The sequence below is a fragment of the Dioscorea cayenensis genome, chromosome 17 (assembly GCF_009730915.1).
Source record: "Dioscorea cayenensis subsp. rotundata cultivar TDr96_F1 chromosome 17, TDr96_F1_v2_PseudoChromosome.rev07_lg8_w22 25.fasta, whole genome shotgun sequence".
Classification (NCBI taxonomy): domain Eukaryota; kingdom Viridiplantae; phylum Streptophyta; class Magnoliopsida; order Dioscoreales; family Dioscoreaceae; genus Dioscorea; species Dioscorea cayenensis.
In genome coordinates this window covers 21,391,425-21,462,978 of record NC_052487.1, presented here as the reverse complement: position 1 = coordinate 21,462,978, position 71,554 = coordinate 21,391,425, and the positions used below count along the sequence as shown (strand labels likewise).

The window sequence follows — 71,554 nt, the reverse complement described above, 5'->3', positions numbered from 1 at the left end:
CAGAAAATTTGAGTATCTTAGATGTTGAATCAGGGCTCATGTTTAATAAGGAAGTTGTTCAATTTCGAGTTAATTATATGCTCCTAAAGTTTAATCTTATTTGAAGTTATACATTGTGAGATATATTTTATTAAAAAGGGCATGTCTGAAATTGTTGGTTTACATATTTATGATTTTTAAAAGTGATTGCTTAAATTCTGTAGATCTTAAATCATTATGAGATTTGGATATATTATAGTTGTAGATGTCTAGTTTTTGTAGAAGATTGAAATTTCTGATTTGTGTTAGAATTTGCAAAGCTATGTTGATTTCAATCTTAAGGTTAGTAGGGGAATTGGTTATTAGTCTCGATCTTGGTGGTTTTGTTAATGTCTTGAATATATTTTTGCATTCGTGTGAATTTTAGAATTTGATTTACTTGAAATTCTGATGGGTTATTCCCAAATATAAGACTTTCCAAGAAAACTTGATTGGTGAAAGAATTCGAAATTGTAAAGATCGCCAGAGGTCTCTATGACACTCACAAAGTCAAACAATCAAGACAACCAACCAATTAAACAATACAATCAACCCATAATAAATCACAAACAGCACACACCAATTTATACGTGGAAAACCCCTTCGATGTGAAGGATAAAAACCACGAGACCGTTCAAGGAGTCCACCCTTTACTTCTCTTATTGATAAATTGAGGGCAAAAGAACCCCAAATCAGTCAACAAAGGATTCACAACCCACCAACAATTTTCAAGAACAATAAGAGATCAAGATAGAGCAAAAAAGTGTAGAAATCACCCAAAAACTGCTGGTTTGTTAAAGCTGTGTTTCTGACCAAACCGGAGCACCTGAGGACGATCCGACCGTTCAAAATGAAGCCCTTCTTGTCAGGAATAAGCTGGCCAAATTTGAGCAAAATCGGACCACGGGAGCACCTCCGATCGTAGTGTTGATCAAAACTGCACATATAAAACCGGGAATAACAAACCTCTCTTAAGCTCTCTCTTTTCTTCTTTGATTGCCGTCCGCCTCTTTCATGTTGTACAGCCAAAACCAAAGAATATAATCACCAAAAGAAAATTCTCTTGGAAACCCTAATATCAATGCCAAATGGACCCAAGAAATAAGACATAACAAGTCCAACATAAAGGCCCAACATAAACAACAAAAGCAATATGAAATATTGCAAATATGGGCTGGACCCATAACAGAAATCTGGTCGTTAATCAGGTAAGTATCCCTCATATAAATCCTATTAAATGTATATACTAAAAAATTCTAGTCTTTTTGAATTTCTGAAATTTTTGAGAAAAATGCTTATTATTTCAAATTATATTTTGAATTACTTATTTATTTATTATTTGAAATTCGTATGTAAGTATTTAGTTTTGGAAATGAATTAGAATTATTTTTATTTGAAAATGGGATCATCAAATTTATGTATTCTGTTTTGATAAATGTTTGGACATTACATATTTTGACATAACAACTTCTAGTCCCCAACTAACTTTACAATAACACTGTCATTGGGAGTTAAACATTGACCGTGTCGACATGTATCTGTGAAATAGAAATCATAGTTTCCCACCGTTCTGTCGGTGAAGAATAACGGATTTTGATAATTCTGTCTCAGGTCACTGAGGGTAAACTTATGACCACTGATATTCTGACTCGGATCACTGAGAGTAAACATATGACCTCTAATATTTTGTTTTGGCAATAGTTATTTGTGGGACATATATGCTTGACTTTTGGTCAGTTATGTTTTATTGAAAAACTTAACTTCTAAATTTTATTCTGATAAACTTGTATTTTATTATATTTGTATGAGTTTTGAAATTTTGAAACTTTTATGATCCTGATATTTTTTAGTGGGTACTTACTAAGCTGTTAAGCTCATAATCAGTTGCTTAATTTTTTTTTCAGACCAGGAGTTTAATAGCTCACTGCATTGAGAATTGGGTTTTGAGGCCTTACACGCCTATTGAGTCTTGACCTTGTAGGTGTGCGGCCGTTTGTCGGCCCACCAGGTTTGGCGAGCCGGGTTCGGGGTGTGACATAACTCCACTTGGATGGTGTCAATGTAGATGGCTGATTTCTCATAACAATCATTTCTTAAGAGCTAACATCAGTTTGGCATTTACCTTTATCTTGTTTTTTTTTTTGGTTTTTTAATATTTTTATCTTTTTATGTATGCGTTCTTTTTTTCCCGAATGGTGTTTCTGTTTCTTATTTGTTGAGTAATGTGCTACCATCTTAATTAGTTAACTAGTCAATTGTGACTACTCGAAGCTTTAAAATATAATATAAAAGAAAAGTTTTGCTTTCTTTGATAATTTGATACTTATGGTTTTAAGTTGTAACACTTTAGTACACTCGTAATCTAAACCATTTGCAAAAAAGTGCTAAAACGCTTAACTTTTTAATTTAATTCTGAATTTATCTTTTTGCCTTTATTTACATTCTTTAAAGCGCTTTTTCCTAATTCACGAATCATTCAAGTCTACCTTCAATTATAACTTTAATGGTTTTTAAATACTATGCAAATACCTAGGTTTGATTGGTTTTTATTAATACATGTTTTAGTAATGTAAATAAGGGTAAAAAGTAAATTCATATCCATTTTTATGCCACGTCAGTAAGATTTAACCGAGTTAAGCGTTTTGGTATTTTTTTTTTTTTTTACAAACGGTTTAGACGACAGAGTACTAAAGTGTTATAACTCAAACTACAAGCCCCGTATTGATAAGTAGACAAACCAGAAGGTACTTTAGTAAAATTTCCTTAATATAAGGTACATGTGTTTAAAAATTATGAGGGGTATTTGTACTTTCATTTTTTGCAGAAAATCTTAAGACGTGGAGATGTGTTGCTTTCTATGTAATTAAATGCTGAGAGATAATAATGAATGTTTTGGAGATTTAAGCTGAAAATTCGTGGTTTATCCACTTTATTAAAAAAAAATATTGTTTCTCCTTTTTAGATCCTTGTGTTTTTCATCCTGCAGAAATAATTAGTGCTTCTCTCAATTGCAGGCTAGCTTTTTGGATATATAATACAAGGAAGGAGCCACTACATCTTTATATTTAGTAAACTACAATTTATCATCGAATTTCAACTTCTATTGCTTGTGTTGTCTCACATTAAGAGAATCAACTAGTGTTTAAGTAAATCATGAAGAATTAGTTGAAAAGGTGGATAAACCACTCGTGATAATAAAAGTAACAACCAACCACTAGATGTGGTAAAGGATACAAGGTACCCGGACCAAAAAACAACAAGAGATCAACAACAAAAACAAAAGCAGAAGAGGAACAATGGCCCTCCTCAAGGCCATCAGCAACTAAACACCTATCTTACGACCGCGCTGCGTGAACCTCCTCGATGAGCGGGTCGCACCCGAACCTCATCAGTGGACCCCAAGAACTCCAAGCTCCTCCAAACGAGGTGATGTCATCATCGAAATTCTCACGGACTCGTCCTCGATGAAGATAACCAAGATAAAATCATCCGATCAATTTTTGAATAAAATACGAGTGCACATGAACCGAATTAGTTGAATGAAAGAAGTTAATTTTGTTTTACTGCATATTATTGCTTAGTTCCCAAATTGCTCCTTGGTTTGTGATTGATCCCTGGCACTCATGTTACTAATTTTTTTAATAAATTATGATTTATCTATTTTATTTAAGAAGAGAAGAATAAAGGTATGATATTGTTTCAATGTATTGTTTATATTATGTGACACAATCTAGTAGAGGATGAATTCTTTATAAAATAATTTAGACTTAGGAGGGTCAGTTACACCATTCTACGATAATGTCTTCCTCACACTGGCCGGCAAGGATGAGGTTAAGGAGGTGTGCAGGATGGGAGAGTCGACCTTATGTCAAAGCACAAGGTTTGCACCATCTCTATTGCACTATGGTCGGTGGCGATCAATTCTATTTGAAGGCGACAAGCCTCGGGAATGGATCCAAATATGGAAGTAACTAATGGAACCTCCTCTTGCATGGTTGGTGCTGACAAATGGTTGTCCAGGTCTATGGTATGCAGGGCAAACTTAGTAATAATGGGTCATAAGCAAAACTATATATATTATTATTAAATAATAAATTACATAATAGAAAGTTATGGACGGACTACAGGGCTTATGTAATTTAATATTATTATAAATTAATTAAACAAGATAGGTTTCATATTTAAGAAAAAACAATTAAGATTTTTATCAATATGATTATAGGAATAAAATAATAATAAATAAAAATTTAAAATATAATTTTTTTTTTTACAAAAATCATGAATTGGGGAGGCCAAGAGGCCTTCATATTTTAGAAAACAACAGTAAAGTTTTTTCAGTTTATATGGATTCGTGGTTGATATAATAATAAATGAAAACTTTAAATATAAATTTTAAAATTTTAAAAAAATTAATGAATTATATATACTAGCCCCAAAAATCATATGGATTTTAATTGTTTATGTCTAGGACCGACCGTTATGGTATTGTTAGGAAAAGGGTTGTAGGCGTCCTATGAAAAAAAGGGGCACACATAAATCTTTGCCCAACCAAGCTTAGACTCGTACAATTTTACCACAATATGATTTTTTTTTTAATAAAATGAATAAATCAATAATTTATTAAAATAAAAAATGACTAGTACAAAAGAAAAAACAACAAAACAAGAAATAAACGAAACCGGAGGATGGGTGGTATATTAAAAATTTGAATGCTTCAAATAAATGAAAAATTTGGGAGTCTTAGACTCGGTAGAATTTTTATTTGAAAAGGTGGATAAACCATTTCAATTAAAAATAAAGACTTTCAACAACTTGGAGGTCACAGAAACAACCACAAGAAAGGAGAAACAACCCAAAAGAAAAGAAAGAAAAGAAAAAAAAGTCTAAAAGTTGGGTCAAGAGACAGTCCTCTCCCCTCTAAAACAAGGAGACTAGCCCGCGCTTTAACCCTGCAATTCCTCAGTATGTGGGGTCCCACCAAACTCCTCCACAAGAGGTCCCAAAAACTCAAGCTCCGCCTGATGGTCGAGTTAGAATCTTCTAGCTTCACCTAAAAACTCTCTGTAGCTGCTAAGTACCAAGATAAAAAATTTGAATGTTTCAAATAAATGAAAATTTGGGAGTTCGGTAGAATTACAACATCAATCTTTATAAATTAGATGCATATCATTTTGAAGGTGGAGATTTACATAATGCATCCTTCTCATGTTTTGCTAGTACTCATTTGTTTGCCCACGGATTATTCCAGAACGCTAAGGCTAGCGCTGTCATAAAATTCATTCATTCATGATCATTAATCCAATAGAACTATATTTATGCACTGCATCTAATATACATCAACGGTGGGGCGTATGTGTTAGAAAGTTTGGTCTAATTATTTTCCATTTGAACCACCAAAATAAATAAATAAATAAATAATAAAGACACTAGCATGACATATAACATGTCGCTGAAAAATAGAAATACAAAGTTTCTGAGATACAAAATTAGAAATACAAATTTATTAAGCTTTAGTTCTTTGTACAACCTTGCGAGGTTCCTGTTTCATGTACTCAACGAGCTTGGTTATATTCTCATAAGAAGAACCTCCTCCTTCCATAGCCTTAATAGCCTTCTCCTTAATCTCTCTAGCCCTTATCCTCCTCTCCTCAGCCACCTCTCCATCATTCATCAAACTCCCTCACAGCCCTCTCCACATCATCCCTCCTTACCGGAATCTCATCCTCACCATAATTAAACACTGGTTTCTTCACTCCAATAGCAATCCCAATCCTCAGGAACTCCACAACCAACCTCTCATTCAAGAACTGGTCTCCAAACTGCGGCCAAGTGATCATTGGCACACCATTTGACGCTGCCTCAACGTTGAGTTCCATCCACAATGACTAACAAAACCACCAACAGACTTATGCAGAGTATCACAGCTTGTGGGCCCATCCCTTGATAACAAAACTCCTCAAACTCATCCTCCGCTCAAACCCTTCCAACCACTCCTCAACCTTCGGACACTTCTCTGCATCCTTAATAACCCAGATGAAAGGGAACTTCAGAAGCCTCAAGTCCTGACCCAATCTCCAATATCTGCCCGACATTCATCCGAATCAAACTCCCAAAACTGACATAAAGCACAGAATTTTCCTCCATAGAATCAAGCCAACATAACAACTTCTCTTGATCCACTGCAGCCTTGTTCCCTCTCACAATCCTAGCACTAAAATCATCATCCTTATCATATAAACACAATGGGGCCAACAGTCCAAACATCCTTTCCAACCACCTTCTTATAAGCCTCCACAAACATAGGCTCGACATCATCGAAAGTGTTGATGACCACCCCATCAGCCGTCTCCTCTGCATGTAAAACCTCCTCACGTAACTTCTCATAACCCGGCGAGGTGAACCAACCTGGTGCATGCATTCTACAAACCTTAAAAACTCTGACCAACAACATCATCATAATCAGTCAAACCAGGCACAGCAATTTCTTCAAACTCATCAGTAACGGTCTCATAAATCTTATGCAGATGAAAAACATGACTACAATAGATGTGAATGCAAGAAGGGCCATGAAAGACGAGGCGACGAATGTTGAGTGAACGTGCGACGTTAGCCGTCCACGGGTTGAACATGTCGTTGATCATGCAGGTGGGGCGGGGGACGAGATTTTTTTGAGGCGTTGCTCGAGAGGGAGGGCGAGAAGTTGGAGTGAGCTAAAGAAGGTCGGAAAGAGGTCATTAGAAGGGATGAGGTCGCAGTTTTTCACAGCCGGGGGTAGGCCAGCTTCGGTGCAGGGGAAAGGGAGCTCGATGAAGTCTATAGGGAGGTTGGACTCGTGCACTCGGACTATGATGGGTTTTATGCGCGACGCGTTCACTGGGGGTTGTGATGAAGGTGACGCGGGTGCCACGTTCGGCCAGCAGCCGTGCCATGTCAAGCATGGGGATTATGTGTCCTTGTGCCATTAATGGAACTAGAACAACATGAGGAGAAGGAGGAGAAGGAGGAGGAGGAGGAGGAGGAGGAGCAGTGTTGTTGTTGGAGTCACTGATGATGGTTGTTTGTTTGGTCATGGCTATGGAGATTGATGGATGGGAGAGGTTGGGAAGGATGAAGGATATGGGTGGAGATGAACAGGTTTTTATAGGGAGAAGGGTAAAGGAAGGCTTGTGCTTCACGGGACTTCGAAATGGTGACGCAAAAGGAGATAAAGGAGCAACCTTGTTTGGGAGTTAAAGAGTGAGTCAGCATCGTTGGGACACTTGGCAAAGTGCGTAGCAAGGATGATTCTGGATTGCCGAATGGCGCATATGTATAGATAGATATCAGATGCGTGCATATCTATGTAAGAGATAAAAGAGATAAAATGGACGAGTAATTATCTTTTCTGGAGATTTCTTTAAAAGAAATTAACAACAGCTGTGCAGGAAGTATGTTTATTTTTCCCTAATCAGTTGAATTTATTTGGTGGAGAATAATATTATTGGAATATGTAACTTTCATGACCAGTGTCATATTTATAGATTGTAATTTTTCATTTATCATGTGAGAGATTGAGAGAAATTCTTTTATGATAAATTATGTTCATTAAAAAAGGAAATACAGAGATAACACCAATAAACCGGGGCTGAAAATCACCCCCACCAGGAGTGGGAGACAACACAAAAGTATGTGGTTAACCAAAGTAAGTTTTTTTTAATAATTAACCAAAGTAAGTGATTTGTGTATATTATAAAAAAATTTTAAAAAAAATTATGTATCAAAATTTAATTAGTTATAATAATAGATGATAGTCGCTTTTTATATCGAATATAAACAGATCTTGAGCAGATCTTGAGCCACGGATATCTGATGTGTACATGATATGAGAATAATTAGTTAATTCAATTAGTATTTAAAACTGTGAGTGCATAATTTTGTTTTAAAATTAATTAATTTTATTTAAATTAAAATTTAAACAAATAATAGCATTTTTTTTGTATACAAGTCTTTTTCTTTTATAGTATGAAGAAAGAAGACTTCGGTTTGTTGATATCTAAATAATTTTTCTTAAAGATGAATACCATGTGCTTTATGGTCTTCTCATTTGAGAGCTATTTATTAGTGTTTGGTTTTCTAGTTGGTTTTCCAAATTCCACCGGAATTTGGTGATATTTATTAAAAACAATAGTTGTCTAAATCTTTGTCAAAATTTTTTTATTATATGATAAAAGTGGATAAATTATAATTTTATTAAAAAAAAACGAGTACAAACCTGAAAAACAAAAGCAACTGAAAAATAAATAATAACCCAAAACAGCAAGCCATCACAAGAGATAATGAGCTTCTAACAATAAAACAAACCAACAACCGAAATAGCTCAAGAAAAAGAGAAAAACACCGTAATCGAGGCGTCAATGATGATGAATATATATATATATATATATCTTATATGGCTATATATTTTTTTCATGGACGTTTGTTAAAGGCTTTCTAGCAGAGAATGATAGAAAAATGAGAGAGAGAGAGAGAGAGAGAGAGAGATTGGGTGAAAAGAAGGGGAGTAGGGGATGCAAATCAATTTGGACGTTTGTGATTAAATGTTTACAATTGAGATGATGATCGAATGGTTGTGATGCAATCACCAGCTTTTATTATTCAGAACATTGTTTATTGTAGTATTCACACTAATGGATGATGTGTAGCCTTTCGATTAATTTAAATCCAGCAGCTGATATAGGCACATTCGTAGAATTTTTATCTACTAACATCCTTAGTAGAATGGTCTTATATATATATATATATATATGCTAAACGTTTTTTAAAAACGCTAATAAAGAAGCAAAAGTATGAAAGACAGTTGGGTGTTGGTTTTTTTTTTTCAATTGCGGAGAAAAAGAGATAGATGCGGAGAGAAAAATATGGGGAGGAGAACAAGATCGTTGGATAAGCATCATCCAACGGCCCCTCAGGGGACATCCGTAGAATTGTTATTTTACGGATCTCCCTAAATTACTAGGCTCCATATATATGTGTGTGTGTGCGCGCACGCACAAAGTTTTCAATCGTTTTTTTTTAGAATATTTTTTTTCGAAGATGGACAAACCATCACCACAAGAGATATATATATATATATATATACATGTGGGGAGCTCTCTTGGGGAGCTAATTAGCTTTTACCAATGAAAAACACACTCAACCACGATATGCTCTCACCTTTCACATCATGGTGGGGTAAAACTCTCGTAGCTCACCCGAAGTGAAAAGAATCCAAACTACTAGGCTAAACCCCCTTTGGCCTTCGTGAAATATTATATGGGAAATTAATTTAAAGTTCATGCTGCTGTGATTGATTTTTACGATAGATGGCATGATGGACAATCTCTCAAAAACCTCTGGTCAACCCTTTTCAACGATTGCACCAACCCCTAGATATCTCTAAGACAATTCTCTCAATTCCTGAATACTGCAAATAACCTTTTCCACAATGTAATAATAGAAGATTTTCCCCCACTTTTGAATTTAATTCTTGACTGCTCTAACGACCAAGATGATGTCAACACCTAGGTACTGGAAAAAAGTGGAACTTTCTCTGTTAAGTCCTTCTACAAATTTCTAATAGATGAGGCATGCTCAATTTGCTATACTCTCAATTCTGAAAACTCCATTGCCCAAATAAAATCACTTTATTTTGTTAACTTGTTTAGGATGATAAAATTCTAATTCTCTCAAACCTGTTCAAAAAAGAATGTAACCAAAATGTCACAGATACATGTGTCCTTTGCCACCAAGCTTCTGAAAATAATGGAACACCTTTTTATCGAATATGAATAATCAGAGCGAATTTAGTCCTTCTTTATTCAAATATTCGAGTTACAATTATCCCAGCCATCTGTTTCTAGAATCTGGAAATCCTAGCTACCCTCGTTAAATTCTAGCCAACGGATATTGTGGGACCTTAGTTCTAGAGTCATCATTTGGAATATTTGGCTAGAACGAAATATTCACATTTTTTAGTTACTTGCTTTACCTTTATGCTGTAATCTTTAAAATTGCTAATATGCTTCTTTTTTGGTTTTCCATAACTTCAAACCTACAACACCAAAAATTTCACCGAAGCATCTCAAAGGATCAAGCACTCCCTTAACTTCATGAGCACAAGAGTCGCGAACAATTCCTGCGATACAAACCCTAATATGGTTCGAGAGTAGCCTACTCCCCATGCATCTCGGATTGGCCTCGTGATTGCGGATGGTAGTTTCACCTGGGTCCAGCTACACTACTCTTTTCAGTTTTTTCTTTCTTCTCTTCTTCTTTTCTTTTTCTTATTTCCAGTGCCCACTGCTGGTGAGAGACCTCAGATTGTTTTCTGTTTTGTTGTTTGTTCTCCTTTTGTATGTTTGTCCTTCTTTTTTGTTTTTAAATGAAGTTGTTGTTTATCCACTTTTATGAAAGATTTTGCAAAAACATACAATTGATCATCATGAAAGATAAATGATATATACATATATATATATATATAGAATATAGTCAAAGAGATGGTGCTGATTGAATCAATAGTTTGAAATTCCTTTATTTTAAGTTGACACAATCTAGAAGATGAATTATCTAAACTTAGAAAAAGAAAGAACAAGCTCACAATTGAAACTTCACAAAAGGGGAAAAACAAGGATAACAAGCCACATTAGTTTTAGCAATGATTTGGAAAAGAATGGTGGGTTATGCATGGTGGAATTTAAAAAAATTTCATCCAATGAGAAAGGAAAGAGAAGTCTGACTTATGTTCTAGAAGACAAATACAATGACACCATATAATTAAAAAAGAAGATACCATTAATCAAAACAAAACAACAAACCAAGGAGAATATATAGAATGGCTATATTCATATATTTTTTAATAGTTTTAATATTTTTAAAATATATCACATTTAATTATTATTATTATTATTATTATTATTATTATTTATTTATTTTCCTCCATCTCCTTCCTTCATGGTATGTATATGACAAAACAAGTGCTTGCATATGCTTTAAAAAAAAAATACTAATTAATGCAACTTGTATTTATTATCAAGATGCACATAGTTCATGTTTTAACTTAAAAAATATCATTAAAAATTTTAAAACTAACTAGTTATATAAAAAAGCTAGCAAGGTTCCATCCCTATTTTTTTCTCTTGATAAAGTGGACAAGCTCAAGTAATCGAGGGACATGTACAGGATCAGGCATTGAACATCCAATCTTGCACCCTCACCTGGAAACACAGAGCTTAAGTGACAAGCTCAAACCCATACTAGGAACCTAAAACCATTATTTGTGGTTGAGAGAATTTGAATTTGGGACAATAAAATTTTCTTATTTCAATTTTAACAAGTGGGACCGTGCCGCTGAGCTATAAGCTTGCTAGCACCATCCCTACTCTAAACGAGAGAATATCTCATTCTTATCACATATATTTTTTTGGTTGTTACTACGAGATGTGGCATCTATTCAAAAAGGTTAACTTTTTCTCATTTTACTTATCAAAAATGATCTAATAATAACATACACTTGCTAAACATAATTAATAACTAAATATGAACATATAGGCCTATAGCTAGTTTTTATTTACATAAAAGAGTCGTAAAAACTCATTCCATAACTATGAGTAAAATAACTATACTATGGTATAAATCTAAAAATTAAATATAAAAGACTCCATTGGCACAGGATCGACTATTCTAAATTTTTATTTATGTTCTCACAAGAGGACCAATTAAGGGCTTTTTGTTCTTGCATATGAGCTAATATTTCAATTGATTAGTAGTGGTTATTCGATTCAATATCATATATGAACACACAAGAAATTAAACTTGAAACATGTTGCTCGTTAAAAATATATATCCAATATGAATAAAAACCGGTTAAATAACAGTAAATTCGATATGAAACCAGTAAAAACCCGCAATTAATTTAGCACTATATTATAAGTATGAACAAGGCATTTAACACACAAATTATAATAATCAAACAAGTCTCGTAAACATCCACTATAATATCTCGTCATACCCTGACAATTAACAAAGACACTGATAATTGATAATTTGATAATTGTATCATTTGCTTATGGATGCCCCTCAAAAAGCACTTCACCGGGTACTATACTCTAAAAAAATATTTGAGCAGGGATTTTAACAAAAACAATGGTTTTTAAACTTTCTCCCAAATGTAATAACAAATGTGGTGCTAAAAACCCTCAATTACTCATACATAACCTCTAATATAATTGGGTGGATCTCAAAGAGGGGCATACACAACTTAATTAATTAGATCCCTAATAGGCTAGTATCCTCTTTGTTTAACCAATCTTTTTGGTTTTTTTTTAAAAAGGTGGATGAACCACTGATGCATTGCAAAAGAAATAAAAGGCAATAGATAACAAAAAAAAAGAAAAGACAGAGAGAGACTGATCACCAGAGGTGAAGTGTCTCAGCTACAACCTAGAAAAAACAAAAACCACTAAGGAAGAGGTCGGCATTAGGGCGGCTAACACCGACCGGGGGGCAGTCAAAAAGCAGGAGCGCCATCAAAAGTAGGGGACGTCCCGGGTCAACAACAAGAGCAGTCGTCTCTAGAGTGGGGGTGTCTGTCTCAATCATTAGAATAGTCTGCCCTCGAGTGTGGGAACCCGCTGGACTCCACTAGCTAGATCGGATGTCTAGAGAGGATAGAAGCCCCTGCTGCCCACAAAAAACTAGGGCGACGCTTGATCGTGTGAAAGATCTCCTCCAGTTGTGGTTTAACCAAATATTTGTCTAAATATTTTTAATATGTCACACACATAGTACATTAATAATGTCAAATTAGTCTATTGTGTAAACATGATGAGAATATCATACAGTCATGCCATCTATAAGAACCGGAAATCTAAAACTAAGAAATTGATTTAACTTAAAACTGAATATAACTGTAATTAAAGTTATTGATGAAATACTAATTACTTGATAAAACATACATTTGATGTAAACAACCTTTCTAAATGTTAACTACTACTTACTCATGTGTTACCTCTAGATTTTCATTTGACCGTCTCTCTTATAGATAAGTTACCCATACACATACTTTCATTATTTACATTTTAACTATGCATTGGAAGATAGTTAAACCATGCCTCATGTGAATTAAATATCTAACAGTTTGCCCATTACAATGATAACTCCCTCACTTATTTTTTATTTTTTTGACGAAGTAGATAAACCATAATTTTTTTTAGAAAAACCAACAATACACGAAACTCCCTCACTTATTTTATTTTTATCTTTTATCCTTTTTAACTATAAATAAATAATATGTGAATATCAGTACAACTAAATAAGAAAATTTAACAGTTGAAACTTTCCTAAACCTAAATAGTAAATAATGCCGGGCCTCTAATATATTGTTGCCTTGGATAAATTGAAATATATGTCACTTGCTAGCTAATAGCGAGGCTTGTTATTATCCCCATAACTCACTCAACTCCTCGACCGTCCAAATGAACTGGTCATTATAGACTCCATCAAAATTAAAATGGATGGGCACAACAGTTTATGCCATTATCGTGGTCATCTCTGATTCTTGCTTTTGAATTTTATTGAATAAAGAATAAGGGAGATGATGAACTGATGCCAGAGGCAGAGAGTTTCTGCTCCTGGTTGTTGCTCTATTTTTTTATTCGTGTTTGATTGCTTTGTACTCTGTTGCTCTATTTTTAAAATGTATTTATAGTTTATCTATTTTATATTAAAAAAAATTCTGCTACATTTTGCTACAAGAATGAGATCAAAACAGATGCACTCACGGATGGATGTATCATGCATGGTGGGTTAAAAAAAATATTCAAATATGCTAATCTTGTTCAGATCCCACTTAAGCTTAATTAATTGGGGCTGTGGTGGCAGGCTGGCAGCTTGCATTATTGCCCACTTCCATATGGCTTTTGGTATTTATCTTCAAAAATTCAATTTAGCCCCTCACATGAATACTTCCACTATAAGAGTCTCTGAAAAAAATTTATAATAACTACCTGGATACCAAAACATTATTAAAAAGCTCCCTACAAAATTTATCTAGCCTCTACTCTTTTCTCCTTTTTCTTTACTTGATTTATCTAGCCTTTCAAAAAATAATAAAATATAATAGAATATAATCTTCTCGCATCTAGAAGTTGAGTGTTCAATCTCATAAAAACACATATATATATTTATATATGTCACAACAGAATTATGATATTTTTTTTTTGAATAAATGTGGATGAACCATAACTTTATTGAAATAAAAAAACAAGAGAACAAGACAAATAAGAAAAAAAAATAACAAGAAAACAAAACAATAGAAAAGATACAAAAATCTCATAAGAGGTGATGGTACAATAAAGTAAATACGGAAAAAATAAGTAAAAAAAAATTGAGCGGTCTAAATTCCTGGAATTGTGATTTTTAATAACAAAATCCAGGGGCATGAAAAAAAATCTAGTTTCATATCTAATTTCATTCCTTTCAACTAAATTGACAAAAAGTAACCCGTAAATGCACAATAGTGACAATACAATGGATTTTTCAAATCAATGTCCAAATAAATTAGACTTTCAAATTAGAAAAATTTAAATTAAATAAAACAAGCTATGCAAAAAGTGCATTCTTCTTGTCCCCCACTTGACCATGATCAGCACCATTGAAGCACTGTATCAAGTTGCTCAAATTCTGATAAGAAGAACCACCTTCTTCCATTGCCCTGCCAGCCATCTCTCCCAACACCTTTGCTCTCTTCCTCATCTCCTCTGCTTCCTCTCCTTCAGCCATCAACGTCGCCACTGCCTTCTCAACCCTCTCCTTCTCAAGCAGCACTGCATCCCCATTATCATCACCCCACTTTGTGGGATGCTTCACTCCCACTGACACTCCAATCTTCAGCACTTGAACAATCAACTTCTCATTAATAAACTGTTCAGCAAAATGAGGCCATGTGATCATTGGCACACCTGCAGTCACTCCTTCAAGAGTGGAATTCCATCCACAGTGAGTCATGAACCCTCCAACTGCTTGGTGTGATAAGATCGTCACCTGAGGAGCCCATCCTCTTATGATCAAACCTCTTGATCTTGTTCTCTCTTCAAACCCTTCAGATAACCACTTCTCCACCTCTGCCATCTTTTCCCCAGCTTTTATCACCCATACAAAAGGCTTCTCTGAAGCTTCAAGTGCGAGTCCCAACTCCAGAAGTTGATCAACCTTTGTGCGTGCCATGCTACCAAAGCTCACGTAAAGAACTGAGCTTGGTTTCATGGAGTCAAGCCAGCTCATACACAAGCTTTCATCAATGGCTGCCTTGTTCCCTCTGGCTGCCACATCAGCTACATTCTTGTTAGACAGTGACAGAGGACCAATCATCCAAGCCTTCTTTCCAGTTGTTTTCTGGTACCATTCACAGTACGGGCTCTCTAACTCATCAAAGCTATTCACCACCACGCCATCAGCATCAATCTCAGCTTCTCTTACCTCCTGCGTGTACTTCTCCAATTCTTTGGTATAAAAAAACCCAGGGGCCTGCGCACGTGTCAACTCTATCCTGTCTGGCATTCCAGGGATGACAAACAGCTCATTCTCATCGGTAATGGTCTCATGAATCTTATGCTGACGTATGTTGAACGAACAAAGAAGAGCAAAGCAGCCAAAACCATTAAAAAAGAGCCTTGGAATGGATAGCTCCTTGGAAACCTCTCTAGTCCAAGGATGAGAGAGGTCAGTGATGATGAGGCTTGGAGGAGGAAGATGACTCTGAGCTTTGAGATGGTTAATGAGAGGGTCTTTGAGCAAACGGCATGCATCTAGGAAGTTCTTGATAAGGGCTCTGGATGGCAAAGTGTCAAGGTTTTCACAACCTTCAGGGAGGCCAGCTTCAGTGCCTGGGAATGGGAGGGTGAGGAAATGGATAGGGAGGCCAGAGCCATGCATGGAGTTTATGGAGGTGTTGTTGCGTGCAGCGTTGATAGGGGTGGTGACGAAGGTGACATGCACGCCTCTGCTGGCGATGAGCCGAACCATGTCGATCATGGGGATCATGTGGCCTTGCGCCATTAACGGCACTAGAACAAAGTGGGGGTTGGGAACATTGCCGGAATTTTGGCTAAGTGGGATGACTGTTTGGTTTGTCATACTAAACAAGAAACTCTTGATTTGATGATGAATTGGAAGGTATGGTTTCTGTCTTTGTTGTGTTGATATATATATAATAATAATAATTATATGGTTTCGCATGTTGACGAGTGCTGTGAGGTCATGGATGAGTGGTGATGTATGCACAGACGTTCGCACTAAGATTTAAAATGCTGTTGTTTTGACTGCTTGATTTGATTTTGTTGAAATACTTCATGGATCTAAGGAAATTCAGCTTTGCCATGCTTCCTCTGCTGGAATTGAGAATCAGAAATTATGCTTGGCTTGATTCAGCTTCTACAAATGAGAGAAAGACTCCAAATCTGCAGCTTGATCTGTAGAACAAGAATCAAAGAAGAAAGGAAACCTAGCTTAGAGGAGAAGAATCATTTCTCATTCATTGCAGTGAATTACAGAGAGATGAGCTATATATATGCTCAAGCTTTAGACCACGACAAGGTTGTTATAACTAATCTGCTGACTCAGCAATCAGTTATAACTGTTTGCTGAGTTGGCATAAGTTGTACAAAACATGTGAGAAGCACGTGCTCTCAGTCTGTAAAGAACACCATCTTCTAATCTTCAGCTTCTAATCAAAACAACAATGAATCAATTATCTTCCTCATTTTGTCTTTAGTTTTGATAATTAAATCTTCTCCAACACCCCCCCGCAAGTGGGAGAGTGTAGATAATCAAAACACTCCCAACTTGGATAGCATCCTTTGATGTTGAGGCCCGGATAATGCCTTTGTAAATATATCTGCTAACTGTAGATGAGAGGGAACATGATGCAGTGAGATTAACCCCGCTTGAACCTGATCTCGGACAAAATGGCAGTCCAATTCAATGTGCTTGGTGCGTTCATGAAAAACAGGGTTCTTTGCTATGTGAATAGCAGCTTGATTGTCACACTTTAACTGAATTGGAACAATTGATTCTACTGTGAGTTCACTTAGCAACCTGGTAAGCCATGAAACTTCTGCACATACTCGACGCATAGACCTATATTCAGCCTCTGCAGATGATAAAGCCACTGTAGTTTGTTTTTTAGACTTCCATGAAATTGGAGATTGTCCCATGATGACATAAAAACCACTGACTGACTTTCTGGTTTGTGGACAAGCAGCCCAATCAGAATCACAGAAAGCTTGCAATTGGAAAGAAGGATTGGAATTCAGATAAATGCCCTGACTAGGATTTGCCTTCAAGTATTTGAGAACATGTAATGCTGCATTAAGATGAGCTATGTATGGTGTTGCCATGAATTGGCTAAGATGTTGTACTGAAAATGTCAAATCAGGCCTGGTATTGGTGAGATAATTCAGTTTCCCAATTAGTCTTCTATATACTGAAGGTTCAGATAGTAGCTCATCCATAACAGAGGTTAATTTTAAACCTGGCAGTAAAGGGCTTGAAACTGGGGAACAATTCTCACAATTAAACTCTTTGAGTAAATCTAGTGTGAACTTCTTTTGAGTTAAGATGTAGCCTCCTTCATGTTGTACTGCTTCTATTCCCAGAAAGTAATGTAAATTGCCGAGATCTTTGATCTTAAATTTTTGATCAAGATATTCCTTCAATTTCTGCATTTCATCCAAATCATCTCCTGCCATTAGAATATCATCAACATATACTGCAAGGAAAACAATTTTCCCATTGTTTGAATGTTGATATCCTCTCTCTTTTAATGCTTCAGAAAGCTTATAATGCCACTGTCTTGAAGCTTGCTTAAGGCCATATAATGATTTCTTCAATCTGCAAACTAAATTCTGAGCTTCAGCATTAAGTCCTGGTGGTCTTTTCATATAAACTTCTTCATGTAAATCACCATGTAGAAAGGCATTGTTGACATCCAATTGAAAGAGTTGCCAATGTTTTTTAACTGCCACTGCTATTAGACTTCTTACTGTGGTCATCTTGACTACTGGAGAAAAAGTTTCAGTGTAATCAATGCCATATTTCTGGGTGAAACCTCTAACCACCAATCTGGCCTTGAACCTTTCCACACTTCCATCTGATTTGTGCTTTACTTTATAGATCCACTTGCAGCTGATGGGTTTTTTTCCTTTGGGCAAGGGTACCAAATCCCAAGTATTATTGTCTTCTAGAGCTTTAAACTCTTGCTGCATTGCTTCTTTCCAGGCAGAATTATTTATTGCTTCCTCATAAGTTTGTGGCTCAACTATATTAGATAATAGTGCAAGCATGTTTGGATTGTGATGTGAAAGTGAAGTGAAAGAAATATGTTTAGGTGTGACACAAGAATTGGTTAGGGTATGAGCACAATTAATTGCACAAGGTAATGAAAAATGTGAGGAAGTAGTTTTGGCTGTATTGCAGACATAGTCATTCAAATAGGCTGGAGCATTATGTGTTCTAGTAGACTTTCTAAAAGGTATGGAACTTTGATTTGTCATGGTAAATTCACAAGGATTTGGTACTGCATTTGGTGGTGAATAAGAGTTTGAATTCAGATTTGTAGTGGAATGACCATTTGGAATGGAAACATTTTGTGAAATTGTGTTAGGAAAAGTGTCTGATAATGAAATTGGAGAGAAGGAACAGTCACTGGAAAAGTTGTTCTTAACTTCATTGAAAGGAAAAACATTTTCATGAAAAACTATATTCCTAGAAACAATGATTTCAAGAGTATCAAAGAGAAGGACCTTGTAACCTTTTTTACCAAAAGGATATCCAAGAAAAACACCAGGTTTGGCTCTAGAAGTAAATTTGTCTTTAAATTTTTCAGTGTTTGTCACAAAACACAAGCAGCCAAAAACTCTAAGGTAGGAGTAATCAGGTTTAACTCCAAACAATATCTCAAAAGGGGTTTTATTCTTCAGAAGTTTACTTGGAAACCTATTAATCAAAAAAGTTGCAGTAAGAATACATTCACCCCAATATTTGATGGGCAATTTAGACTGAAATAAAAGTGCACGAGCTGTTTCTAAAATGTGTTTATGTTTTCTCTCTACTACTCCATTTTGTTGTGGAGTATAACTACAGGTTGTTTGGTGAATGATTCCTCTCTCTGCAAAGATTTTTTTTAAATCCTCTGAACTTCCCAATTCAAATGCATTATCAGTTCTAATCTTCCTAATTTTCACCTGAAATTGTGTATCTATCATCTGAATGAAATTTTTAGAGTAAAGGAAGCATCTCTTTTTAGTTTTTTTAAAAAGGAAAGTCCGAGGTGGTTACGCTAAAAATCATCTACAATTGTAATGAAAAACTTAAAAACCTTGATGAGTTTTCACGTATTATAAGGTCCCCAAGTGTCTACATGAATTAATTCAAACATTGAAGAAGTGTGGATGTGACTATGAGGAAAAGGTAACTGTCTCTGCTTTGGCTTGTGGACAAACATTGCAAATCATTAAAGAATCAGACTTCAAATTAGAGCTTAGCAAAGATAGCATTTTTATTTTGTGTAAAGGAAGATGCCCTAATCTAGAATGCCAAAGTTCAAACTCAGTATTATTACAAAAAGTAATAAAAGTTGTTTGGAAACAAGGAAGAAGTAAAATGTGAACAAGTTTGTGGTATATCAGAAATGCAATTGAATTGAATCTCTGTTGTATTTGCTCCTTTAGCAGATGCAGTGAATGAAGGAGGAAAAGCCCTTTATATGCTCTACCAAGAACCAGTGGCCTCTTCAGTGAAGGGCCCTGTAGAAAACAAAGATTAGAGGTAAAAATAACTCTCTGACTTAGTCGTTGAATTAGCTTAGTTATAGATAAAAGATTGAATTGGAATTCGGAACAAACAAGACTTGAGTAATACTCAAATTGTGCGTAAGGATAATTGTGCCAACATGAGAAACAAGAATTTCAGAACCGGTGGGAAGAGTGATCTGAATAGATTTTGGTAGAGCATGTAGAGAGTCAAAGGAATCAATATCATGGCACATGTGGTCTGAAGCACCAGTATCTATGATCCAGGTATTATGTGAAGGGAATTGCTTGCTACTATTAAGAACATATGAGCTGATTAAATGTGGAAAAGAAGTAGAAGATATACCTGCCATAGTGAGTGAAGATGTAGAAGCTAAATTTGCATTTCCATTTCCAAAAGAAGCCATCTGTATTGCATCCTGCTGTTGCATTGAAACTTTGGAAGTATCATTCAGCATATCCATTAATTTGTTAAATTGTGCAGTAGTCAGTTCAGGTATGTGAGAAACTTCAGCATTATTCCCTTGGACATGAGCTGCCATTCTCTTTCCATTATCTCTATTATTTTTCCGAGGATTTGGATATCCATGCAATTTAAAGCATCTGTCTCTTGTGTGTCCAGGCTTCTTACAATAGTCACACATCATCCTCTTGTAATCTGGTTTATTCCTCTGATTCAACTGAGAAAAATTCTTGTTAACTTGATTATTTGAATTTCCAGACAATCCTGCATTCATGGAAATTATTTCAGAGGAGAATTGAGCACCTGAAGATATCTCTCTTTGCTTTTCTTCCTGAATTAACAGAGAATAAACCTCTATAACAGAAGGTAGAGGTTTAATCATTAAAATATTACTCCTCACTGTGTTATAAGTCTCATTTAAACCCATTAACAATTGCAACAGCTTCCGAGTTTCATCTTCCTTCTGCTGTTCAAGTAATGAACCACAATTACATGGATAAACTTTTGACAAGCTCTGAATCTCATCCCACAACTTTCTGATTCTAGTGAAATAGGAAGTGACTGAACTGGACCCCTGTGTAACTTGACTGAGTTCATTCTGCAATTGATAAAGTAGAGGACCATTTTGCTGACCAAATCTTATTTCCAATTCTCGCCAAATGTCATATGCTGTCTTTAAGTAGACAACACTTTCAGAAATTTCTGCAGAAACACCATTCAGTAACCAGGAAATAACCATGCTATTACATCTTTCCCAACTTTGCAACTCAAGAGAATCTATTTCAGGCTTCTTGCAAGCACCATTCACAAAACCAATTTTGTTCTTGGCAGTAAGTGCAATCTCCATTGCTCTTTTCCAAGAACCATACCCTCTGCCACTGAAAGGCTTGGACACAAGCATCATCCCTGGGCTATCAGATGAGCTTAAAAACAATACATCCGAAGAATCCATTGATGTTCTCTCACAGTTGAAAAAAGTTTCTGACATAAATCTCAACACAGAAAACCTTTTCTAAACTTGAACCTCTGAATTCCCCAAAGGAAAACAAGAGAGGATCAAAAAAACAGTCTCAAGAAACCCAATCAGGACTTTAAAAACACAATGAACATCCTCATATCTCAGCTTAGCATGGGTACAACATCCAAAACATATTAAATTCTGCTCAGATCTTAAGAAAAGATCAAAAAAGTCTCAAGAAACCCAATCGGGGACTTCGAAACACAAAGAAAATCCTCAAATTTCAGCATAGCATGGATAAAAGCATTCAAAACACATTAAATTCTGCCCTCGGATCCTAAGAAAAAACGCAGCTCAAACCTCGAGAGCTCACGATACCATGTTGAAATACTTCATGGATCTAAGGAAATTCAGCTTTGCCATGCTTCCTCTATTGGAATTGAGAATCGAAAAGTATGCTTGGCTTGATTCGAACTTCTACAAATGAGAGAAAAGACTCCAAATGCGACAGTCTGATCAGGGAACAAGAATCAAAGAAGAAAAGGAAACCTAGCTTAGAGGAGAAGAATCATTTTCTCATTCATTGCGTTGAATTACGGAGAGATGAGCTATATATATGCTCAAGCTTTTAGACCACGACAAAGGTTGTTATAACTAATCTGCTCGACTCGCAATCGATTCATAACTGCTTTGCTCGAGTTGGCATAAGTTGTACAAAAACATGTGAGGAAAGCAGCGTGCTCTCGATCCGTAAAAGAACACCATCTTCTAATCTTCAGCTTCTAATCAAAACAACAATGAATCAATTATCTTCCTCATTTTGTCTTTAGTTTTGATAATTAAATCTTCTCCAACAGATTTCTGTATTAATTAATGTTGAGCAGGTTGAGCCTTTGTTCAACATTGGGGGCTGTTCTGTTGGCCACTACCCTGATGATTGGGGTTCAAGTAGAAAAAGGCAAATGAAAGAGTGCTTTTGGTTTGGAGTTATAATAATAATAATAATAATAATAATAATAATAATAATAATAATAATAATAATAATAAATAATAATAATAATAAATTTGCAAGAAGTTTGTTTCAACTTTTTATTTATTTATTTATTCTTTTATTTATTCATTTTTTTTGGTCTTGTTTGTAGTGGAAATAGCATATGGGAATCTGGGATTTGCACTCCTATCAAAGTCGGAAAGAGTGCTTTGATAAGGATATACTATTAAAAGGATAACACATTATTTATTATATATCATACAAAAATATGTCGACCTATACGCTGAGGATGGTGCGCAAACTATATTCTGGTGGGACAGATGGTTTAATGGATGTTGGTCTATGTATCTACGCCAAAGGCTTTTGGTATTACACAGTAACTAATGCAACCAATGGGCACCGTGAAAAGTCTAATGACATCCACTACCCTCTTTGTTGGCAGATCCTGCTATCTTGATATCTGATCACAGATCTCGGGAGCTCTGTCTAATAATTGTGATTCATAGTGATGGGGATGCCTTATTTTTCATCAAATACTTTTACAAATTCTTGAGCGACCGGCATAGATGTTGTGGTATTACACCTCAAATTTGGAAACTCAAATATTTCTTGAAGTAATTTTTTTTAATAAAAAGTAGGTAAATTATAAATTTATTAAAAGAAAATAGTCCAAACTAGCACAGTACGAATAAACTAAAAAAAATAGAAGCTCTTACCAGTGGTGAAGCATAAGAACAACTAAAAACATAAACATAGAAAAGACAGTGAAAAGATAAAGCAGCACCATTCGGAACAATTTGATTGATACACCCCATAAAAGCTGGCATACAATAGCAAATGCCATTCTAGAAGAAGGAACTAGAACCGAGCTATGAAAGAACAAGTTCCACTTAGAGGCACCATAGCTAAAATGCACTATCGACAAACCACACCAGTTTGCATCGGAAGTCAATTTCCACCACCATTTCCCAAGGAGGCGAGATTGAAAGCATCCAGATCCAGGATTACCCACCCCCCTAAGTCCCGTGCATGATAGATGTTCTTCTAACAAACCAACCGACATTTGGGCTTATCCAAGTCTGGGCTAGACCAAAGAAAGTCCCTCCTGATTTGATTAATTTTCTTAATAACCCAGCTCTGTAGATGGAAAATGGACACCCAATACATGGGGGTAAAAGATAACACTAAGTTCAAGAGGGTTAATCTACCGCCCAAAAAAGAATTGACCATCTTTCCAAGAGGTAAGACATCCCCGGACCTTTACAATAAGGATTTCCAAATCGTGCTTACGAGGTCTTCTTCCTGAAATAGAGATGCCAAGATAAGTGACCGACAGATATCCAACAGCACAACTAAGGGTTTGTGACTCGGCAGGATCTTGTAACTGATCCATTCTAGTCGAATAGAGACAAGTCTTCAAAAAATTAATTACTAATCAGACATACCTTCAAAAAGATATAACAGAAGTTTGATGATTATCAAATCTTCCAAACCCCTAGTGGTGAAAACCAACAAATCATCAGCATAATGTAAGTTGCTCATTCGGCCCTAGTCGTCTAGCAGGATGCCAACTAGAATTCTAGAAGTCAATACATGCCTAAACATGGTGCCAAGAACAGTCATCTTTAGGATGAAAAGAGGTGGACATCCTGTCTTAAGCCACAACGATATCTCACATACCCACTTTGAGTACCGTTTACAATGATGGATGCCTTGGAGGAGGACAGAATGGATCTGATTGTTAGGCAGTTATGTTTAATTTTTATTGTATTTTATTTGGGAAACCCTAGCTACTTTTTCCCACATAATCTCATGCTCTTCACTCCCTCCTGACCTAGTATCACCATTTAAGAAAAGTGAGATCTAGAACCACATCCTCCCTCGTCACAACGTGGTTCCTATAATGAAGAAAAGAAATTCATCTCCGTGGGTGCTTGACTGTGATTGATTGATGTAAGGTTCTGATTTATTCTATTTTTGCTCTTTATTATAATTGTTTGTGATGCAATGCTAGTTAGGGTTAGGGTTTGGTGAGAACCTTGATTTGACTCTTTTGTTCTCATAGTTTAGGTTATTCTTATAGAAATTCTTTAGTCTTTGATTATGTTCTGATCATTTTAAAATTGTTATCAGCCTGGACTAAAGAGAAATGCCTGAACCATCCATGCTTCTTATGTGAAGGGTTTGATTTATTTGAGCATAAGATTCGAAATTTTGCTTTTTAGTGAGTAGATATTCCTCTCTAATTTTTGGGGAGACCCAGGAGACCGGATTTAGAGGAGATCAAAATACAAAATTTGTAGATCTTAATCTTACCTAGCTTACTACAACATTTTCAGATTTTATTCATGTGTATGATGTAAGTTATAACCTTTAAATTCAAAGTGCCTCGGATAAGACTCTTGTGTAGACTTTTGAAGAGTTATTAATTTGTTTTATGACTTTAGAGTTTGAATTAGATATATAATTATATAGGAAAGTTGTAGAAGTTGACATTATCTATGGATCTGAAATATTTCAGAATTTATGCCTCTGTAATACTTGAGTTATAGCCATATTACGAGTGCTCATATGACATTTCTACAGAAAGCATGAAGATTGGTTAGACAATTTCATGGTCTTAGAGTTGGAATCAAGACACATTCTCTCTAAGAAAGGTGTTTCATTTTGAGTTAGTTATCCGCTCCTGAAGTTTGATTTTATTTGAAAGCATATGCTGTGAGATATTCTTATTAGAAAGAGCAATTCTGAATTTTCTGATTTGCAGAAATAGGTTTACTCGAATTCTTGGTTTAAATCTTGTAGATCTCAAATCATTGTGAAATTTGGATATGTCATAGCAGCCAGTGTCTAATATTTTTAAAATTTAGAATTTTGTGATTTGGGAAAAGTAGACAAACTTGTGTCTGATTTACTACTCAAGGGTCATGATAGAATTTTTATATGACCATTTAGAGTGGATATATGCTATTATACCCTTGAAAAGAATCAAATTTTGGGAGAATAGAGCGACACTTTGATTTTTTGCATTTGTACCCTCCTGAAAATTTTCTAGCAAGCCCATGATTATTGTAAAAATTCATATTGTTGGTGATACTAATAGGTTATTTCCCAATTTTAGGGCATAATGAAGGAACTTGGTTTGCCTTAGAATTTAGGTTGTTTTGGACATTAATCAAATAAGTAACACTACATATAAATGTATATACATAAATATATATTCTAATTACCGACAATTGTGAATTTATTCTTTTATTTAATTAATTCCTTGTTTTTTTAGGTTGCCTGTATAATATTAAATCATTTGTTGGGTTTTAATTCATTTTTTGGTATTATATATTTATTAAAATTTTGAATTATTTCTCTTTCTTTGAAATATTAATTCCCATATTTGATTATATTTGTTAACCTTTGATATCTTAAGCTGGTTAATTGTTTTGAATATAACTAGATTATTTTTGCTATAAAAGAAATCGGATCATAAGTATGTTGATATTTTGCTTGGCAAATTATTCTGTAAATTCGGATATGTTTGAAATTATGTGAAATTCTAATTTTGGTTTTTGGATAACAAACTTATTTTGACATAAATACGTTTAGTCCCTAATTAAATAGGTACCAACTCTATTACCAGAGGTTAAATACTGACCATGTCAACATGAGTTTCTGACTTTAATAAGAAACTATATTTTTGCACAGTTCTATCGGTGGAGAATAATGACCTCTGATAATCTTGCTCGGGTCACTGAGAGTAAATAAATGTGCTCTGAAAATCTGACTCGGGCCAACGAGTTTAAATAAATGATTTTTGATATTTTATTTTGGGCACAGTGATTTGGAAACATATATCTTTGTTTGCCATTGAATTGTATTTTGTTGAACGGTTTTTGTTTTATGAACTATATTTTGGATAAATATTTGTACTATGTGATATGATTTTGTTTTTTATTTCAAAATTTTGAAACTTCATATGATCCTAGTTCTTTTTTAGCCGGTTACTTGCTGGGCGGTCAAACTTATAATCTTGTTGTTGAATTTTTTCAGATTGGGAGCAAGTAATCCAACAAGCAACTTAGTTGACTAGTGAAAATTTATGCTCTTTCTTTTGAACTTTTTGGGTTGTCATTATGTTTGTGTGAGTATTTGAATTATGTTTAGAATACTTTTTTGTATTTGAACCTATTATATTCAACTTGTATTTAAAGTTGTACTTTTGAGCTTCATAATTTTTGTTCTAGAACAGTTCTGAAGCCTTGCATGTTTGCTGTGTTCCACCCCATAGGTGTGTGGCCGTTTGTCGGCGCACTAGATCTAACAAGCCAGGTTTAGGGTGTGTAAGATGTCCCCAATGAAGTCATTGGTTTCATACCTGTCCCCAGTAAGTTTTGATTCTGACTCATCGATTGCATTGAATTTGCCGGCATATTTCTTAGGAACCAATGAGCAACACACCCGAGACAAAATACCACTCAACCTGAGGCCAGGGTCAGGTGTGAGGGCTGATTCGATTCATTACAAAGTCCACCTTGGCCTCAGACAAATCAACAATATACTTAATAGAGTAGTAATTATTCACATTAGAGGATGCTAAGGATTTTAAATTGAAATAGACCCACAAACTGGGCCATGCTAAGCTGCTCTCCATGGGGCTGGGCCTCAGGAGCAACAGACCGCACCTGATTCTTGTCCGCAGTATTGAGTTGGTGCTGGTTGAGTTATATATATATATATAAACTTTTCTACCTACCTTGTCGTTGTCGGCCCTTTATCCACAAAAAAACAAACATTTGTCTTCATCATATCATCATTATTTAATGACAACATTGACCGCCGAGCTATTGAGGTTCCAAGTTTTCTCCCTTACTACCAACAAGAACATGTATCACGTACTGTATCAGTCAATCAGTATTGCAGTATTAAATCATCTCTAGATCTCCATTAACAGATTATGCAGCACAGTTAATAGTCATGGGTTTCTCTCATTTGCCCTTTTTCTCTTTGCTTCTTTGTTCCATGGTCACCACTTTGTTCGCATTCGAGACTGAAGATCACTTAGCATTGCTTGGATTCAAGAATGGAGTTACTTATGATCCTTCTGGAGCTCTTGATTCTTGGAATGATAGAGTTTATTTCTGCAACTGGACTGGTATCTCTTGCTCTCGCATGCACAAAGGTAGAGTTACCTCTATCAACCTCTCCATGTTGGGCCTGGGAGGCTTCATATCACCCTCCATTGCCAATCTTAGCCTCCTGAACAACATTGAGCTCTCTCTCAACGAATTCTCCGGCGAGGTCCCACCGGAGTTTGGTCGCCTGCACCAGCTGCGGTACCTGAACCTAAGCTTCAATGCGCTTCATGGCATGATCCCAGTAAGTTTGATCAACTGTTCTCAACTCAGATTTCTCGACTTGTTTGGCAACCAGCTCAATGGTTCTATCCCTGTTGTGCATGGTGGAACTCTCCCCAAGCTCAAGGTCCTGGTTTTATCCAATAACAGTCTCACTGGAGTCATTCCATCATCCATTGGGAACCTTTCTTCTCTAGTTCAACTCCGTTTGGCAGTAAATCATATACAAGGAATTATCCCTGAAGAACTTGGCAGACTGTCAAACTTTGATCATTTTCAGGTGTCCTGGAACTTGCTCCATGGGACAATCCCTTCAGTTTTGTTCAACATTTCATCTATGAGCTTTATAAGCGTTGCAGGCAATCAGCTCCATGGTAGGCTTCCTTCAAGTTTAGGTACCAAGCTTTCTAAACTCACATCCTTTTACATTGCCCGAAACATGTTTACCGGAGCCATCCCTGCTTCACTGTCCAATGCTTCTCTTCTAGAGACAATTTATATTTCAAGTAACCAGTTTAGTGGGACAGTGCCTCCAATTTTTTTGGAGGGATGCATGGTCTTCATGACCTCAATTTAGAGAACAATCAGTTTCAAGCCAGCGATGCCACTGATTGGACCTTCGATTGATTCCTTGGTGAATTGCAGCAACTTGCAGAGTCTCTCTGTTGCATTCAATGATCTCGGAGGTGTGTTACCTCTGTCAGTAGCCAACTTCTCCAAGGAGATGATCCATTTGTACATGGATTACAACCATTTCTCAGGGATCCTTCCTCATGGGATTGAAAACTTAGTCAGTTTGAATATCTTGCAATTCAGTAATAATCAACTGACTGGCCCAATTCCAGAGCACATTGGACAGTTTGCCAAGTTACAGGTTTTGAGTTTGGGCGACAACAAGTTCACAGGCTACATTCCCTCCAGCATTGGCAATCTGACTTTGTTGTCAGATATCTACTTATCTGGGAATAGATTTGAAGGCACTATACCTTCTTCTATGATAACTCTCAGGCAACTCAAAACACTGGCCCTCTCTAACAACAGATTTAGTGGGAGAATGCCTGGAGAAATCCTTGGACAATTCTTTTCACTCTCTGTTCTTGATTTAGCCAACAACTCTTTCAATGGAACTATTCCTTTTGAAATTGGAAGCTTGATAAATCTACAACAATTGCAGTTGAGTGGGAACAGATTGACAGGTGAAATCCCTGGGACTATCAGTGGATGTGTAGTCTTAGAAGACCTCAATTTGCAAGGTAATCTCATTACTGGATCCATTCCTCCATCTCTAGGCAAACTAAAAGGTCTCAAAAATTTAAACCTTTCACACAATAGCTTGTCAGGAGGCATTCCTTCATCTTTTAGCAACTTAAAACTCCTCCAAACACTTGGTCTATCAAACAATAACTTATCAGGGTCTGTCCCAGAGTTCCTACAGGATTTGAAATATCTTTCTTTTATGGACCTTTCATACAATCACTTCCACGGAGAACTCCCTGTAAACGGGTTGTTTGCAAATTCATCTGCACTAATTTTAGTTGGAAATGTTGAGCTTTGTGGTGGCGTCCCACAACTTCACTTACCCGTCTGCCTCAAGTCCCATAAGAAAACAAGTAGAGGATCTCTAATCCTAAAGATTGTGATCCCAATAGTTTCCCTTTTATTGTGCCTTCTCTTGTTCTTACTATTTCTTTTCTTGTTTCGGCAACGGCAACGAGAATCAAAGATGAAAACAAAGACTTCATCGTCCTTGCCTGTTCCATATGAAGAGTTTCCGAGAGTTACATACAATGATTTGGTCAGAGCAACAGATGGTTTCTCTTCCGGTAATCTCATCGGAAAAGGAAAGCATGCCTCTGTTTACAAAGGAACTCTTCATGGCATCAACAACACCATAATGATGGTCGCCATTAAAGTCTTCAGCCTCAACATAAGAGGAGCTTCAAAGAGCTTTCTCTCTGAATGTGAATCACTCAGAAGCATCCGACACCGGAATCTCATCAAGATCATCACTTCATGCGTGAGCACTGATTCAGAAGGCAATGACTTCAAAGCTCTGGTTTTAGACTTGATGCCAAATGGAAGCTTGGATTCATGGTTACATCCAGTGGAGAATCAACAACACCAAAGTCCTCTAAGTTTAATTCACAGATTGAATGTGGCCATTGATGTTGCTGATGCGTTGGAGTATCTTCATCACTCTTGCCAACCTCCAATTGTTCATTGTGATCTGAAGCCAAGCAATGTTCTCTTGGACGATGACATGAATGCTCATGTCGGAGACTTTGGACTTGCAAAGATACTAATGAACAACAATAACAACAACTCATTGCAAAGCTGGACAACCTCAACTGGGATCATCAGAGGAACCATTGGTTATGTTCCTCCAGGTATATATTGTAGATGATTTCATTTTACTCTGTTATATTAAAATATCGTTGATGATTGTATGCATGCAGAGTATGGCTTTGGGAGTGAGGTGTCAACCATGGGAGATGTGTACAGTTATGGGATCCTTGTTCTGGAGTTGCTGACAGGAAAGAGACCAGTTGATGAGAGTTTCAAGGATGGTATGACAATGATAAAATTTGCTGAGACTTACGCATCTCCGGAGAGAATCATGGAGATCATGGATCCATCAATGTTCTCAGAAGAAGATGATGACAGTGAATACAGAAACCAAAAGGAGTGTGTGCTCTCTGTTGTGGCTTTAGGCCTTGTATGCTGTGCTGAATCTTCAATTGAGAGGCCTAGCATGTGTCATGTTGCAGCTCAAATGCTTAAAATAAGGGATGGATTCTTTGAACTTGTTTATTGAATCTTATCCGATAGATCAAGGACTTACCCTCCTATTTGTATTAGACACTATAATAGCGTCCAGTATTTTTAGGAATAATGTCCGGTTACTTTCAATCCTTCTTCTATTTATTTATTTATTTATGAAAAAAAGTGGATGAACCACACTGCATTAAAAAAAAAAGGAAGATAACAAAAACTCCGACCACTAGATGTGGTAAAGGAGAACAAAAAGAACAGGCACACAGGGGTCACCACCCCCTAAAAAGAAAGAAACAAACAAAACAACAAATCTAGCCAGAGCCAGGGTCGAGCGTCTCCACTGAAGACCGAATCTCCTCGAATGACTTCACACGAGGAGCAATGAACTCTAAGCTAGCGTCGGCGGTGTTGCGGGTCCTCTTCCAGCTTCACTTTTGGTCCGTCTGCGAGAGAAGAGTACCAAGATACAAGCATACGATCAATTTTCACAATGAGACAAAGAGAATGCATGACATTAGCATTGAAAATGCAATCGTTCCTAGCTATCCAAATATTCCAAATGATTGCTTTCGCTACTAAGTCCCCAAAACCCCTTCTCTTAGAGTGCAAATCATTTCTCCACCGACCCCAAAGATCCCGAAGTGACAGCGGTAACTGTGGAAGCCAAAGGATTCTGATAAAGTAGTCCCAGACCTGGTTTATTTTAAGAAAAGTGGATAAACCATGTTTTTATATTTAAGTTAGTAATTTTTTTTTTTTTTTACAAATAGGTCACAAGCGTCTCTTATTTAACTGTTTGTCAAAGGGACAGATAGGTACAGAAATGCACCAATTATGGTGATTTACTAGCCCTCTATAAAAATCCCCATAACTTGCAATCCTGAAATAGTGAAATCACTATTTATCTCACAAGGAACTCACACCTATATCCATAAATAGTACTGATAAACAGTATTAGACCCAAGTGTACAGTGCATGAATGGCATCTATATTTCTAATAAAAGAATGGCACATCTATTGACCCATCTCTCCCACCAAAAAAGAATGACATCTATATTTAGCTTAATCACTAAAATAGTCATTATACTTTTCTCTCTCTACTTTTTTAGTCCCTGCACTTGAGATTCTATATTTTTCATCCCTATACTTTTAATAATGGGTAAAAGAGGTCCAAACCGTTACGTCGCCATCAATTTTAGCTGATGTGGATTTTTAAATAAAATATTAATAAACATTTTACTAACATGGTTTTTTTTAAATAAAATATTAATAAATGATTTAAAAAATATTAAAAATAATATAAGAAAAACTCCATTATCTTTCTTCTCCACACGGCCATGCCCTTCTTTGCCACCATGACCTCCGCCTCCTCCTTTTTCATCGCCCTCTTGCACCATTGTTTAGACTTTATTAAACTAAAGGTATAGTAGAGTTCCGAGGAGCACCAAAGGTGATGTTGATAGAGTTATTAGTTGGTGCAAGTGTCTAGAGATTGTAGTGAAGACGAGGATTCGATTCTAGTGAAGGAATGGCCGCCGGCGTAGCGTGGTTGTGGTGTTGGGTTAGAGTGGGATGCTAACAGAGTGTTAATGAGCTTAGTTGCTCATTGGATTGATGGAGTTCATGGAGGAGGTTAAGAGCACAAGGTTCACTGTGCCACCATGTTAGCATAACTGACTGACATAGCCTCGGTTCATTAGGTATAGTGTCTTAAGGCTCTTCGATTGTTTCTACGGTGCACCATGAAAGAGGGTCACCATTGTTTAAACCCTTCTATGTATCAAGGATCTTAGTGATTGCATGCATAGATGATTGTACACATAGATATATATATATATATATATATATAATTAAAAGGGAAGGCATAAGATATAAACTAAAGATTAATAGTATGATTTTATACTAGTTCTCAGCAGCTTTTGAGGGTTCTCAAGCGAAGCTTGAAGGTTCTATCAATAGCATTCGGCGCAGTCTGTTATTCTTAGGTCCGAAGGTGGAGGAGATCGGTCAGGGGTCTTCCTCAGAGGGAGTTCACGAGCAGGGCGCAGGCTAGACTTTCATGTGCAGGGTGCTCTGAGGAAGCGTTTTGTCTTCTGTCTAGGCTTCCTTGTGTGGGGTTCTGTGTTGTTGAACCACATCTAGTGGGGTTTTTGTTGAGTTGTTGTTTTTTGTTCTACATGTAACCACTTTTCTGGTGGTCGCTTTTGTACTTTTCAGTTATTAATATTAGTGGTTTATCCATTTTTTCAAAAAAAAAGATATAAACTAAAAGATATTGTGTTTTCAATGAGAAAATACCTTAACAGATGTGATAACAATGGAGATGTTTCCTTCTTTCTTTTTTTCTTTCTCTCTCTCTCTCTCTCTCTGAGAACTTGAATTATATACATATACATACACACACCGATATATATATATATATATATATTCCTCCAACTCTCATCCTTTTTTCTTTCTTTGTTTTTTGTTTCTTAGAATGAAAAAAAGGAGACTATAATGCAAGAGGGTGGTGGAGAAAAGGGAGATGGTGGGTACGAGGCAGTGAAGGAGGCAGTCGCGATGGCTGAGGAGGGTGGTGGTAGAGTAGTTGTGGAGAAGGATCATGGAGTTTTTCTTTTATTATTTTTTATTATTTTATTCTAAAAAAGTCACTACAGCTAATTGTTTATTAATACTTTATTTAAAAAAAATCCATAACTTATAAAATAGAAGGAGACGTAACGATTTGGACCTCTTTTACCCATTCCTAAAAGTATAGGGACGAAAAATATAAAATCTCCGGTGCAAGGACCAAAAAGGTAGAGAGAGAGAAAAGTAGAAGGACTATTATAATGATTAAACCTCTATATTTCTAATAATTGGAGATATAAATGATCAGAAAGGAGGGAAGTAGCTGTGAATATATTTCTAAAAAAATTACGACTTGATGAAACGCATACTAAAAAGGGCGCAAGTGTATCCATGACGGAATTAATTAGTGACTCTAAGACCACACAAGGAAGGCTCCGTCAACTTCCACAACTACTTCTCAAGTAGAGTTAGGTTAAAGGCTTTAATATTAAGATTGCCCCAATCTCCTTAATTTGTTCCTAAGCTTGCCAATTCAATACCAATTAATAAGTCGGCACCATGACTTATCAATGTCAGGCTCGAATTAGAGGAAGTCCTTTTTAATACTATCATTAAATACCCAAGAAAGGAGCCTAAAAATATACATCCAATCGATCAGAATGGACGTTATTAACTAATTAGGGAGTGTAAGTCTTCCCCATGGCGAAAGAAACCTAAATTTCTTTGAGGATAATCTCGATCTAATTTCCAGGCTGAATTATTATTACTATTGATGGAGTATTATCAAATCTTCGAAAATCTATTATCATGGGTTATAAACAAACCAAATCCTATCCAACTCAAATTGACCAAGGATCTCAAGTGGGTTGAGCGAAGGTAAATGTTATCTAATTGGACCAAGGGCCTTTTTCAATACAAAATAATTTATTATATATATACATATATTTTTTTTTTTTGGAAAATGTATATTTTTTAAGAACTAAAATGATAGTTCATGTGGATTTTTTTAATTTAATTGTTTATAAATATTTTTTGTAGTTATTTTTTCAATAAATTGTTGTTTTTCTATTTTATTAAAAAAATTACTTGCCTGCATGGAATAGTTAGTAAATAATAATAATTTTTTTATTATTTTAAATTTTTAACATTGATAGTAACTTTGCCAATTTGGTTTTCGTTGTATTTGACCAAGTAATCACTTTGACTAGTTAGGGTGATCGTTGATCTCATCCTGATTTGATTCGGCTATATTGGAGTTTATACTTGTTCCTTCTAATGTAATTCTTGGTTTATCAATAGTATAAAATAAATAAATAAATAAATAAATAAACTATCAAGATACTGAATATTGATAGGTATGCAAGTGTACGTGTCGATCGTGTAATAAAGTGCTTAAAAGCGGGATATCGATCCACATGGAAGATTGAGAGTATTTGTACTAGTTATAATTCCGAAAACTAATCTAAACAAACGTTGTGATGTGTGCGAGCAAACTAAGTAACAAGAGGAAAGAAAAAATAGAATAAGGAAGTAAAAGCGGTTAAGAAACCAAGGGGAAATGGGATGCCCGGGCATAACATCCCTCTAGGGTATGTTAAGTTTAGTTCAAAGGTTGTATAAGTATGAAATCCTATTTGAAATGAGAGAAATTCTAAAATATACGAAACCTCTCTTGCAAGGGCGATTAGTATCTAATTTAGTATAATGCTGATATAGACACCCCACAATCAGATTGTACTCTATCAAATTTCAATATGGATTAACAAGAATTTCTGAAATAGATAATCTTTCTTGCGAAGAGATTATCCCTAATCCCATACATCATATAAATGTGATTTCTCCTAAACTCTATTCCCTATGCTTGGCTTACTCACAATCCCCTCCAATCATGGCATTCCTATGCTAGATGGGTACTTATACTCGTCACAAAGCACATCATGCATGAGAACTAGGGCTTTCGCCTCGTTAGCAATCATGCCATACAAAACATGTAATTGGATTTAAACAATATCGGTTGCAATTAAAAAACAATTAAACCAATAAGATCTAAAACCAATGTCACAATAGAATAAAACCCTAGAGTTCAACTATGCCCGAATATCTACAAAATTAACCATGCCGTAAGGTGCATGTAAGAAAGTCTGCTTTGGCTCTAGAATGTTTTTGCTCTCTCTCTCGTTTTTAAACACTGCCTGAAGCTTGAGAATGCGAAATACACCATGTTTAACATCGAATTAGATAATGTTACTCTAATACATGCCTAATAAGTGTACAAAATGATATTAAATATTGTAAAATTTTACACTCATCAAATATCTTCTAGATTGCATAGGAAAAAGAATTTATTAGCTCGTTTGATTTTTAAAAATCTTCTGGTTGAGTATGTGGTAAGACTTTTATCGTCCTATGTGACACCAACAAAGTTAACAAATCTTTGATGGTTGATAAGGTAGCGTAATTAGTGCATCACCGTAACTGCCGTCCCTTAACAACCTTTTAATGGAGCAGTGCTTGTCCCCGTTGTAAAAAAGAAATGTATGTTGTAATTTATTTATAAATCTAAAATAACAAAAACATATAAACAAATAATGAAAAACTAATTTTATGAGAAACTACTGGTAGCTCATTACAAAGTGTGTAAGGAGATGAAAGTTCGAAGCTTTGCTCTCATAGTACTGTTCATTAGTACTACTAACGCATTGTATACAAATGACAATTACTGTTTATCAGTATTGTTTGTTGGTCCTTGTGTGGAGATTTATCTGTAGGAAATTTTTAAGCTATTGTAACTGGTGCACAACTGTACATGCCTCTCCCATTAACGGAGCTTATTGACCTTGTCAAAAAAAGAAAACAAGACAAAACAAAACAAAACAAAAAAACACTAATTTCACTTGTTTTCAATATTGACAACCAATGCAGGACACAATACTTTTTTGTTTTTTTAAAATGGATCAACCACATACATTAGAACTAATACAATGCATTTTTTTTAACAAATAAATAAACTACATTTATTAAAAAAAAAAAAAAACAATGGTACAAATTCCACTAACTGTGGAAAGGACGAGAAAAACCCAATGCATTTTCGAGTCTACTCACAAACAAATTAAACTTTTAAATTACAAAGCAGTGGGCTCTTGAGGTCCCTTTCACTATTGAGGAAATGAGATTGGCCGTCTTTGAGTTGGGTGGCGACAAGGCTCCAGGGCCTGATGGATTCCCTATCCAATTTTTTAAGCAATTCTGGAATACTGTCAAAATGGATCTTTTCCATCTCTGTGAGGATTTTTAAGATGGGAGGGCGAACCTAGAAAGGATTAACTGGGCCAACATTGTCCTCATCCCCAAAGTTGCTTCTCCTGAGGGGCCTGGTGATTTTCGCCCCATCAGCCTTATCAACTCTACTCTCAAAATTTTATCTAAATTGCTGGCGTCTCGGCTTGGCAAGGTGATGAACTCCCTTGTGGATTCGGAATAATCAGCTTTCCTTAAGGGTAGATGTATTTTGGAGAACGTTGCAATGGCGGAAGAATTGATCTTTAGCATTAATAACAGAAGACTTCATGGGCACATCCTTAAAGTGGACTTTGCGAAAGCTTTTGATCATGTTGACTGGGACTTCTTGATTGACTTGCTTAAGGCAAGGGGCTTTGGTGACCGTTGGATTGGCTGGATCAAATGCATTCTCTCTTCGTCGAAAGCTAATGTCCTGATCAACGGTGCACCCAACGGGTATATTCGTTATAAGCGTGGCCTGCGACAAGGTGACCCATTATCGCCATTTCTTTTCATCCTGGTCATCGATGTACTAAGTGCAATGTTCTCTCACGCCTTGATGTCCAAGATTTTGGTGGGCGTTCCACTTGGGGATTTCGGGAATCGATGTAATCTTCATTATGCGGATGATTTGCTCATTCTAACGACGGGTGGGTTGGAGGATCTGAGAATTGTTAAACTTATTCTGCTCATTTTTGAAGGGTTCTCAGGCCTTGCAACCAATTTTTCCAAAACTTGCTTATTCTCGAGCAAATGGGGCGACCTCCCGACTAAGGAAGCTGCTGATACCATGAACTGCCATACGGGACAGCTACCGGTTACTTATCTGGGTATTCCAATTGCTGGGCGTAGACCCAGACGTCAGGATTGGGAGGTGATTATTCTTAAAGTGAGCAAAAGGCTGGCATCCTGGAAAGGTAGATACCTCTCGTTAGGGGGTCGTCTTACGATGGTGAACTTTGTTCTCTCGGCTCTGCCGACTTACTGGATGTCTATTTTCTGTCTCCCTGCTTGGGTTATCAAAAAGATTGATCAGATCAGAAGAGATTTCCTGTGGACGGACACTGAAATTGACAAACCGGCATGTAGACTGGTGAGCTGGAAGAGTCTGTGCCGGCCGCGGGATTATGGTGGGTGGGGAATTTTAGATCTCCACGCTTTTAATCAGGCACTGTTAGGCAAGTGGTGGTGGAAATTTGTGACCCAAGAAAATTGGTGCCTTTCGGATGTGATCCGCTTTAATTATTCTTTATCGCGGTGGGATCTTTTTCCTAGACAGAGGGGCCGCTTGTCGTTCTTTTGGAAAGGGGTTATCAGCTGTACCCCTGTCTTTCGGGCCTGTATCTCCTTTGATATCCGTGTTGGTCAGGAGACATCCTTTTGGAAGGATGCCTGGTTAGATGGTTTGGCGCCTATGTATATCTGGCCAGAGCTGTTCTGTAGCTCTTCCCACCAGAATGCTTCTGTCCTTGACCTTACCCATTTGCTGACACTGGCGCCATTTGCGGAGTTTCCGGGAGTTCAACTATTGGGGGAGAAGCTGAGGAACAGAGGGGAAGGTGATAGGGACCTTAAGTCTTGGAAGCTCACTGGGAATGGATGGGGGCTTACGTTGTCCGGTTGCTCGCTTCTTCTGGAAAAGTAGATGTTCGAAAAAGATTAACCTTTTCAATTGGTTAGTCTGGAAGAACCGTATTCCCTCTCTGGAAAACCTTGAGAAGCGGAGGTGTAACGAAAGTTACCAACGGCAACTTGTGTTCTCTCGCCATAGGGCTATCGAAAGCGGTGGATCATCTTTTCTTCTGACGCCCTTGTGTTCGTCCCATTTGGGTTTACTTTGGAACATTGCTGCAATTCCCTGAACCACCCGACTTGATGACCATGCTTTGGGACTCTTGGAGGTTGTCCTTGCGACAGGCCCAGAGGGGCATTTGTGATCTGGTGGTGAAAGCAATTGTGTGGAATGTCTGGCTTGCTAGAAATGACTGTGTTTTTAATGCCAATGTTATGCCAGCTCATGCTATTATTATAAAAATTAATCGAATGTTATTACTTTGGTTTTCTTCAGACATGGACAGTGGTCAAGGTCGTCTGGATGAATCATTGAGGTGTATTCGTCGCAGGTTAGAGTTCCTGGGTCCGAGGGCAGCGGAGTTCAGTGAGGGTGATCAGCTCGGTGGCGAGGAGTAGCTCTTGTTTCCTTTTGGGTTAGGAGGAGACCCGTTGTTCCTCCATTTCTGCTTTTTTGTTTCCACAGCTAGTGGATGGTTTGTTGTGCCTTTTGTTTTTACTTTAATATATGTGGTTCATCCACCTTTTTCAAAAATCACAAAACAGAAACAATAATCCAAGCTATGCAAGCTGCACATGCCTCTTGTCCTCCACTTGGCCATGATCAGCACCATTAAAGTAGTTTATCAAGTTGCTCAAAGTCTGGTAAGAAGAACCACCTTCTTCCATTCCCCTAACAGCCATCTCTCCCAACATCTTTGCTCTCTTCCTCATCTCCTCTGCTTCCGTTCCTCCTCCCATCAACCTTACCACCGCCTTCTCAATCATCTCCTTCTCAACCACGAGTGCATCTCCCTTATCTTCGACCCACTGCCTTCCAGGATGCTTCACTCCAACTGACACTCCAATCTTCAGCACTTGAACAATCAGCTTCTCATTGATAAACTGTTCAGCAAAATGAGGCCATGTGATCATTGGCACACCTGCAGTCACACCTTCAAGAGTGGAATTCCATCCACAGTGAGTCATGAACCCTCCAACTGCTTGGTGAGATAAGATCATTACTTGGGGAGCCCAACCTCTTATGATCAAACCCCTTGATCTTGTTCTCTCTTCAAAACCTTCAGATAACCACTCCTCCACATCTGCCACCTTTTCACCATCTCTTATCACCCATATAAAGGGCTTCTGTGAAGCTTCAAGTGAGAGTCCTAACTCCACAAGCTGATCAAGCTTTGTATGGGCCATGCTACCAAAGCTCACGTAAAGAACTGAGCTTGGTTTCATGGAGTCAAGCCAGCTCATGCACAAGCCTTCATCTATGGCCGCCTTGTTCCCTCTGGCAGCCACATCACCAATTTTCTTGTTAGACAGTGACAAAGGACCAATCATCCAGACCTTCTTTCCAGTTGTTTTCTGGTACCATTCACAGTACTGGCTCTCTAACTCATCAAAGCTATTCACCACCACACCATCAGCCTCAATCTCAGCTTCTCTCATCTCCACCATGTACTTCTCCATTTCTTTGATAGAAAAACCAGGAGTCTGGGCACGTGTCAACTCTATCCTATCTGGTAATCCAGGGATCACAAAGAGCTCATTCTCATCAGTAATGGCTTGATGAATCTTATGCTCATGTATCTTGAAGCAACAGAGAAGAGCAAAGCAGCCAAAACCATTAAAAAATAGTTTTGGAATGGATAGCTCTCTGGAAACCTCTCTAGTCCAAGGAAGAGAGGCATCAGAGATGATGAGGCTTTGAGGAGATAAATGATTTTGAGCTTTGAGATGGTTAATGAGAGGGTTTTTGAGCAAGCGGCACGCATCTAGGAAGGTCTTCATAAGATCTCCGGTTGGCAACATATCAAGATTCTCACAACCTTCAGGGAGGCCAGCTTCAATGCATGGGAATGGGAGGATGAGGAAGTGGATGGGGAGGCCAGAGCCATGCATGGAATTAATGATGGTGTTGTTGCGTGCGGCGTTGAGCGGGGTCGTGACGAAGGTAACATGCACGCCTCGGCTGGCTATGAGCCGAGCCATGTCGATCATGGGGATCATGTGGCCTTGCGCCATTGCCGGCATTAGAATATAGTGGGGGTTGGGAACATCGCCGGAGTTTTGGCTAACTGGGATGATTGTTTGGTTTGTCATACTGAACAAGATCACTGTGATTTGAAGATGAATTGTAGGTATGGTTTGTCTCTTTGTTGTATGTATTTAAAATAATAATATATTTTCTATGTTTGACGAGTGCTGTGAGGTCATGGATGAGTGTTGAGGTCATTATGTTGAGCATGTCGATGAAGGTTTGTTCAACATTGGGGGATGGTCTTTTGGCTTGTACTCTGATGATGAGAGTACTGGCTGAGAAAGGTAAAATTAACGGAAGAGTGTTTTTTGGTTTGGAGGTACCAAATAAATAAATATTAATTACATGTAATACCAGGCCGTATTCTTCTGATTGACTTCTATGTCTTCCGTTGATTTTTATCTTTTTTTTCCTTTTTTTGAGGGAATGGTCAAACCGTCTCTTATTTTCTTGGAAGCGAAGTCTTATTAGTTAATGACATATATGGCTTCAATATGTCAACACTATTTCATGACGGCATTTTGGTAATAAGCTTCCCTTGGTTCTCATTTCATAATTAAAAAGGAAGGTTAAAATATCAAAATGGTTCTTCTATTTTGCGTTTTCCGCCCTTTTAGTCCCTCTAATATAAAATCCGCTTTTTTGGTCCTCGTATTTTCACATTTTTGTCTTTTTGGTCCCTCTAATTGACGGATCTACCCTTTTAGTCCTTCCAGTTGATAAATTAGAGGGACCAAAAAAAGATGAAAATGTGTAAATACGAGGACTAAAAAGGCGGATTTTACAACTTAAGGACGAAAATGTGCAAATACAAGGGCCAATAGGGCGGATTTTATATTAAAGGGACTAAAAGGGCGAAAAACCAAAAATAGAGGGATCATTTTGATATTTATCATCATTATGTCATCACTAGTATTTTAAACCCCCCAAAAAATATTGTGGATGAAAACATATTTATTTACATGTTGAGCCCATCTGAATGAGTTTTTTTTTCAAATAAATGTGGATAAACCACAGGTTTATTGAAAAATAACAGTAGAGAACAGAAGAGCAGTTGTATTCTTTGTTGCTATTGTATTCTTTGTTTTTCATTGTGTTTATTTGCTTCTCTTTGTTGTACATATTAGTCTGTCTTTTTACTATTAATTTTTTAATAAATTACAATCTATTCACTTTTATAAAACTAAAAAAAAACTACTAACTCATTCATATGGTTATTTATTACTATTTGTGAAATATATAAATCCTTAATAATCTATTCATATGAGCTATAGACAAATTATATAGGCAGTTATATTGGAATATGGCAGTTAAATTTTGGCCTCCAGACTTAGAAATGTGATTGATTCCCTAATTGAATCAACACAATATGCCTTTATTGCAGGAAGATGCATTTTGGATAATATTGTAGCAACGGGGGAGACAATATTTAGCCTCCAAGATAGAAGGCTTCCTGGCAATATTCTTAAAGTGGACATTGCTAAAGTTTTTGATATGGTGGATTGGGAATTCTTTTTTGATCTCTTGAAAGCTAGGGGTTTTGGTGAACGTTAGATTGGTTGGATTCAAAGCTTGTTAATTTCCTCCAAATCCTATATTCTAGTTCATGGATCTGTGAACGGCCATGTTCGTTATCAGCGAGGTTTAAGGCAAGGTGACCCCCTCTCACCTCTTTTGTTCGTTCTAGTAGTCGATGTCTTAAGTACTATGTTCACCAATGTTCTCTCATCGAGCGTCCTATATGAAGTTCCCCTTGGCGACCTTGGTAAGATTTGTCATTTTCAATACGCAGATGATCTCATTATTTTGATAGCATGTGGGGCGGAAGACCTGGGAATCATAAAACTCATTCTCTATCTATTTGAAGGTATGTCGAGGCTAGCTATTAACTTCCACAAAACGTGCCTTTATTCAACCAAAGTTGGACTTCTTCCATATTTGTCACTCTCGAGCACCTTAAACTGCTCTGCAGGTCAACTTCCACTGAAATATTTGGGTATCCCTATCTCAGGCAGGCGCCCTAATCGCCAAGATTGGGATTCCCTCATCTCTAAGATTCGTTCAAGATTATTTTCTTGGAACTCCATGATGCTTTCTCTTGGAGGCAGACTTACACTGTTAAACATCGTGCTTACCTCCATTCTCACTTATTGGATGTCCATTTACAAACTCCATTCTTACGTTGTCAAAGCTATTGAACGAATCCGCTGTGACTTCTTGTGGAAGGGACATAATATCGACAAAGCCAGGTGTAGACTGGTCAGTTGGAAACGTATTTCTAGACCTCGTGAGTTAGGAGGCTGGGGCGTGCTTAGCATAGTGGACTTCAACCTAACCTTACGGGGAAAATGATGGCAGAAAATAATCTCCAACTCAAATTGGTGTGGTGTGAATGTGACAAAGTACACATATTACCAGTAGTACCAACACTTTAATCTCTTCCATCCGCATTTTATATCAAAGCCTTTCTTTTGGGGTAGTATCTTAAACTGCCTACCAGCCTTTAGGAAATGCATAAAACATATTATTCATGATGGCAAGTCCACTCTTTTCTGGTTTGATGGATTGTTGGGAAGCCATGCACCCAAAGATTTATGGGCAGAAGCTTTTGCTAAATCATTAGCCCCTAATGGGACTGTGAATGCCTTAGCTCATAGTTTCAGGAATTTGCTGTGGGAGATCGATCCCTACATTGATAATCTCTTAAACAAGCTCAGTGGCAATTCCAATGACCTTAAATGCTGGAATAGTACTGCTAATGGTATTTTCTCGATCAAATCCTTCTATTCATTCTTAATCGATGGAGGTGTTAGATGTTTTAAGTCTAAAATCATTTGGGAGGGTTATTGCCCGAGAAAGGTGAAAGCTTTCACATGGCTAGCTTGGGGCAACAAAATTCTTATTCTCAAAAATTTAGCGAAAAGAAAATGCACTAAGCTCCCAACTGCAACTTGCTTGCTCTACCTCAAGGCCATTGAAATGACAGAGCATCTTTTCATTCACTGCCAGTTTACAATCCAAATATGGGAACACTTTAGGCAGACCTTTGTCTTAGCAGAACTTCCTTCATCCCTCTTAGATTTGTAGCAAGCTCAGTGGGGGGAACAAGGAAACCTGGGATATCTTGTCTAGGGTCTTATTTTGGAATGTTTGGCTCGAGCGTAATTGGACAATCTTTGATGATTGTTTTGTTGATTGTTTATCTGCGATTATTAAAATTTCCCATTTGTTTTTGTTTTGGGTTTCTGCAGTTCCTGAGCTGAAGGCTTGAGAAGGCTTCAAATACAGTCAAGAGGAGCCTGGAGTTTGTTGAGCCTAGGAGGAGAGAGACTAGCAGCCCCTGATCTCCATGGGTATATCCTAGTGGTTATCTTCCCCACTAGGATGTTGTTCTATCCTTTTGTTCCTTTCCACATCTAGTGGACCTGGTTTTTGTGCTGTGTGTTGTTGTTTGGTACTGCTTGGCCTCTATGGCTGTATTACTTTCTTTACTTGTAAACTTTCTGGTTTGTTATCAGGTTCTGCTATGTTCTGGTTTTAATAAATTGTGGTTTATCCACTTTTTCAAAAAAAAAAATGCCAGATTCTATCAGTACTATTTTCTTTTTTATATATAAAATAGATAAATCACAATGTATTAAAAAAATAAAATAAAGTACAATACAAGAAACCGAGAAAACACAACAAAAAAAAACAACAGGAGCAACAACCTCGTTCCTGAATACCATTATCCATACGCACGGACAGTGTAACCCTTTACTAGCTTAATTAGCTTTCTGACTCCTACCTTTCTCTTTTTGTTTTTTTCCTAGCTATCTATCTATCTATCTATCTATTGGCTTCCTTTTCCTCCTTCCCCCTTTTCTACCCAAGCTGGACTGGATATACCAACCTTCCCTCCCCCTCTCTCTCTCTCTCTCTCTCTCTCTCTCTCTCTCTCTCTCTCTCTCTCTCTCAAGTTTTATCATTTATCATCACCACCCTCAAAAAGGTCATGACGGAGTGCTCTAGGGAGTACCGAACCTTCTTCATATATATCTCTCTTCACTCTTGCTTCCAATTTCAAGGCTGCTGAGAAGTGGGTTTCAAAGAATATCCTGGCTTCGTCAGTGATGGGATGGATATCAAGTTTTCTGTTTCTCCTTCTTCTTCATGTTTCTTATCTTTTTGAGCAAATTTTGACCTATAGTTTGATTCTTGTTAAGTAGTAGTGATGGTCATTTGTATTTTCTTCTTTTTCCAGGTATGTGCACATTCCTTTTTTTTTCCTTTTTTTCCTTCTTTTTCCCTTTTTTTACTTGAATCTTATGAAAGAACATCCTTTTTTAGCGTTAGAATAGACAAACATTTCTGTGGGAGCTTTGAGATCCTTCAAAGCTAACATATTATATAAGTTAACATCATCCCTGAGATAACTATGAACCTATGGAACTCATTAAACTCTAGAAATTTATAATGATGCATACAACCTCATAAATATCTTTATCTTATGATGATTGTATGATATTTCAACCAAGACCTAATTCAATTGTCACCTCTTGGTCTCAAATTGAATTACTAATCATGCAATTGGTGATTAAGCAATCACAAGCATTAACCATAAATTAAAATATCCAACATAGTCTTGAAACAAGCATTAAACAAAGATGAATCTAGGTTTTCATAGTTTGGCTACATCGTAGCCTTAGGAAAAGGTATGTAGAATATGATAATTACAAAGCTAGACATATTAATAAGGTTCATAATCAAATAAACAAAGAAAAACTAAAAACTAAAAACTAAAGCTTAATGATGAATCCCCACCAAATCTTCACTCCCGGCTTTTTGTTCTCCGAAATTCTCCTTCTTTTTTGTCTCGAACTCTAGCCTCTTTTATAACTTAAAATTGGGGTAGTGCCTAGGCTCCTAAGACTGGTGCTACACTTTATGTTGTACACGTCTTAATGTTGTAGTGCCTACACACCAGATTTGCTATTTTGCTTGTTCACTGTTCATCAAAACTTGATCCTCTTTTATCCAATTTTGGGTTTTTGATGCATTCTTTCTTCTAATCAATTCAGTTTCTTTCCTACAATGCAATAACAATAAGATTAGGAGTAAAATTGGTTCAAAATAATTCACATTTAATTCATCATGAGTTAAAGAAAGTCTATACATTGAGTTCAAATTATACCCATCAGTACTATATAAGAAAATATGCCAACTTCAATACTCTAACAACATACTTATTAGATCGGTTGGTGATATCAAGGACCACAGTGTCATCAAGCACATTCTCTACCTATTTTAGGGCATTTTAGACTTTACCATCGATTACCAAAAGAGTACTCGCTTTTAATTCAAATTTAGCCCCTTCCTCTCCAATTCTTAATTGCTTTAGAAGAATGTTCCCTTTCCCCTACCTTGGAGTTATAATATATGGTAGATACCCTAAGCTCCAAATTGGATAAAGTTGTTTTCTTCAATTCATTCATCACTTACCATGTGGAAAAACAACTGCCTATTCCTTTAAGGCAGACTCACATTTCTAAACTTGGTGCTCTCTTCATTCCTTGAATGCTATATGCATGTCAATTTTCTACTTACTTAATTGGATCCTCTAAGGCGGTGATACTGTGCATAGAGACTTCAGGAGGGATCTTATTACACCACTTGGCCACTAAGTTTCCTAGGGTGGAGATTTCGTTAGCCAAGCTAGCCACAAAGAAATTAATTTTATCGGGGCAGTAGCATTTGCCAATACGTGAGGTCACCTAACATCTCCTGCCACAATCACTAAGAAATCTTTATAGAATGATTTAACAACAAAGCCCCTAATAGAGTTCAAAGCTCAAATCTTGGAATCATTGTACTGTGAAGGAGCATCAAGAATTATAGAGCATAGCTTAAGAAGAGGAAGGGTGAAAGCTTGATGAGATACCGTTTGTTTTTAGTTGCTTTTAATAAATCAGCCCTTTCATTGGGGTTCTTTCTTCAAAAAAACAAACAAACAAACAAACAAACAAACAAACTTGATGAGATACCGTCACTCAAGGGGTGAACCTCCTGGACTGTGTTGAGGGTGTGTGGTGCGAAATGTTACAAAAAATTCCTTCCAAAGATACATATATACATGACCATTGAGCCATCTGTTACACTAGAAAAGGGTGGTTTCATCATTTCTAACCACTGAGGTAATACAACACCTAAATAGTGGTAGGTAACTCAGTAGTTTTTTCCAGAATTAAGAACGAAGTTCTTGAATGATGTTGCCTAGATAGGTTCCAAAATTGTCCATTCTGAAAATAATTGAAATGGATAACTTGGATGCCACACCATCCCCTCCAATCAAGATCTTTCACAACCAATTCCCCAATTCCCCATAATAGCGAGGTTGAAATCATTTATGTTTAAAATTTTGCATCCCCTTGAGACAAAGGTTTGCAAAGGTTTTCCAATTCACTTACCTGATACCAGGCTTATCAATGTATGGACCAAACCACAAGAAGTCTTAGACGAATATGATTAATGGCCTTTACTCTAATATATATATATATATATGTTGTTATCAAGGTAAACATAATGTTAATGAGGGTTAATTGCATTTAGCTTTCCATAATGATAATGTAGATTATTTTAATGCAAGCAATGAGCTTTTCCCATTTTTATGAGCCTGCTTCCAGAAAAAGGAAAAAACCTAGAAGTGTAAGACAGCTGAGCATTAGTGAAAAAATAATCATGCAAAACTCCCTCCTTTCTCTTTCCTGATCATTCTTCACCTTCTCCTCCCCCCTTGCCATGGCAAGTGGGGGACAGAATGCCTTTCCTCCACCCCCTCCGCCTCCGAAATCTTGGGCCCAAATAGCTTCGCAATCAACTCTCACTTTGGAAAACTCTCCACTTCAAAATGCTCAGCTCCTTAATAAAATCAAGAATTCCACTTCAGACTTCATCAAGCTTGATGAAGACATTATGAACAGAGCCCGTATGAGGTTTCAACATGCTCTGTTTGGCAAGTTTTTCAGAAAACCTCCTCCTTTTGAGCAGGTTAAGCAGTATTTGCTGGTCAAATGGGCTGATCTCGGTGAGATTTCTATATCAGATCTACCAAATGGTTTTATCTTAATTCATTGTGGATCTCACGAAGTTATGCAGTGACTTCTTACTGGAGGGCCTTGGTCTATCAATGGAATCATTCTTCAGCTTTCTCCTTCGAAGCCATTCTTCGAGCCTGCGTTTGCCAAGCTCAACATGGCTGCTATATGGGTTCAGTTACATAATTTACCTCTTGATTTCTGGGAGGCGGATATTCTCGAAACAATTACATCTCACATTGGTGCTCTTCTTAAGGTGGATGATCTTACCACCTCTCTCACCAGGTCCAAGTATGCTAGGGTTTGTCTTGAGATTGATCTTTCTAAACCCCTCTCTTGTGGTTTTTGGCTTGGTGATGCTTTTAAACGAGTGTTTGTTCTGGTGCAATATGAGTGATTGCCCACATTCTGTTATTCTTGTGGGCTTGTAGGTCATGGAACCAACTCATGTCTTCGAGCGGCTGTAACTAGACGAACAAGCGCTCCTCCACCCTTTCGTGTTTCACGGGAGCAGGCGGTAGATCCCTGTTTTGTTCCGGTAGTTAATGCTCAGATGTTGGAGTCTGGCTTGATGCCTAATCATTCGGATATACAAATGAATATTGATGATCCTCAGTCGGAGAAGGAATTTGGGCCCTGGTTGATTGTTGCTCACCGGCATGGTCACGGAGGTAGTCGTTGTGACGGCGTTCGCGCTAGTCACACGGACACTAACGGTGCAGTCGATGAGCAACCATTCACCAAGGGTGGACAAACGGACGTTACCGTTCCCCGACAAACTGTTTTGAGTAGCATACGTGGTGGATTGAGAGGGAGGTCTAGAGGTGGCTTTCTCGCTCGTCACGCCCAATGTTTTGATCAAGAAAATGTTGATGTGACTTCACCTTCTGACCCCACTATCCAACACGGTTCTCTGATGGAATGCATCGCGCCGAATGTGCCTCAGGACTCTAACGCCATTGTTTTTTGAGATCCCCCCTCTTTCCTGGTACCCATTCAAGTGATCTTCTCCCCTCCCAAGGATATTCATCTTTCCTAAATTTCTTCGAAGACTGTGCACTCCTCTAAGCATCGTTTGAATTCTCCGCCCCCTGACGTTCGGTCTTTCATCTCTTTGCCTCATCTGCCTTTGGGAGAAGGTTCTTCTCTGAATCACACCATGTTAGTTGATAAAGTTAATGAAGTTCTTTAGTACCCCCCCCCCCTTCTGATGATAACTGTGAAGAGGATGTTGAAGAGGATGATAAGAAGGGTTCCTTTGAAGATAGTGATGAGGAAATGGGGGAGGATGATGGCCTGGATGATATGATGACACTTTCTCATTACCAATCCGAAGTTCGTAGGGAGGCCTTGATCAGGAAGGGTGCTTATGTGGATGAAGGTTCCCCCAAAAAGGGAAGGATTATCACTGAGGGGAGTAATGTCTAATGTTGTGTCTCTCTGAACATGTTCTTATTTCATCATATTTTTATAATTATGAATCGATTTAATCTTGTGTGCTGGAATTGTAGGGGCATCTCTTCGGGGGATACCTCCAACAGAGCTCATAACTTTATTCGTAAGTTCAAACCTTTAATTGTACGCTTTGTTGAAACTAGAGCTAATGAAGATCGGGTCTTCCGTTTCTGTAAGAAGCTCCCTGCAGCATGGGATTGGGTTGCAATCCTTGCTGATGGATATTCTGGAGGTATAATTATTGCTTGGAATAAAATTATTGGCATTGTCTCTCCTGTTGTTATCTCTAGGAGAGCCCTGCATTTAGTTATTTTTAATAATGTTCTCTCCAATTGCATTATTTCTGTCATTTATAATGCTTCTAATATTCAGTCTCAACGCAACCTCTGGTATGAGCTTTCTAAACTCTTGGCTATTAACATCCCTTGGTTCATTATTGGTGATTTTAATGCTATCACTTCTAAAGATGATCACAGAGGGGGCTCGTATGCTTATTACTCTCGTAAGGCTACGAATTTTCTCAATTTTATTGAAGCTAATAATCTTCTTGATCTTCAGTTTTCAGGTCCTAAATATACTTGGTGTAATAATCAATCGGGGGTTGCTAGGAGATGGGCTAGGCTTGACCGTTGCCTGATTAATTTGGCTTGGTCATCTTTGTTTGGCTCTTATACTCCCAAGCATCTCCCGAGACTCCATTCTGATCATGCCCCACTTCTTTTTTCTAGTTTTAAGCATAGCTCTTTTAATAAAAGTACTTTTAGATTTGAAAAATCACTGGCTTGATTATATTGGTTGTCATAATGCCATTCATTCTGCTTGGGATTTTCATCCTCATGGAAATCCTATGCATGTTGTTACTCACCTTTTGGCTCGTTCTCGTATTAAAATCAAAGCCTGGCGTGCTTCTGGGTTGAGTAACCTAGATGCTGATATCCTTAATACTGAAAATGCCATTACTTCTTTGGAAATTACTGACTCCTTTAATGTAGATGATCTCCCTCACCTTGAAGAGATGTATGCCAAGCTCACGGCCCTCCATCGCCAGAACTCCAGGAAGTGGTCTCAACGTGCTAGAATGTAATGGTTCGTGACGGGGACATGAATACAAAATTTTTTCACTCTATTAACCGCACCCGTAGGCATTTTAACACCATTTCTCAAATTCGGGATATCAGTGGAGCTTCTTTCTCTGATCGGTCAGGTATTGAACATTCTTTTCTTAATTTTTATTCTTATCTTTGGTCCAAGTCTTCCAACGATACTTTTTCAGATGTGCTTGCTGCCCTCCCAGATGACCTTCCTTGTCTATCCATGATAGATTGTGAATTCCTTTCTAGGGAGGTCTCTCAAGAGGAAATTCATATGACTGTTTTAGATCTTCCCTCAGGTAAAAGTCATGGGCCCGATGGTTTTAATGCTGAATTTTATAGATTCTTTTGGGCTGATATTGGTGATCAATTGAAGGATTCGGTGCGATACATTTTTGCTAATTCGGTTATGCCTTCTTCGTGGGGTAAAACCTTCATTACACTTATTCCTAAAAATGATAATCCTTCCTCTATTTCTGATTATAGGCCGATCTCCCTATGCAATGTGTGCTACAAGATTATATCCAAAATTCTTGCTAATAGATTAAAATTGGTTCTGCCTAAACTCATTGGTAGGGAAGAAGTTGGTTTTGTGGCTAGCCGTTGTGCTTTTAACAATATTATTGCTTTGCAAGAAGTAGTGCACTCTCTTGAAAAGGATTACCAGTTCCCCCCTAGGATGTTAATTAAAATAGATATCGAGAAAGCTTATGACAAGATCAGTTGGAATGCAATTCTTGCTACTTTAACTAAAATGAATTTCCCTTCTATTTGGGTCTCTTGGAATAGTACCTATCTCAGGTCTACTTCCTTCTCTTTACTTATTAATGGTCAACCTTCACCTTGGTTTAAATCCTGTAGGGGAATTAGGCAGGGTGATCCGATGTCCTCCTTTCTTTTTTATTATTGTTTCTCAGAATCTTACTTCTATCCTTAATCATGCTCAAAATCTTGGTATGATTCCTGGGTTCTGCAATCAACTTAAATGCAACTTCAATCATCTTATGTTTGTAGATGACCTTGTTCTTATCACTCATGCTTCTAGATTGATTGCTAGAAATATTATTTTTTGTCTCTCTATCTATAATAAAATCTCTGGTCATTCTCCTAATGCCAAGAAATTGGCGGCCTTTTTTCCTTCTTAGCTTAACTCTCGGGTGGCCAATAGTATCAGTTCTATTCTTAATTTTAATAAAGCATCCTTCCCTTTTACCTACCTTGGTGTTCTGGTCTCTCCCAAGCGGTTGGCTAGGCAAGTGTTTACTTCTATGGTTGATAAAATTAATAGGCAGTGTTCTAGATGGAATCATTCTCTTCTTTCTCCAGTGGCTAAGGTTGTTCTTATTAATTCCTCTTTGCTCTCAATTCCTATATATTATTTGTCTGTCTACCCGGTTTATGACACTACCCTCCAAGAGATCAATAGAATTGTCAGGAGGTTCTTTTGGTATGAAGGTAGCAATCGAAACGGCATCCCTGCTGTTACTTGGGATGATACTACTAGATCTAAAGCTGAGGGGGGTATGGCAATCCGTAATCTCCTTCATGCAAAGCATTCTCTTATGGCCAAAAACATCTTCCACTATTATAATTATGATAACTATATTTGGGTGGATATCCTGTATGTCAAATATGGCAGGATTAATACTTGGGTTGATAAGACTCCTGCTCATTGTTCTTGGTTCTACAAAGGTTTGCTTCTTTCGGTTCATAAGCTTAGAACCTGTTTCTGGATTAAAACTGTGAATCCTAATCAAACTACTTTGCTTTACCATCCTTGGTGCTCTGATATTCCATTAGCCTTAATCCCACTTACATTAATTCTGATTTGGATTTGTTGTCTCTGAATTTGTCTGATTTTATCTGCAATGACAGTTGGGATCGGAATAAATTGCAATGCTTTTTGGGGATAATTTTGATTTATTTTCTAATAGGCTGGGCATTATTGATTGCAATACTTCTAATCATTGGGTTTGGTCCCCCAAGTCTGTTAATTCTAAGCTTGCCTCTTCTGTTTATCACTTTCTTAATCATAATTATAATTGGGCTGATGATTGGGTGGGGTGGAAAAAACTTTGGGAGTTGAATGTTGCTCCTCGGGTTAAACACTTTATTTGGCTGGTCTTCAAAGGTAGAATTTCCACTTCTGAATATCTGTACTCCATTGGCTTGGGCCCCCACAATACTTGTGCTCTTTGTGGTCTGGATTTTGAATTGATTGAACACTTATTTGTTCAATGCCCTTGGGCTGTTGATGTTTGGACTATGGTTAGCCAGAAGGTTAATGTCTCTATTAGTTTTCAGGATGGATTTCGTTCCGGTTCCTGGATTACTAATGCTGGGTACTATGTGTTCATAAAATCTGCTATTGCTAGTACTACCTGGTGTATATGGAAAAACTGGTGTGATAAAATTTTCAGGAACACCTCTGCCAATTGCAATGTTATTGCTTGCAGAGCTATGTCCCATGCTTTGGAATTCTCTTGTTCTCGGGGAAATATGGAGGGGAAGCTTCTACTTCTTAACAATTTCTCCAACCTTCTTGGAGCCTTCCTCTTTGTCTCTAGCCATTGGAATCCTGCAAATGAGGTAAGTGGTGATGGTTTCTTCTGCGCCAACTCTTATTATTCTATTTCATTTGCAGGTTCTTGTTCTAATCTCGCTCTGAATGCTGCTGATGCTGAACTTCAAGCCTTGAAAACTACCATCTCCTGTGCTATTCAACGTGGATTTTTTATTAAGCACTTGTTCCTTAATGCTGAGGCCTACAAAGTTATTTTTCAGATGCAACCTTTTGAGGATTTATCTGATATTCAGCTTCTCCTAAATAATGCTGGCAATCCTCATGTTTATCTCATTCCCCGGACCTGGGCCTATCCTGCATTCAAGCTTGCGACACATGGTGTCAACCTGCATTGTCTTAATCTTTTCCTTCATGGTCGTGAACTTCCTTACTGGATTATGAAATGTTTTAGAAGTAATGGTTTTGATTTTTAGCTGTCTTGTAGCCTTATTTTTACTGTGTCGGTATCATGTATCTTTTGTAGTTCCTCTTTTCCCTTAATAAATTAGCTTTCGAGCTCTTTTAATTCAAAAACAAAGCATGGTCGGTGGATCAATAAGATAACATCGAAAAACATCTATTAATTGTTGTCCATTCACATGAAACTAAGATGACTATCATGAATTTCTCTCCTTTGCTCTTCTATTTGGCTTTCTGTTCCATTCTCATCTGTTTGATTGCAAAGGACATTGATAGCGATCACTTAGCATTGCTTGAATTCAAGAATGGAGTCAAATCTGATCCCTCTGGAGTCCTTAATTCTTTGAACAACACTGTTTATTTCTGCAACTGGACTGGTGTCTCTTGATCTCACAAACACAAAGGTAGAGTCACAGCTATCAACCTCTCCATGTTGGGACTGGGGAGGAGGGGGGCTTCATATCACCCTCCATTGCCAATCTTAGCTTCCTCAAAATCATTGAGCTTTCCAGCAATCAATTCCCCGGCAAGGTCCCCTCGGAGTTTGGCCGCCTGTTCCGGCTGCAGTATCTGAACCTCAGCTTCAATGCGCTTCATGGCATGATCCCTGTGAGTTTGGCCAACTGCTCTAGACTGAAAATTGTCAGCTTGTATAGCAACATGTTCACCGGTCCTATCACTGTTGAGCTTGGTAACACTCTCCTTGAGCTTAAGATTCTGATTCTGTCTAATAATAGTCTCACTGGAACCATTCCTTCTTCCTTTGGGAACCTTTCTTCTCTTGTTTCACTCTTTCTCAAGTCCAATAAATTGCTATGGATCATCCCTGAAGAACTTGGCAGGCTGTCAAACTTATTGCATTTTCAGGTGGCTGACAATTTTCTCTCTGGGACCATCCCTACAGTTTTGTTCAACATTTCAACTTTGGGTTAGTTTAGTGCCTCAACAAATCATCTCATGGGAGCCTGCCTTCAAGTTTAGGTCTCAAGCTTCCTAAACTCAGAGTCCTTCTCATGGCGAATAACAATCTCAGTGGAACGATCCCTGCTTCACTGTCCAATACGTCTCTTCTTGAGATTGACTTTGCAAACAACCGGTTTAGAGGGACAGTGCCTCCAGTTTTCAGTGGGATGCATGGTCTTTATTATCTGAATTTAGAACAGAATCAGTTTGAAGCAAGAGATGCCAGTGATTTGAGCTTCATTGACTCCTTGGTGAATTGCAGCAACCTGCAGGTATTCTCTATTGCATACAATGATCTAGCAGGTGTCTTGCCTTCATCAATAAAGCCAACTTCTCCATACATATGAGTCATTTATTAATGGACGAAAACCATTTCTCAGGTATCATTTCTCCTGGGATTGAAAATTTAATCAATCTGATTCAATTGGATTTAAGTGCCAATGATATCACTGGCCAAATCCCAGAGCACATAGGGAAACTTACCATGTTACAGGTTCTGAATTTAGCGGGCAACAAGCTCACAGGTTGCATTCAATCCAGCATTGGCAATCTAACTCTACTGTCAGACATCATCTTGTCTTGGAATAGATTCGAAGGCACCATACCTTCCACTATGAAAATTCTCAGGCAACTCAGAAGTCTGTCTCTGTCTCGCAACAGTCTTAGTGGGAATATACCCGGAGAACTCTTCAGCCAATTGTTTGCAGTTGGTGACTGTAATTTAGCTGATAACTCCTTCAATAGAACTATTCCTTTAGAAATTGGAAGCTTGATAAATCTCCAAAAATTGGAATTGAGTGGCAATAGATTTACAGGTTCAATCCCTGGGACTATTAGTGCATGTGCAGTCTTGGAAGACCTCAAGTTGCAAGGTAATCTCTTACTGGTTCCTTCATCTTTTAGCGACTTAAAACTCCTTGAAACACTTGGTCTAGCAAACAATAACTTATCAAGGTTTGCCCCAGAGTTCCTACAGGATTTCAAGAGTCCCTCTGTTTTGGACCTTTCTTACAATCACTTCCGGTGAACTCCCTGTAAAAGGGGTGTTTGCAAATTCATCTTCAATAATCTCAGTTGTTGGAAATGGTGAGCTCTGTGGGGGTCTCCCACAATTTCACTTACCTGTCTGCCTTAAGTTCCATAACAGAACAAGCAAACGATCTCTAGTGCTCAAGATTGTGATCCCAATTGTTTCCTTTTTGTTGTGCTTTCTCTTGCTCTTACTATTTATTTTCTTTTATCGGCAACGAGAATCAAGAACCTTGTCTGTTTCGTATGAAGAGTTTCCGAGAGTTTCATACAATGATTTGGTCAGAACAACAGATGGCTTCTCTGCTGGTAATCTCATAGGAAAAGGAAAGCATGCTTCTGTTTACAAAGGAAACCTTTATGGCGTCAACAACACCATGATGATGGCAACCAATAAAGTCTTCAGTCTAGACATAAGAGGAGCTTCAAAGAGCTTGCTCTTTGAATGTGAATCACTCAGATGCATCCGACACAGGAATCTCATCAAGATCATCACTTCATGCGTGAGCATTGATTCAAAGGAGTGTGTGGTCTCTGTTGTAGTTTTAGGCCTCCCATGCTGTGTTGATTCTCCAAATGAGAGGCTTAGCATGAGTCATGTGTCAGATCAAATGCATGTAATTAGGGACCATTATTTACGCGTTGGATTAACGAGTTTATAAGGACTCCACCTATTAATCTATATATTTCTCTGTACGTGAAGTTGTGTTTCTTTAGCTGTGAAAAAAAATTTTTTTTGAAAAAAATGGATAAACGCGTTCATTAAAAAGCTTTTAAAAAAAGCGATGAGTGAGCCAAGCTCTACAAAAACACCCACCAGGAGTGGGAAGAGGAAGAGACCAGTACAACCAGAAAAGATAAGGAAAGGAAGAAGCCTAAAGGAAAGAAGATCCTTTAGGGGTACAAAAGAGTGAAACAACTAATCCTCGCCAGGAGAAGGGGGTCTTGATGTCGGGAGATCCTGAACAGAGTCTCTGGTAACCAGAAAATCCAGACTCCTCTTAATCTTAGCCATAGGTTCCTCAATCTTCGCCTTCTTTGATTCAGGAGCTGTATTGACCAAAATAACAAAATACGATCAATCTTCAGGATAACCGAGTCAGGCGACAGACAAGTGGAAGTGAAAATGCGTGTATTTCTTTCAAGCCAAATGTGCCAAGTGATTGCCCTCACAAGCAAATCCCACAACGGGGATAGGGGTTTTGCCATCGTTCTCCTCCAATTCCCCCACAAGTCTTTCAGGGTTATAGGAGACTGATGGACCCCAAAAAGATGTAAAAAATAGTTCCAGATATGCATTGCAAAAGGGCAAAGGAGAAGGAAATGATTGGCAGTCTCATTGTCCCCATGACACAAAACGCAAGTAGTAGACTGAAGGAGATTACATCTGCGACGGGCTAAGTTGTCAAGTGTCAAAATCTTATCATCCCAAGCAAGCCAGTTGAAAAGGTTAATCTTTTTTGGACACAAGCTTTTCAGGATAATAGGAGTCTTAAGGCAACGCAATCATCCATCATTCAAAAAGTTATAGAAGGATTTCACAGAAAAATTGCCATTTGCCGTAAGAGTCCAACGTTTTTCGTCCTTCCCAGGAGTAAGGTGCCCAATGGTATCGTTAATATGGTTACTCCATTCAATAAAGTCATTCGAGATGAACCTTGACATCCTATTAGCAAACTCCCTGATAGTTTCCTCCTTGGTAGGGGTCAACTGGAAGAGATTGGGCCATATGTCTGCCGGGGCGTTACCCCCCACCCAATTGTCTAACCAGAAGAGAGTAGTGGCCCCATTCTTGACAAGGGGGGAGAGAATTTTTCTGAAAGCATGTAGAGAGTGTAAAATGCCATTCCAGAAAAAGGAACGCCTTCTACACTGCTTATGGAAAAGATTCCACTCTGGAAAGGATTTGAAATAGTTCTGTCTAAAGATACCCTCGCCACATCAATGCACGCCAGAGGTTATCTTCCACCACCATTTGCCAAGTAGGGCATTATTGAAATTTTGCAAATTTAATATACCCCAACCACCCTGATCTCTCGATCTGCAAATTCTCATCCAGCTAACAAGTCTGATTCTGCTTCGCTGAGTGTCAGGACCCGACCAAAGGAAGTCCCTATGAATTTTATTAATTTTCTTCGTAACCCAAGAAGGAAGTTTGAAAACTTACATCCAGTAGGTGGGGATAGCCGTTAGGACAGAGTTTAACAGGGTGAGTCTTCCACCTAAGGATAATAATTTAGATTTCCAGGAAGCAAGTCTAGAACGGAATTTAATCAGTAAGGAATCCCAGTCCTGTCTTCTTGGTCTACCGCCCGAAATGGGGATACCAAGATACTTGACTTGAAGGACATCCGAATTGCAGTGGATCGTTCTAGGAAGGGCGATGTGTGGAAAAGTGTTTTTTTGCGAGGTGTGCAAGCAAGTTTTGTCTGAGTTGACCCTGAGGCCAGAGATACCTTCAAAGATGTAAAGCAAAAGTCTGATGATTCGAAGGTCTTCTCTACCACCATTCGTTAGGATGAGGAGATCATTTGCAAATTGCAGGTGGCACATTTTAATTCCAGTGTTGCCCAGGACCACCCCATGGAGAATACCAGAGTAAAGGGCATTGTTAAACATGGTGCTAAGAACGTTCGTCACCAGGACAAAGAGGAGAGAGGGGGTCTCCCTGACGGAGTCCTCTACGGTACCTAACATATCCCGTTTGACGACCATTGATCAGAAACTTTGCTTTAGAGGAGATGAGGATCGAATTAATCCATCCAATCCATAAATCACTAAACCCTCTTGCTTTTAATAGCTCCATGAGGAAACACCAATCAACCGTATCAAATGCTTTGGCAAAATCAACTTTTAGGATTAGTCCCCGGAGGTGTTGTTTTTGCATGTAAAAGATTAGCTCATTTGCAGTAACAATGTTATCAGTGATACACTTCCCTTTAATGAAAGCCGATTGGGTCTCATCCACTAAAGCGTCAATCTTAAGTCTCAGTCTGTTAGCGAGAACCTTGGAGATGATCTTAAGTGACGAGTTGATCAAACTTATGGGACGGTAGTGCGAGGGGTTTTCGGGGCTTTGGCTTTTGGGGATAAGCGCAATGTTGGCCCAGTTAATTCATTCCAGGTTGGCTCTCCCCCAATAAAAATCATCACAGAGTTTGAAAATGTCATCTTTGATAATATCCCAATATTTTTGGAAGAAAAAGATTGGGAACCCATCCAGTCCAGGGGCTTTATCAGCATTTAGATCGAAAACAGCCCTTTTAATTTCCTCCTGAGTAAAGGGGAAGTCAAGGAAGGAAAGGTTGCTTTGGAATTTGGAACCCAAGAGAATTGGCCAATTCACTTTAATGTGGAATGCTTGGGCTGTGCCACAAAGGTTCTTGTAGAAAGCAGTGAAGGAGTCGCTAATGCTTTTCAAGTCGTCATCCCTAACATTGTTGTGAGTAACCCAAGGAATAAAGTTCCTATTCCGACGACCATTGGCAACTGAATGGAAAAAAATAGTATTTTCATCTCCTTCATGGAGCCAAGTCACCCGTGCCCTCTGCTTCCAGTATACCTCTTCGTGTTTGAGAATCTGGTATAGATCAATTTTTAAGGAAGAATCCTTGGCGATTTCCTCCTCAGTGAGGGATCTCCGTTCTTTGTAGGAATCAAGAAGGTCTATCTCGTGTAATAGAGCCAACTTCTTAAGTTTAATTGAACCAAAATCTGATTTTGCCCAACGTTTTGAGTTGATCTCTTATGAATGCAAGTTTCTTGGCAAGGGTGAAAGCCCCACATCCTTGTGTAAGAAAAGAGTTCCACCAGGTATTGATTAGGTCAGGAAAGTTATCCACCTCACACCATGTCCGTTCAAAGTGAAACGGACGCTGGACCGAGGGATGATCGCCAGATTCTAGTCTAATAGGGACATGGTCAGAACCCAGTCTAGGAAGACAATTTTGAGTGGTTTTGGGGAAAAGAAAGTTCCAGTCCAGGTTGACTAAGAAGCGATCAAGTTTAACCCAAATGGGGTTGGCTTGCCCGTTGGTCCAAGTAAACAGTTTGCCAAAAGAAGGGGGTTCCAGAAGTTGAAGGTCCCTAATTAAAAGTTGTGCAAGCTGTTTACTTGGACCAACGGCTAGTCGACCACCTCTTCCTTCAACTGTTAAATGTTATGGTAGTCTTACAACATTTGGCCAGTCTCATAACAGCTAGTCGACCACCTCTTCCTTCAATGCTCTTTCATGGAGCACATTTGGCACTCTTTAACAGTCTCTTTGGGCTTTCTTAGTGGCCAAGCATTCTCAGGAACTTTTGCAGCTAGTAGAGACATAGACTCACAAGCTCCACTCAAAGCCACATGGGACTTACTATCCATGGTTTAGAGTAGAAGGCAAGTGTACCTAACTTAGTCTTGCTCTTGATGGCCTGGACTATTCTTATAGTTAATCATATTTCTTTTTTATGGGTCTCTACAACTCAAAGTAAAAAAGAGCAAAGCTAGATGCTTAATTTAAAGTAGTAAAACGTAATTTTAAATTTTTGGGTTTCCATGAAGGAAAAGACATGAGTGATCTTGGGGAGTTTTCAAACTCACATGGATCAAGGGTGGGTATCTTACTATAGTCATTTTTCATTTTGAGCATCGAACTTTAATTTTTATCATTTTGGTCACCCATTTTTAATTTGTGTTTACCCTCTGGGTACCAAAGATTATGGGGAGAATTTGATAACATTTATGCCAAATTTGCCATGCCAACACCAGTTCACGAGTCATCTACATACGTGGATATGCCGCATCATTAAAAAGAGCCACATGGCCATTCTTATTGACCGATTTGCTAGGCTGATATGACATGTACAGTGTTAAGAAGTGTGGTCATGTGGCCTTTTTGATGGCATGTCATGTGTGAGAGACCGGCCCACCTCAGTGAGACCCAGAAAAAAAACTCATCACAAGCCAGGTGATCAATTAGTGAGAGGCACTCACTTTAACTGGGACAAAAGGCTTAGGTCACGGGTTTGACTCCGAGGAAATGAGAAATGCCCAACTAAGCGAAACAATACCTGGCTTGTGATGAGTTCTATTTTGGATCTCACTAAGGTGGGTCGGTCTCTCACATCATGTCCGTGCATTTAGATGGCACAATGAACTAGTATTAATATAGTAAATCTAATGTAAATATCATCAAATTCTCTCTCAGAATCCCTTTGCTATCTTCATGGTGAACACAAATTAAAGTTGAGTGACCAAAATAATACAAATTATAGTTTGATACTTGACAGATGCTTTATGCGTGATGTTAAATATGTGCAAGTGTAAACATGCGAATATGCAATTAGTATTACAATTGGTCCATTAATACTGCAAGTGTATAAGTCATCAAGTAACACCTCGTAGGTGAGCAAGAGGGTCGTATTTCCCCAAGAACAACAAGAGGCTCCTTTTACTTCTTTTTCACTCAATCAATAGCCTAAACGTTTACGTTCTTTATTTAATCTACCTCTACAATAAATTACACAATACAATTAGAGAATCGCTAAGCACAATTGGAAGGAAATTAGAGGTTGTATGATAGTTATCTTGAGTATTACTTATGGTAGGTGTTTAATGTTACAATCGTGTTCTAGAATTGGACCAGGGGAAATCAAAGGCCTACTAATCCCAAATCTCTTGGCAACTAGGTCTAAATCACTATGAACTTAAGATAGAATCTCTTCCACCCCAGCCTCCTATGTTTGTCTTAAGTACAGGAATTCCACGAGAAAGGATAAATCAAACCCTATGCCTAAGGGGAAATCATTCCCTAATCCAGAAATCTAGCAATATCTAACCTCTTAGAGTATACATAGATCTAACAGAGCATAGGTCTTCTAATGTAGGGGCATATCTTCCTCATCCACATTAACAAGAATATCATTCAAGCAAACATGCAATGATTCACAAAAACTAGAAAAAATTTATTGGATTAAACAATTAAGATTCATAAGCAATAATCAAGGGACCTAGACATACAATTCCCCTCGAATTAGGTTCTTATGGATCATAAAATAATCAATTAAAACAAGAGAAAACCATAAGACCAAAGAATATATAAGCGTTCAAAGAATTCCTAAACTAACTCCCTTCAATAGGTCCGCCAAGGTTGAGGGTGAGAGGATTCTAAGATTAACAAAATGACACATGTCACTCACACATTCCTCTAATGATGATCGTTGGATTATCCTTGAGAAACCTCACCAAAATACGTTGGAATATAGAAGAACCTCGTCTCCAGCAGCTTAGGTCTCCAGAACCATAGCCGCCTTACCTTATTTGGCAAAAGAGCTTCCCAATTCAGAGAAATCTAGGGTTTATATAGAATTAAGTCAGCCACGGCCTCACCACGACTGTTGTGATGCCCGTGGTGAGTAAGTTATTTCTTGGGCTCCAAGTCGTGTCCTGGCATGGTCTCTAGACATTGAGTGACTTGATCACGAGCGTTTTGGGGTTGCACAACAGCCGTTGTGAGGCGTTATGGCTTTAGTGTTGCTTCCAATGGTTCCATGCTGCTATGGCTTCATAACAGTGGTGGTAAGTGTATACAACGGGCGTTATAACTTGTCATCACAGCCTTTGTGAGCCGTTGTGAAGTTTTGATTCAACAACTTGGCTTGTTTTACTTGAAAACGCTTCCATGTTCACTTCTTTTTCCCTAAACCAAAAATAAAGGCCATGGTGAACAAAAGATTGAAATTTTGTACTAATGCGGTGCTAAACATGTCAAATTCCATGCTAAATGCACTATGAATGATATAAAAAAAATATAATCTAATTAGCACTTATCAATACTCAAAATAAAAAATGACCACAGTATAGGACCTAATCAAGATATTTACTCAAGAAAAGACCATGGCTTCTTCTTTCTCTAGGGTCTCACAGTGTATGCGTAGTGTGTGGTTTGGGTCTTCATGGTTTTCCACTGCTAGTGGAGCATTTGTTTTGTGTTTTTCCCCTTTGTTTTCTCCGGTGCTAGTTGAGATACATCACAACCTTTTTCTTCTACTACTCTAAAATATTAGATCCTAATAAATAGCGAATAAATAATATTTTATTATTTTTAATAGTTAAAATGTTGTCCACTTAGATTTTTTTTACAAAGGTGACAAGTGTCATCTTATTAAAGGTTTGTTAAAAGACAGACAAGTACGGTGGTGCAACAGTTATAGTGTCTTATCGACCACTTAGAAATTTATTAACCCTGCCAAACATCACATGATGTAATAAAAGTCCTGTCGTGTGCACACTCAAAAAATTTTTATGAACCAAACTAACCTAATAAATTTCCAATATCATGTAACTTTGGAAGAGAGAAATACAACACCTTCCACAGGAATCCACCGTACCTATTTGATTAGTATTATGAATAATACCTCGGCCCTGGAAACATTGATGAGCATTGCTTCTTCATTCACTATAGTATTACTACAGTACTTCGACTCAAGGTTTTAATCTTACTCCTTGCCTAACAGTGCATTGTGACAATGCCATTGAGCTCCCAATGGCTTGCCTTGTCCACTTAGCATTTTTTTTTTGAATAATAAACGACAAGCGCCTTTTTATATGAATATAAACAGTACCAAACAGTACTGCAATCCGGATATACAATATATATATAGTATGAGAATAGTATAAGAATCCCGAGTGAACAGTGTATAAACAGTACGGTGAACAGTACTGTCGGGGGAGGGATTTGAACCCATGACCTCCTCTTATACTTTGGTGTCATACCATTGGGCTATCCAATGGTCTCCCACTTAGCATTTATTTTGGAAAAACTTTTATACCAATTACATTTATTTTTAATTTAATTAATATTAATTAGATTTAATATTCTGCCTTTTTTTCCCCAAATTGACTTCCAAGTCTGCATTTGATTCCAAGTACTCCCCTGTTTTTAACGTCCAAGTCTTCATTTGATTCCAGGTATGCCCCTGTATTGGACTTCGAAGTCTTCCATTCAATTCCAAGTCCTCCATGTTTTCTAGAAGCCAAGTCTCATTAGTTGACAACATCCGTCTCCGTTACATCATCATTTTCTTTTAATAAAATGATAAAGCATTGATTTATTCAACTATGGAAACTAGGACAAATAAACAAAGGCACAGGCAACAACAAAAAAAAATAGTAAAGCAACCAAAGGCAAAAAAATATATATAAAAAATTGCAATAGGAACAATAACAAGTCAAAACAGAAATGAGGAGGCAACAACCATGGGTGATGTTCTTCTAAACAAAATAGAAAAAAATAAATAAAGTTAAATAAAGGAAAGATATAATTTAAGTCAATAAAGGCCACGTACCATGCGGTAATATGAGGCTTAAGCTGTGAGGGTGGAGTGTCTCACTCCACAGGAGCCTACATGATTGATGTGTCGGTGAAAGTTGCCAATCTAACACTTAGGAAATCGTGGGAATATTAGAGGTTCTAGATCGAATCCCTGGTGAAACATTGTTACAAGTCTCAAACTGTAGAGATTAAAAAACAGGCTTTTTTTTTTTTTAAATATTGCTTTTTTTTTAATTAATTACTAAAATATGTATTTTTAAAATTATTTACTAAATTAGGCATTTTTATTTTTTTAATATTAAATTTTAAATTTTTTAATAGTTGTGGGTTCCACTGATTTTTTAATATTAAAATTTTATTTTTTTTAAAAATCGGCAGGTCCCACTAGTTTTTTAATATTAAAATTTATTTTTTTAAAACTGAGATGGGTCTCTTAGTTTTTTAAATTAAAAAGCAATTTTCTGTACTAAAAGCCCTTATCATTTCATAAAAATTTTTTTACTATTAGTTTTTATTCTCACTCTACTTTCACTAATCCTACTGAGATAAAAAAAATTATGGGTAATATTCGGTTAAAAAAATTTAAAAGATAAAAAAATTGTTGTGGTTAAAAATTTTTTTATACATAAAAAATTAAAATTATCTCCAATAATACATAAAAATTAAAAATTATCTCCAATAATACATAAAAAAATTAAAAATTATCTCGATATTAGAATAGTCGAAAGATGTAATTGTTAGGGTAGGTGGAAGTATTATTGGGGGTTGATGGGATGAATTATTGGTGCAAGTGTAGCCTACTCCCATTCAGAGAGCTATTAGATCAAATTCATCATAACCATCCATTAGTTAGGGTGGAGCACAAAAATTATCTCATAGTAAAAGATGTAATTGTTAGGGTAGGTGGAGAGTATTATTGGGGGGTTGATGGGCTGAATTATTGGTGGCAAATGCCACTCTACCCCATCATAAGACCCGATTTGGATCAAATTGATCATAACTCATCCATTTGTTGGGTGGAGACTATATAAACCGTCAAAGTCCCTTTTTGAAAACACAAAGCGATATTATATGAAAGATCCATAAATATAGAGAGTTCTCCTATAAAATTTGAGTCGTTTTAGTTTCTTTATTTTTCTTGCAAATTTATTTTTATTTCTTTTTTTACATTTAAAGTTTAGCAAAAATTCATATCCTCATCATGTGAGCGAAAAAAAGGCTACTTTAGTTGAGAGGAACACCGACCAAGGGTTGCATGGACTATTTATGAAAGAACAAGCTCGTGGCATGTAGTATTTTAATCCTAATATTGAAGCTTTCTCGAGGAAGAAAAAAACTTTCACCACGATTGCTGACTACTCAATCTTCGACAATGGACTCAGGTATGTTTTTTTTATTCGTGTTCACCAATTGACTTCTATATAAGCTTCTTTTTTTTACTATACATATTTACTCTCCCAAAACTCATTTTTTTTCCATTTTCTACAATGACAGAAAAATCACTTATTTTGGTTTATTATAATGGTTCAATTACTACAAGTGAGGAGACGACAATATTTTCATCAAATGATCATTCTTGTTTGTATGTAGAAAATGATATCTCTTTAGCCAATTTAAAGAGAATCATTGTAGAAAGTATAGAAATTACAGATGATCAAAGAATTACACATATCAAATATCGCATGCCTATTTCCTCAAGTCAAGGTAAGATCTACTATCGATCTTTCAAATTACATAATGACCGAGATGTTCATATGATGTTCAGCTGCCACCAAGCATTTCATGATGTTCAAGTTATAGAATTGTATGTGGAACTTGATGTTGTGACTTCAACTAGTGCTTTTTCTCAACACCAAATTAATAGAAATGACAACATTCCACCACAAAGGCTTTCAACAGAATGGAGGGCATGTGATAATGTACAACATAATTTCAATTTCACTGCTTCACAACAATTATCAAACACATCAACACACCATAGAACTGAGAATATTGCCATTCATGAAACTGAATTTGGTGAATATGGGAGTTCAAGCGGAGATGACCAAGATGAAGATAACTATTCAGACAATAGCGAAGCAAGCACCGAAGATATTAACTTAGAATATTACAATGCGGAAGATACTAGCAGACAAAGACAGAGCGTAGAAATGACGATGCCGCCATATGAGCCTCCGGTACATATGAGAGCACTTGATTTGGAAGCAATGTCTGCACCAGAATTTCCTGAATATCCCTCATTATATGTCAACACATTAAGAGGGGCAATGACAGATGGAGAATTGCATGCAGGTATGCAATTTCAAAACAAAGATGATGCTATAACAACAATTAAAAATTACTGCTTGCAGAAGTCCGTGGAATATAAAGTAATCGAGTCTGGTCCAACTCGGTATTTTGGAAGATGCAAGTCATATGGCGATGGATGCAGTTGGAGAGTTCGTGCATCCTATAGCAAGAGGAAGCAGATTTGGGAGATTACAAAATACAACGGCCCACACACTTTTACAGCAGCAATGGTCTCCTAAGATCATTCAAAGCTAGATTCAAACATGATTTCTCGATGTATACAATCATTGGTAAAAGAGAAGCCATCTATCAATGTCTCTGTTTTAATAGCAGAGATCAGGAATCGATATGGGTACACACCAACGTATAGAAAGGTATGGATTGCAAAACAGAAAGCAATTGAAGTCGCGTTCGGTGAGTGGGAGAAAGTCGTATAATGAGTTACCGAAAATGGCTATCGAGTTACAACAATTTGTCCACTGAGACGATAATTGATCTCAAACTCAACAAGCATATGATGGAAATTACCCGATGCATGCGATACTAACATTTTCCATAGGCTTTTTTGGAGTTTTCCCTCATGTGTGGAGGCTTTCAAATATTGTAAGCCCGTAGTGCAGATAAATGGTACACATCTTTATGAAAAAAATATAAAGGGACTTTGTTGATGGCGATTGCACGAAGATGGTAATAAAAAATATTCTTCCAATTGCATTTTGCCGTTGTGGAAGGAGAGACATTAGATGCATGGCGTTTCTTCTTAGAGCATCTACGAGCGGATGTGACACGCGAGGAAGGCATATGTTTTTATTTCGATCGTCGCTCAAGCTATCAAAGGAGCATTTAGAGCAATTGGTCGTCAGATGAGTCCTCCTTATGCCTATCATGTTTATTGCATTAGACATATATCTGCGAACTTCATGCGTCGTTTCAGAAATAAAGAAATGCAACGAATAGTTGTTAACATTGGTAAGTTGTAAATCTAAATTTTGATAATTTCAATCTATCATTGTTCTTATTCTTTTTAAGATATTTTTTGTGGCTATTATTGTAGGTTACTCGAAAACATCTCATGATTTTAACTATTGGTATGGCGTACTTTGAGACTTTGACATAGAGGCAACGAGATGGTTAGATAATATACCACAGGAAAAGTGGGCTCAATCATTTGACAATGAAGGTCGAAGGTATGGTCATATGACCACGAATCTAGCTGAATGTGTTAACTCAGTGTTAAAAGGGACACGGAACCTTCCTATAACAGCCTTAGTTAAGTCAACTTACTTTCGACTTGCTGAGTTATTTGTAAGGAAAGGTGTAAATGCCCAAGCTCGATTGCAGTCGAGTCAAATATTCTCGAAGCGCTAATGAAAGGCGATTCAGGGAAAATCAACAAAGCAGAGATGTAGCATTTATGTTCAGTCGATTTGATCGTGAAGAAAAATTCTTTCATGGTAGATGAAATGGCACCACCTCAGTCTTGAGTGGTATAGTTAGCGATTCTGCGATTGATTTAAGAAAACAATGATGTGACTGCGGTGAGTTTCAAACATTTCATTTTCCTTGTCGCCATGTTCTTGCAGTGTGCATACATTCATCTACATTGGCGAGCATACGTAGATAATGTTTATAGGCTTCATGACGATTTTTAATGTATATCATAAAGAGTTCCAGACTGATGTCGAAATGAGAGATATTGGAACCCCTATAATGGTCCACGTCTACGTCTCGATCTTACAATCGCGAAGACCAGCCGCGTGCCCAAAATCTACTAGAATTCGTAACGAGATGGACATAAGGGAGAGCGGTCGGTCAGCGTTGTGAGTGCATGTCAGTAATGCAGGTCACGATCGTCGAAATTGTCCAGAATCATGTTGGTCCAAGTCATATGTCAGTAATATAATTTAAATATTAGTACTTTGTTGAATAATTTTTATAATATATGTAATTGTTTTTCGTTCATTAATAATAACGAATGACTTTATTTTAGTGAAAGTAGAAGTGGGAATAAAACTAGTTGTAAAAAATTTTATGAAATGATAAGGGTTTTAGTGTAAAAATTGTTTTTAATTTAAAAAAACTAGTAGGGACCCATCTCGAGTTTTAAAAAAATAAATTTTAATATTAAAAAAACTAGTGGGACACTACGATTTTTTTAAAAAAATAAAATTTTTAATATTAAAAAAACCAGTGGAACCCACAACTATTAAAAAAATTTAAAATTTAATATTAAAAAAATAAAAAAATGCCTAATTTGGTAAAATAATTTTAAAAAAATACCTATTTTAGTAATTAATTTAAAAAAAAGCAATATTTAAAAAAAAAAGCCTAAAAAACAAGAGCATATGAATATTTTTCTGTAAAAATTGAAAAGGGAGAAGCACATGGGACTTGAACATTCTACTATTTCTTTGAAGTCAGATATTTCAAAAATGACTCTCAAAGAAGGTCCCAAATTTTGAGTTGTCTGACTCCAGAGTGGGGAGCTAGGAAGTCAAAATCTCACAAAAAGGCCTATGAGTGAGATTGCGAGCCTAGAATTTGTTTAAAGAAGTGTCAAATACACTCGGTGAAATTGCAGTTCAGAAAAAGATAGCCTGCCATTTCTAAAGCACGATGACAAAGGACACATGTGTCAGTTGCACATTGGATGTCGTTATAACCTTTCTTAGCAAAATGATCAAAGTTAAGTATTTTATCACCTTAAGCCAACCAACAAAGTAGGGTAATCATATTATTTCATGACAATATTGTGGTAATGAGCTTCCTTGGGATCCATTTCATGAAAGAAAACATCATTATATAGTCACTATTTTATGTTTGGACTAGTATTTAGATTAAAAGAAAATGTTTATTTCATAACTTCGTAGCTTAATTGTTAATTTTGGTGTCCTTCGGTGCTGATATCCGGCTCTGTTAGAAAGGTTTGGAGGCTATGTACGTTTATGAGGCTTATTCTATGAGTTCACTTAAACTGACAAACATATTATTAGCATTAGACTTACCTTTTCCTGTTGAGAGGTTGTTTCTTTCCTGTTATTAGGACAACATTTTCAGTTGTTATTAAGGAATACATCTCATCACTCTATTTTTCTGCTCTCTTCTTTTAGCTATAAATTTTATGTAAAATTTCTACGGAAATCAAGTGAGGCTGAATTATCATTCCTGTAGTTTCCTTCATAAAATTTATGTTGTTTTCCTTTCTAATACATATCTCTTTACCCATAAATATTAATCAAAAGATTTAAATTATTCGTCAAGTAAATATTAAGTTTAAACAAACTTAATCTTTCCAAGGACAAACTCTCAAGTGGATATGCTTGTTATCTATTGTCTAAAGAATAAGAATAAAAATAAAAATAAAATTCTAATTAATTAAACTAACACAAAAATTAATTCATCACGGCGATGGTTCGTCGTCGCCTTGGTGCCTCTCTTCCATTGGAGCTGAATTTTAGTCTTGGGATGAGGAAGTACCTTGTTCTCCTCACTGAGGATCGAGGTGTTTTTCCGACCTTCTTTCGAGAGCTTGGACATTATGTGGTGCCAGAAGAGAAGATTGATGTGGGTGTTGTGTTGCCAGCAGGGTATCGTTTCACGTATGAAATCCCATCTGAGAAGAAAGGTAAGAACCTATTGAATGTTCCTTTGGTCGGACAGAAAGCAAATGGGGTGGTTGAGCGTTGCTCTCGCCCAGGCAACAGTGATGACTAACCGATGAGGAGTGGTGAGAGAATGATGCAAGGGGGGCGATGTGGTGGCCTCGAAAGAGGGGATGACGGCACTGGTGGTGGTCGAGCCTAGCTCCCACAACGGCAATCCAGTGGTCGAGCTTGGCTCCCATGACGGTGATGTGGAAGCTCCGCCTCGGCTTTGGATGATGGAACAATGGACCACTGGTACCACCAATATTCAATGTCGGACTGATGATTGGGATGTGGCTCGATCTTTCGAGAGAGAACGTTCAATGCAACACGTTGGTTTCGAGGCCTCGACGTGTCGATCGCTAGCAGGTTTGGCAGCAGATTGAGCAGAGGTCTAAGGGTGGCACAGGTGGCGTGCTTGGATTATCCGAGGTTGGTGCGTCTGAGGTTATGAAGGCTGGAATCTAGATCAAGCACATGGAAGCTATGCACACATTGGGTATCTTGGAGGCTCGTGAGGTAGAGAAGAAGCGCATGTTGGCTGATCCTTTAGTCATAAATGTGGGGCAGAGTTTTTTATGGGCCAAGAATTGGTTAAGGCAAATAATGATTTGATTCTTGGTGACCAATTATTGTTTTGTGAGGTGGGCCAGAACGTGGGCCAGCATTTGGATTGTTCTTCATTAGCGATGGACAGGGAATTAGGCCAGTCATTGAAGCAGAGCTTAATTCAGCGCTCTGGCTGGATGGTGGGGAAGTTATTGGGCCTGTTTCGGGGATTGGGCTAGTTATTGATCCAATGGTGGAGCAACACGATGGGTCTTTCCATTCATTGGAGCCAGATTTATCTGTGGTGAATGTTGGTGATATGTCTGTTATCCCTATCATAGAGCCTCCTCATGGGTTTAAATAGCACTTGATAGCAGAAGTTTGGGTTTTGATCCCGGTTTCTAGTAATGCAACTCTCGGGGTTAATTTTAGGGCGTCGGACCTAAAGGAGTCGGACGGTACTATTAACTAATAAACTGATTTAGCTTTGATTGACAACATTTCTAAGTCCGACGACTCAGTTTCTGAATTTGAAAGAAATCTCATGGAGCTGATGCCGGATTTACTTGATGATTTTGACTTCACTACTGTTGAGCAACCGAAAGGAACAAGAAGAAGTGAGAGACCTAAAAACCTTCCTCAAGGTTCAATGCTGATGCTGGGTTCCTTGCCGAGCCACTGAAGTCGGCAAAAAAGAAAGTGTCACATAGGGACCATGCGGAAAGTACGGCTTCCAAACCATTTTTTATTTCCAATTGGTCAAATGTGCAAATTTCTAGTTATTGTGATGCTTATGCTATTGCTTTTTGCCAATTCTGTGTCAGATTGTATTAATCATATTCGGATGTTAGAGCGAAAGCGCCCCGCCTCTGCTAAGGGGCTGGTGGAGACCTCTTTTGAGGTCCTCGAGGTTTAATTGTGCTTATGAATATTATAACTTAGAATGTTCGGGATATAGGGAAACCGGATAAGCAGTTTCTAGTTAAGGACTTTTTAAATTTGCATTTTGCCGAAGTTTGCTATCTGTAAGAATCGAAGCTTGATGATATTCCTCTGTCAACTTAGTGTGAGATCGGTGGTAACCGCCTGGATCAATTTGCTTTTTTACCTGTGAGAGGTACAACATGCGGTATTATTATAGGTTGGAATAGTGTGACCATAACTGACAATCTTGACAGGGTGGGTGATTGGTTACCCTCAAGTGTACGGGGTTACCAAGTAATACCTTATGTGTGGCACAGGGGTCGTATTCCATAGGGCCAAGGAAGTATTATTACTCACTCTTCATCTACTATCTAGTCTACAATTCTTAGTAAGAGGAACAAATAAAATAAAATAAACTAACTAATCTATGGCCGGCTTACTAGCACACATAATAAATAAACAAGGGAGTGTCAAGCATGAGAAGAAGGTGTTTGGACAAGGAACCCCCTAGGGTTGTCATTAAGGCCCAAACTAGGATGGTTTAAAGATGTAATGACGGTAGTTAAGATCTAGAGATCTCTTAGATAGGTTAACCCCAATCTCTTAGCAGCTAACCCCTAATCCCATACAAGTGGTGATTAGAATTTCTTCCAGATCAACCCTCTTACGATTGCAATGAGTTCAAGGAAATCTCTAAATAGTAGTAAACCTACTTTTCTTCGTCTTAAACCTAACATTGGAGGGCTACCAACACCCAATCTCTCAGCGTATTGGCACAAGTATGCCTTTCAATCTATATATGATCTAGTATAAACATGCTCTCACGTTAACAAATACAATTCAAGAATAAGCACTCTCTAGCATCAACAAATACAATTCAAGAATGAACTACGGGTTTCTCCTTTTGTAGCTCAAGACATGCAAAGCACAATAGATTTAATCTTAAACAACCATCAAATTAAATAATAACAACATCCAAGGTTTTTACACAAGATGAACTATACATTTCATCCAAACCCAAACACCACAATAAGTTAATCCCTCATGATGAGAGATACTTACACAACATACAAGAAAAAAAAGATACAATAAAGAACCAAGAAAACTCCCTCTATGATCTTGATCCCCTTGAGTGGATGGAGCTTCGAATGATTTACAATGATGGCTTACATCTTCACTCCAACTCC

The 71,554-nt window shown here is 37.4% G+C and overlaps 8 protein-coding genes across 8 annotated transcripts in view; 5 read left to right on the top strand and 3 right to left on the bottom strand.

Moving 5' to 3' along the window:
* Window positions 1-5,681: 5,681 nt before the first annotated feature.
* Window positions 5,682-7,088, bottom strand: LOC120281274 (UDP-glycosyltransferase 73E1-like). The gene is made up of 5 exons (XM_039288139.1): window positions 6,849-7,088; window positions 6,488-6,728; window positions 6,296-6,423; window positions 6,064-6,243; window positions 5,682-5,903 (listed from the first exon to the last, which is right to left on the bottom strand). The coding sequence occupies exons 1-5, from the start codon at window positions 7,086-7,088 to the stop codon at window positions 5,682-5,684; spliced, it is 1,011 nt and encodes a 336-aa protein (XP_039144073.1).
* Window positions 7,089-14,626: 7,538 nt separating this feature from the next.
* LOC120280904 (UDP-glycosyltransferase 73C6-like) lies at window positions 14,627-16,187 on the bottom strand. Its single transcript, XM_039287877.1, has one exon. The coding sequence runs from the start codon at window positions 16,165-16,167 to the stop codon at window positions 14,635-14,637; it is 1,533 nt and encodes a 510-aa protein (XP_039143811.1). The 5' UTR covers window positions 16,168-16,187; the 3' UTR covers window positions 14,627-14,634.
* An 11,079-nt stretch (window positions 16,188-27,266) lies between these two features.
* Window positions 27,267-28,178, top strand: LOC120281273 (LRR receptor-like serine/threonine-protein kinase EFR). Its single transcript, XM_039288138.1, has one exon. The coding sequence runs from the start codon at window positions 27,267-27,269 to the stop codon at window positions 28,176-28,178; it is 912 nt and encodes a 303-aa protein (XP_039144072.1).
* Window positions 28,179-28,202: 24 nt separating this feature from the next.
* Window positions 28,203-29,149, top strand: LOC120281271 (receptor kinase-like protein Xa21). The gene is made up of 2 exons (XM_039288137.1): window positions 28,203-29,014; window positions 29,137-29,149. Exons 1-2 carry the CDS (start codon window positions 28,203-28,205, stop codon window positions 29,147-29,149), a joined length of 825 nt encoding a protein of 274 aa, XP_039144071.1.
* A 41-nt stretch (window positions 29,150-29,190) lies between these two features.
* Window positions 29,191-30,432, top strand: LOC120280890 (probable LRR receptor-like serine/threonine-protein kinase At3g47570). Its single transcript, XM_039287857.1, has 2 exons — window positions 29,191-29,988; window positions 30,058-30,432. Exons 1-2 carry the CDS (start codon window positions 29,325-29,327, stop codon window positions 30,414-30,416), a joined length of 1,023 nt encoding a protein of 340 aa, XP_039143791.1. The 5' UTR covers window positions 29,191-29,324; the 3' UTR covers window positions 30,417-30,432.
* Window positions 30,433-38,578: 8,146 nt separating this feature from the next.
* Window positions 38,579-40,111, bottom strand: LOC120281270 (UDP-glycosyltransferase 73C6-like). The gene has a single exon (XM_039288136.1). The coding sequence runs from the start codon at window positions 40,109-40,111 to the stop codon at window positions 38,579-38,581; it is 1,533 nt and encodes a 510-aa protein (XP_039144070.1).
* A 12,753-nt stretch (window positions 40,112-52,864) lies between these two features.
* Window positions 52,865-55,279, top strand: LOC120280226 (receptor-like protein 34). The gene is made up of 2 exons (XM_039287002.1): window positions 52,865-54,486; window positions 54,580-55,279. The coding sequence occupies exons 1-2, from the start codon at window positions 53,958-53,960 to the stop codon at window positions 54,639-54,641; spliced, it is 591 nt and encodes a 196-aa protein (XP_039142936.1). The 5' UTR covers window positions 52,865-53,957; the 3' UTR covers window positions 54,642-55,279.
* A 14,717-nt stretch (window positions 55,280-69,996) lies between these two features.
* The window catches only part of LOC120281269 (probable LRR receptor-like serine/threonine-protein kinase At3g47570), an 8,616-nt gene continuing 7,058 nt past the window's right edge, over window positions 69,997-71,554 (top strand). Inside the window, exons 1-2 of the mRNA XM_039288135.1 lie at window positions 69,997-70,087; window positions 70,268-70,353. Of these exons, the coding sequence (XP_039144069.1) occupies window positions 69,997-70,087; window positions 70,268-70,353 (177 nt within the window). The remainder of the gene's footprint in view (window positions 70,088-70,267; window positions 70,354-71,554) is intronic.

Excerpts from the sequence above, each read along its gene's own strand:
- LOC120281274 (XM_039288139.1), bottom strand. The coding sequence starts at position 7,088 with ATGACCAAACAAACAACCATCATCAGTGACTCCAACAACAACACTGCT. Across the intron at positions 6,424-6,487 it reads TGAAGAAATTGCTGTGCCTG|GTTGGTTCACCTCGCCGGGT; the intron begins GTTTGACTGATT and ends TGCATGCACCAG. Across the intron at positions 5,904-6,063 it reads CAGGACTTGAGGCTTCTGAA|TCATTGTGGATGGAACTCAA; the intron begins GTTCCCTTTCAT and ends TGGTTTTGTTAG.
- LOC120280904 (XM_039287877.1), bottom strand. The coding sequence starts at position 16,167 with ATGACAAACCAAACAGTCATCCCACTTAGCCAAAATTCCGGCAATGTT.
- LOC120281273 (XM_039288138.1), top strand. The coding sequence starts at position 27,267 with ATGGTCACCACTTTGTTCGCATTCGAGACTGAAGATCACTTAGCATTG.
- LOC120281271 (XM_039288137.1), top strand. The coding sequence starts at position 28,203 with ATGCCACTGATTGGACCTTCGATTGATTCCTTGGTGAATTGCAGCAAC.
- LOC120280890 (XM_039287857.1), top strand. The coding sequence starts at position 29,325 with ATGAAAACAAAGACTTCATCGTCCTTGCCTGTTCCATATGAAGAGTTT. Across the intron at positions 29,989-30,057 it reads CATTGGTTATGTTCCTCCAG|AGTATGGCTTTGGGAGTGAG; the intron begins GTATATATTGTA and ends GTATGCATGCAG.
- LOC120281270 (XM_039288136.1), bottom strand. The coding sequence starts at position 40,111 with ATGACAAACCAAACAATCATCCCAGTTAGCCAAAACTCCGGCGATGTT.
- LOC120280226 (XM_039287002.1), top strand. The coding sequence starts at position 53,958 with ATGAGTCATTTATTAATGGACGAAAACCATTTCTCAGGTATCATTTCT. Across the intron at positions 54,487-54,579 it reads GGAAGACCTCAAGTTGCAAG|AGTTCCTACAGGATTTCAAG; the intron begins GTAATCTCTTAC and ends GGTTTGCCCCAG.